The sequence below is a fragment of the Hibiscus syriacus genome, unplaced genomic scaffold (genome assembly GCF_006381635.1).
Source record: "Hibiscus syriacus cultivar Baekdansim isolate YM2019G1 unplaced genomic scaffold, ASM638163v2 tig00111027_pilon, whole genome shotgun sequence".
Lineage (NCBI taxonomy): Eukaryota > Viridiplantae > Streptophyta > Magnoliopsida > Malvales > Malvaceae > Hibiscus > Hibiscus syriacus.
This window is the reverse complement of record NW_024062960.1, coordinates 2,612,000-2,684,088: the sequence shown is the minus strand read 5'-3', so window position 1 is coordinate 2,684,088 and position 72,089 is coordinate 2,612,000. Positions and strand designations below refer to the sequence as shown.

Below are 72,089 nucleotides of genomic sequence, written 5' to 3'. Positions count from 1 at the left end.
TACCAGTATGGGTAATGGGAACTGTTTTACCAGTAGGCAAATGGACAGAACTAGGCTTACACGAATTAAGAGACTGTAAACAATGGATATCAGACACCATATGGTCAGTAGCCCCTGTATCAAGGATCCAACAAAGGGAATTATCAGAAGCAGGTAAGCATTTAGAAGTGATACCTGCGAGATTGACAACAGCATCAACAGATGGAGGTTTATTTAAGAGCTCAAGTATTTGGTGATACTGGGCTGTTGTGAAGACTGGATCAGACTGAACTGTACTGAAACCACCAGATTGTGAATCATGATCAGATTCAGGTAACGAGAGATTGGTAGCAAGAGCTGCCTGAGGATTCTTCTTTTTTGTGAACTTGAAATCAGGAGGAAACCCAATTAAGCGATAGTAGTTGTCACGTTTGTGGCCTTTGACTTTGCAGAAGTCACAAACACCAGTGAAACGCCTTCGATCAGAATTAGCATGCGTATTGGAGTACATAGCCGTGACTCCCGAAACAAGAGACAACTGAGCTCGTTGTGCCTCTTCTTGCACAATCATAGAGTATGCTTGATTCACGCTTGGCAGAGGCTGCATAATGAGGACTTGACTGCGAATAGCAGAGTAGGTATCATTGAGACCCATAAGGAATTGCAACAGCTTTTGCTGTGCAATATGCTTGGAATTTTGTTGAGAAACTTCACAATTACAGGCCGAAAGAGGGACTAGGGCATGATATTCATCCCACAAAAGTTTTAATCGTGTAAAATAAGCTGAAACAGTAGAATCACCTTGGCTTAGAGTGGCAATTTCACGATGCAAGAAGAAAATTCTGGATCCATCTACCTTGTCAAAACGTTCTTTCAAATCTGTCCAGACATGAGCAGCGCTTGAAGGAAACACGATTCCAGCCGAGAGATCACTGCTGACCGTGTTGAGAATCCAGGAAAGGACGAACGCATTACAGCGTTCCCACTGAGAGTGCAAGAACTCATCGTAGTCCTCTTTTCAGCAGGTGCCATCAACAAAACCTAATTTGTTTTTCGCCAGCAACGCAATCCTCATAGAGCGGCTCCATAAGTTGTAATTGTCAATGCCAACCAGGCGATGAGAAACGAGAACGCCTCCAGGTGTATAAGACGGGTGTAGAAACAAGGGATGGCTGAAATCAAGAACGGCGGTGGTGTCATGGGTATTCATCTCGTCAAGAGAAATCACAGAGAGCAAAACCTAATCAAGAGGAGAGGATTGTGGGTGGAAGGAAAAAACACGGGAAGAGTGAGGACGACCCAAGAATAACCTGGGCTAAACTGATACCATGTTAAAATGAAGTCTGGGCAGAATTATATTTTATTCCTCATACTTTCAAATACAACAAATAGGTCCTTTATATAAACAAATTCCTGTAACTAACTCAATAACTAACATCTAACAAACTAACAGAATGTGTAACAATATTTAAAAACAGTTAACACTTTTCTACAATCGTAAGCCTCGTGTTACTTCACTGCACATGTTAAAGCTACTTTTGTTTCTTGTTGGTGTAGGGGGACAGTGCCAAAACAGGAAAAGTTACATCTGCTGGAATGTATTTTCTTGGCTTCCCTGTCTATTGCTTGGATCAAACAGTAAACTCGGTGAGTTATCATTAACGGATATCTCATGGTTGTGCTTCTCAATGAAACTGAAGTCTGATTTTGTCGTTTTTCTTCTGGTTTTGGAAATGCTTCGCTGTAGGTATCTGCTGCAAAGGATCCGAATGCAGCTTTCTTCAAAAAGCTGGATGGATTTCAACCATGTGAAATAACTGAATTAAAACCAGGCACACATGTATTTGCTGTTTATGGTTAGCTCTTTAATTTATACGCGTCGTGGAGGTCTCGTGCCTGTTGATTTATATGCATCGATGAAGCTCACTACCATTTTAATAATTCTGGCACGTAACTTAAAGGTGACAACTTTTTCAAAAGTGTAAGTTACACAATAGAAGCCATTTGTGCTGCCCCTTTCATAGAGGAAAAGGAGAATCTTAGAGCAGTGGAAGCAGAGATTCTGTCCAAACGAGCGGAGCTGTCGAAGTTTGAAACCGAATACAGAGAAGTATTTACTTTCGCACATACAATGTTCATGCCTGTATTAAACCGTTTCTTTATCGTTGATATTCATGTAAGGTGCTGGCAGGTCCTGGCACAGTTTACTGAGATGACAAGCAGATACACAAAGGAAATGCAAGAGGTGAGATTAATACGTGGGGATTATGTGCCTAAGCTCCTCGAAAAATGAATTTACGACTAAATGGATAAATTTATGGAAAAACATCCTACATGACGGTTTTGCAGATCAACGAGCTTCTCAAACAAAGGAATGAGATTCATGCCTCGTACACAACTATTCCGTTAATTAAGCGAAGTTCAAGTAGGAACAAGAGTAAGGCTGCCTCCAAAGAGGCCAAAGAAGATGGTGAAGCAAGAGACAGGAAACATTCGACGAGGGATAGAACTAAGAAGAAGAAATGGTATAATATAAACTTAAAAGTAGACAAGAGAAAGCCATGCTGAACAGGTAAAGTATGGTATTTTGTTTTCTAGGAAGAATCCCTCCAATTCGAATGATCAATCAACGATTAACGATTGCTTAAATCCCATCCTGTCGATCGTCTTATCAGGTTACAAAGAAGTCGGGAACTTCTGGGGTCTAAAAACTCTCTAAAATTTTGGTGTGGTTCAACATACATGCAGCCAAGTAAGAGAGTGCACCATAATATTTTGATGATGAAGTGAAGATGGTTTAACCATTTCAACAGCATATCGAAGATGACAACAGCCCATTGTTATTGTATGATTCTGTCTTCTTTTTTCCGACTAGAATACTACTTGTATATTGGCATAAAATAATTTATGTACTCGTATGATGTGTTTAATTAAAATTTTATCATTTCTTTCCTTCCCAATACCATCCATATGATTTTCATTGGTAACAGGGGAGACAAAGGGAATCTAATACTAATCGAGGAATTTGTGGAAATAGAAAACGTGGAACATGAGATATATAATTTATATTGATCAATGAGTGATATTTGCCCACTGCATCAAGCAAATAAGGTTAAAATATACTCCATATCAATGTACTCTTTCTTGGTATAGATTTTAGTCCTCATACTTTTATTTTTAAAAATATAATTCTCTATTTTTAAAATTTTAAAATTCATATTCAATCAAAAACATCAGTGACATTCTTTTATTAAATCTGAAAAGCACACAGACTACTAGTTGATTTAGAATTTTTTTTTAGAATGAATATACATATATTAACAATACAAAATGTATGATGAACACAATTAGTTTAGTGCCTATCCTAAACATAAAGTCGATCTGCCATTGACATTGACTAAATTTTTGGAAATAAAAGTAGAGGGACTAAGTTTTAAATATATGAAGAGTACAAGTATTTGGAACATATTTTAACCAATAAATAATAAATTGAATTTTTAAAAAATAAAATCTAATGAATTATTACTGTTCTGATTGGCCTGACAAAAGTTTACTACTAGTGTTAACCACCCACCCAGTTTTATATCCTACTGGCTGAATCAAATCCAAGCAAATTTAGACTCGGCCATGGCCATGAAGGCCTTGCGGGACACTCTTCAACAGTTCTTCTTAATCTTCGTAACCCTATCTTCCCTCTGCTTCTCTAGCAACGAAGATGATTGTTGTTTCCGTTCAACAACAACACCAGCTCGTCCGGACGAATCCATCAAAGACCGGATACTTAGCCTCGCAAATGATCGAGAAACAGTGGATTGGATGAAGCGAATAAGGAGGAGAATACACGAGTACCCTGAACTTGCTTATGAAGAAGTTGAGACCAGTAAGCTCATTAGGCACGAACTTGATCTACTCGGCGTTTCTTATCGCTGGCCAGTGGCTATAACCGGTGTCGTCGCTGAAATTGGTTCCGGTTCTCCACCCTTCGCTGCTCTCAGAGCCGATATGGATGCTTTACCTATTCGGGTCTGCTTTTTTTTCCTTTAAGATTCAGTTTGCCATATATCGAAAAAAGAAGAAACAGAAACAAATTTGTAGCTTGTGGTTTTCTGCTTTTATAGATCAAATCAAATAGAAAATTAAAGAAATGAAAGAAGGAACTAATCTAGTTTAAGGAATTAATTCGAGTGACATGCAGGAATTGGTGGAATGGGAGCATAAAAGCAAAGTAGATGGCAAAATGCATGCTTGTGCACACGATGCCCATGTTGCCATGCTGCTTGGAGCAGCCAAGATACTGCAGAAACTTCGATGCCAGTTGCAGGTCAAGCATGTATAAATTATGCCCCAACTCCAATATGAACTAAAATTTAATTTTTTTTTATATAGGGAACTGTAGTTCTAATATTTCAACCAGCTGAGGAACGAGGTGCAGGAGCCAAAGACATGATAAAAGAGGTTGTTCTTGAGAACGTGGAAGCCATTTTCGGGTTACATTTGGTGCATGCATATCCTTCTGGTGTGGTCGCCACAAGAGCCAAAGAATTCCTAGCAGGTTGTGGGAGCTTTAAAGCCACGATTACAGGTAAAGGAGGTCATGCTGCGATTCCCCAACACGCCATTGATCCGATTTTGGCAGCTTCGACGGCGATAATAAGTTTACAAAACATAGTTTCGAGGGAAACTGATCCTTTAGATTCTCAGGTTTACTTATTTCTACGTATTTTCAGACAATGGATTTTATATGTAATAGTGCATCAGTTATCAAGAGTATTGCATGCTGCAGGTAGTCTCAGTATCCATGATTCATGGTGGAACTGCAGTCAATGTAATCCCAGACTCAACAACAATAGCAGGAACCTTCCGAGCTTTCAGTACGAAGAGATTCAACGCACTTAGGGACAGAATAGAAGAGGTGATCACAAACTACATTAATCACAAATGGAATTTGAATTATCAATTTGCTTCCAATCTTTAATTAGGGAAACAGCACGAGAAAACATAAATGTTGAGGAACAAATTTGGCTCGTTGTAGTTGAAGGATCAACCCTCTAATTTGGATAAAGAACCGCAGTCGGTTAGAGAATAGTCATGAACTGGTGTTTCAGTATTGGAGAGAAGGACGTTGAGAGGAAAGAAGATATGAGGAAAAGATAAACTCTCATAATTGAGGGAAATTAATAGTGGTAGATACTATATATATATATATATATATATATATATGGTGAGAGTAATTATGACTTTTCGTAAACTCACGAGCTAAATAGATCTAGTGGTCAGATCTTTGAATTTCACACCTGAAGATTATTCAGGTTTGTCAGTAATTTTATTTTTAGTCTTATTTGCACGCTGTATTTGATTTGAGAGATTGTTAGTGACTCATGATTGAAGGAGATATATGATCTCTAGAGAAGTCTCCAAATATATAGCAATAACATAATCTTGATTATTCGTAGACAGACAAACTATTACAGATCTGATGATTAGATCTTTAAATTTTGTATCGACGGGTTATTCAGACTTATCAAAAGTTTTATCTAAGAATTTTGTTGACATATTGTAGTTGATTTGAGAAGTAGTTAGTGGCTTTTAACAAAATAAAATATCTAATTTTCGGAGGAGGGGTCGAAAGTATAATAATAGCATAATGATGTATTATGATTTTTCATGTACATATTCATGGAAGTATATGTATCCCACTTCTTGTCACCAGGTAATCAAAGCTCAGGCAGCCGTACATAGGTGCTCCACTGTTATCGATTTCTCAGGAAAGGATAACCCAACGGTTCCTCCGACCGTCAACGATGAAAACGTATACGAACACGTAATGCGAGTGTCGAGGGAGATTGTAGGAGAAGAAAACACAAAGCTAGCTCCTACTTTTATGGGGAGCGAAGACTTCGCTTTCTACCTAAACAAGGTCCCAGGATCATTCCTCTTCCTAGGCATCCACAATGAGAAAGTCGGGGCCGTACATCCTCTACACAGTCCTTATTTCACCATCGATGAGGATGTGTTTCCGATTGGGGCAGCAGTTCATGCTGCATTTGCACTTTCATTTCTCTCAAACTATAGTATGTACGTATAGGACGTAAACAGCGAGCTACAGTATAAATGTATAATGATAACTTTCTTTGTACCAAGTATGTACGTATTTTTATTGAACTGAATAGTGGTATATCGTCGTTTATTTGTTTAGAGAGTGATGTTTGAGGGCATAAAGGGTTTCTGAAATGTGGGCAGAAGGTATCGTTCCATATTCATTGGATACAAATTTGTACGTAGAAAGTACTGATAACTAGCAGACAAGGTATTTGTAGTCACGTTGGTACCTGACGGCAAGGGCTATTACGAAGTTGAAGGGTAAGTATCCTCAAAATTGCTTAAAAGGCCAGCCTGCCTACCTCATCATTTGGTGTGAAAGAAATACAAGACCGTTTGGTACGCCTCATGAATCAATGATTATCAAGCGACTCGATCACGAGTTAAGCATTGATTGATTCGATTTAAAAATTATTTGACTCGTGTTCGACTCAATTTATTACTCAGAAAGTTTGATAAAATTTTATTCGACTCATGCTTATTAAAAAAATTGTTGTTCGACTCGTTGCTCGTTAAACTCACTAGATTTTTATCTTATTTTTTAGGCAAAATTTTTGGAATAATGTGTTGAAAAATATTTGCTCAGATGATGCAGTCGAAGGATTATTTGCCCATCTGGGGCGAATGCTACAGTTTTTCATAGGTCGTCATGTCTTCCAAATGACCTATGTTGGTCGTCATGTGCTCCGAACAACGATTACCTAAATTTTTCTAAGTAACAAATATTACCTACATCGGTAATTAGGCTTTCACTAAATTTCCCTAAGTAACAACGATTATCTACATCGGTAATTAGGCTTTTTAACTACGTTGAAATGGAGGTCGCCATGTATGCCGACCTTATAGGTCGCCATGTGATCCCGACGACCAAACTGGCGAGATGCCTAATTACCGATATAGGTAATGAAGCAGCTCACCACAGCTCGCAGGGACGGCATTACGACATATGTTCGAACTGTAGATTTTACCCTATCTCAGCAAATAATTTCAGTTAGACCTTATTTCAATAAATAATTTTTTTCAAAATTCTACAACAGCAAATCAGCCTATTTTTTTTAAAAAAATATTTGTAAAATCTAATAATACTAGATAAAGCTTTATATAAACATAAATTAATAAATTTAACAAAAATGATTAAAATAATATGTGAAACAATTTGAAAATTTTAAACTCTAAAATAATAATCCACAAATATGCCATACTAAATGTCTAACATGTTTCAACTAAAATAACAATTTAACGTATTACAACAATTATTTAAAAAGTTAAAAAATATATAATCAATCCTAAAAGTAAGACAATTACCGTGATGAAATATTATAAGAAATTAATGAGTTGCTCGTAAACGTATCGATTCGAATTGAATCTTACTCGTCTTGATTTGTTCAAATTTTAAGCCAAACTCAAATTTGAATCAAGATAATTTAAATCAAAATTTAAATATGACTTAATCTGTTCACAAATTGTTTTTTTTAAAGGGGCACTTTGTATTAACCGAAAATTACAAAGTACACTATCCCAAGAACCTCATTAAAAAACCTCCCTATACCCATTTGAAGGAAAAAGAGTGAACCTTGAGGTAGAACAAACGATACAAACTCGATCAACCAATACACCATATACAAACACAAAAACCACGGACACCTAAATGTACACCTCAAGCCGCAAAACCCCTACCCCTGCCCATACACTCTTCTCAGACCTGCATACAAAGATAGTAACAAGACAACCCATAGCAATACCAATACACCTAACAGACCATAATTCAATTCTGCAAATGCCAAACTTTACATATGACAATCAGGAAATTCAGACCACACAACTACATAAACATCAAATACTAACAAAAGATTCCGGGCTCCGAACAAAGTCTTGCACATAGGGAATTAACGACGGCCAAAGGAAGCTCGCCCATACCCCCACCTGAATTAAAACTTTAGTAAAAATTTGCTCCATTGAGAACATAGTTCCATGGAGTCTGGATCTATTTCTGCATCGCCAAATGACCCAAATCAGTCCAAAGAAACCAAATTGCCACAGAAACCAAAGTTTTTTCCTGACTCTTTGAGTGAACCAAACTTCTAATAGTTGTTTTACATTAATGGGGATCACTAAATTCACTTTACACACTCTACACCATCGTTGCCATACTTTCCAAACAACCCCACATATACATAAAACATGATTTATCGATTCCAATTCTTGATTACAGAAAAAACATCTCAGCTGATCGAGATTCTTAACACCTCTTTTTTTCCAGTTCTACAATGACTGAAATTCTTTGATGCACAACTCTCCACACAAATGTTGCTACTTTAGGAGGAGCCCATTTGAACCATACCAATTTCCAAATATGGTCTTTCATCATTCTACCGCATGCCAACTTTAAGCAATACGCTTTGGGAGTATACTTCCCATCGTCCGCACCCAACCATTTCAATTTTTCAACTCCTTGACTATCACTCACAGCTTTGTTCATTACTTGGATGAAATTCGACTACATTGATTTTTCCCATTCGAACAGGGGTCTTCTCAGCTCAATCCTTTTCCTATCTTCCAAACTCACTTATCTTACCGAGCTTTCTTACCGTGATCGCATAAATTCTCGGGAAAGCATCTTGAAGCGAAACCTGATCAGTCCAATAATCAGTCTAAAATTCAATTTTATTTCCAGATCCACCTCAAGAGAACTACCCGGGTTAACAATGCTTCGCCAAATCCAATAGGAATTTCTGTGATTGACTGCCCTCAGAATAATGGAATAAAAATCATATTTATACTTAGCAATAATAATTTTCCTCTATAAGCTATCAACTTAAACACCAAATCTCCAAATCCACTTATTTAGCAAGGCACGATTCCTTATTTTAACATAAAAAACCCAATCCACCATGTGATTTTAGACTACAAATGTTATTCCATTTAACCCAGTGAATGCTCCTATCCGATTGAGACTTCCACAGAAAATTAGCCATACACTTATTAATCTGCTCGACAATTGATACAAGGATAGGAAATATTGACATGTAATACACAGGGAGATTAACCAAAATTGATTTTTATCAAAGTTACTCTACCAGCAAAAGATAAAAATTTACCTTACAAGCTTTGCAATCGATTCATGATTTTATCCAATACTGGTTGCCAAAGATTCTTCGAATTTTTCTTCTGACCAAGTGGCATACCCAAATACTTTGAAAGAAGGTCTGCCACACCACAATAAATCGAATCAGCCCATCTCTTCATAATACTCTTCTCCACATTAATCCCATACATCTTTGTCTTTTTCATGTTTAATTTCAAACTAGCCGTAACTTCAAAGATTTTGAGAACACGATTAAAGTTTAAAATTGACGACTCTTTAGCTTCAATAAAAATGAGAAGGTCATCCGCGAATTGAATATGAGATAAAACATAACCACCATCCCCCATTTTAACTCCTCCACAAAGACCAATATCAATATACCTCTTAAACATAGCACTAAGATCCTCCCCTACGATATTAAATAGGAAAGGCGATAACGGACAACCTTGCCTAAGCCCCTTCATGATTGAGAAATAATTTGACGGGCACCCATTTACTAACACTGAAATCAAATGAGTCGAAATACATATTTTTACCCAGCTCCTCCATCTCCTACCAAAACCCATTTTCTTAAGGATCAAATCCAAAAAACCCCAATCAACACTATCATACGCTTTACTAAAATCTGCCTTAATCAAAGCTGCTCCTTTCTTACTCTTTAACAGCCCATCAATCACCTCATTTGATATTAAAATACAGTATGATATTTGTTTACAGGCCATAAAAGCGAATTGATTCTCATCGATCACCTCAGAGGCGCAAGAACTCAACCTATTGGCTAAAACTCTAGATACTATCTTATACAAACTTCCCACCAATGAAATCGGTCTGAAATCCTTCGGATACATAGCCTCTACCTTCTTCAGAATGAGATGAATAAAAGACTTATTAAAAGATAAGTCTTGAACTCTGCCCCAATAAAAATTATGCATAAATGCCATGACTTCCCCTTTTATAAACCCCCAAAACCTCTTAAAAAAATCCATATTGAACCCATCCGGCCCCGGGGCTCTCGACCCATCAACCCCTTAATAGATAACCAAACCTCTTCCTCCGAAAATGGTCGCTCAATAAAACGCCTAGAGGCAGATTTCAACCTCTTCAGAGGTATTCCGAATCTTTTAAGAGGGACAGTAGACACTTCAATATATCCGGAACGAAATTACTTAACAAAAGCATTCTGCATTCCAACCTGACTTTTGACCACCAAATTCGAGATCTTAATTTTAGATATCATATTAATTCTACCTCGAGCAATAGTCGATAGGTGGAAAATCTCATATTTTTGTCACATTCTTTAAACCATTTCAATTTAGATTTTTGCAGCCACTCACGTTCTTTTTTCCTCACCACAGCCCACAACCTTGCCTTCAAAGAATATAACTCATTATGAATTACAATGTTATTACCCTCAACAATAACTCTGTTCTCTAAAATATCGATCTACCTATCAATTTCTCCCACCGAATGAGGAAACTTCTGATTGGCTACTCTTTCTTGAACCTTGGTCGCCTCCTTTACCAATTCTAGAATCTGATTCAGTCTCTTTCCTTTATTCCCTTCACATAATTCCTTAATTTTTCCAACAAGCTCCGAATCATCTGCCCAATGATTAAACCACTTAAACATTCGATTAAACTTTTTAGCCTTATTTTCTTTTAAAATAATAGGCCTATGATCGGATAAGCTTCTAGGTAAAGTGGTTTGTGTAAGAAGGAGGAACAAACTTATTATTTCTGTAGAGAGAAAGAACATGTCAAACCTACTCACCGCCACATTCATACCACCCCTGAACCAAGTAAAATGACTTCCGACATTTGGAACTTCAACAAGATCCCAAGTAGAGATAAATTCCTCAAACATATTCATGACTACCTGTTGATCACAAACCCCTACTCTTTCATATTCTGCTCTAACAATATTAAAATCACCACCCACTATAACCGGGGAATTCAAGTCGGTGATCACCGCATTCAAATTCTCAAACAAATCTTTCCTTTCACCTTGCACGTTCGGACCATAGACATTAACAAAACCTATATCCTTATTAAACTTAACTAATCTACCCTTTATAGCTAAAATTCTCCTCAACACAATTTGATCTCTCATATCAAACATATTCGAATCCTACAACGAAATGAGACCACCAGAAGCTCCTTCAGCAGGCGAACACAATATATTCTTAGAATTCTTTCCTTTTAATTTTCTTTCTAAGAAAGCACTAACCACATAACTATTTTATTCTTGCAACATGACCACATCAACCTTATTCGACTCAATAACACGAGATACCTCTCGTATTTTTTCTATTTTCCCCAACCCTCTCACATTCCAGGATAGAACTGACATAGGCTCTTCTATATATATAAAAAACACATATCAAACAAGAAACACCAGTTAAAAAAAACGGATTCAAGACTTACCCCTCCTCTCGATTGCTTCCAGCCTATCAATCATAACTTCTCTCAGACTAAAGAATTCCACTCCCAGAGCCTCACTTACTACAACGCCATCTCCGCTTCCTTTCCTGTGCACCGATTCTCTCCCCGAATGACCCTACCCTTATCACCCTTAATTTTCTCCGCTCTTCTTGCATTTTTTTTATAATTTCTTCCTCCTGGCAGTAGTTAATCTCAAGGAAACACCTTTCTTCACTCGATTTGAACCCTTCAACTTTGGAATTCGAGTAATTTCCGGTGAGCTATTACCCACCGCTTGGTTCTGAAATTATGGAAGCCCCTTCATACCCACTTGGGAAATGGCCAGCCGAGCTTCATCCACTATTTTGATAGACGAAACTTCCTTGATTAACACGTCCTGAAGCCTAGAACCATGTGATATGGACTGGTTCTCCCAACTCTGTGATTGATCTCTATTAATTTCCAAAAGCCTAAAGCTCTCGTCTACAGGCTGAAAAGCATGCCCAATACTGGCCATGATAGGAATATCATGCAATCTCTCTTCTGAATCCTCAAAGTTAACAGCTAAATCCACAAGGTTGACCTCTACAGCCCCCACTTGGCTCATTTCTAATACCAACACACCTTCATCCTTTTTAAATCTCCGACTTACAAACTCAACTTGTTCCCTCACCTGCCAACTTTTCACAAACTTAGCCTCTGCAACATTGTCATCTTCGAAAGCCTGATCTGCTGCCTCATCTTCCATCCCTGGAAACCACTCTGATCCCCTCGCCATTGACCCATCTATAAAAGTATGAATGTCCTCATGTGGCTCTTTACGAATGCTGATTTTGAAAATCTTTCCATTTAATATGATGGAGATTTTATCTAGAATATATGACTCGGATTGAACTTCCAGCAGAAGCTTTGCAACATCGAATCTCTCCCTGTTTCTGGTTTCATCATCTACCTTTAGAATTTCCCCCATGAACTACCTAAATCATTGAAGAACTTCACACTCCAAATCGAAACAGGCACATCCTTTAATAAAACCCATACTTTAACCTTGACTTTATTCTCGAACCCTTCCAACAATTCTAGATCATCAAACCAATGACATATCCAGTCTTCTCTACACGACCAACACGACTGACGTTCTCTTCCACTTTTGAATTGAATGATAACCAATAAGTCATGCCATGGACTTACTTTCACCTCAAACCCTTCAGCTCTAAACATTGTTTGAACAATATCAACATTATAACTATTCTTAATTTTCCCAACCATACATTAACCAACCCACGATAAATCTTGTTTAGGAATGATACTATTTGCACTATCTTCAACGACCTTAGAATAAGAATTCAACATTTTTCCATTTGCTACACTAACATGAATCACCCCCTCAGAAGAACCTTCTTTCACAGACTATTTAAACACTTTTGTTCCATAGCTTTCTCTATCAGGCATCTTCATCCCTCCCAACACTTCCTTGAATGATTTGGCATCTCTAATGGTTAGTTTCCAAACTTTCTTGACATTGTTAACTGGATCCCCTCTATGATAATAACTATCAACCACTTTGTCGTGAAAAACCCTAATCTTAAAGCCATCCAATATCCTACCATCAGCTTTAAGCACCACATTGTTTGCTTCCGATTTCTTACTGTATCTAACGAACGCAAAAGTGGAACTCACATCTAATATTTTTCTACTTTTATAAGCAATGAAAACATCTTGGACATCACCATAAACCTAAAACGCATCCTTAAGAGTTGGAACATGAACCCTTTTACTAACATTGCTAACAAAGATAGAAAAGAGATTTGGCTCCCTTCTACTCTTCCAAACACTTATCATCTGGCTTCCTTAGAGAACACCAAGGAACCCTGAAATTCACAAATTGTTTAACTAAATTAGAGATGTTTAACCCAAGGACGTGACTATAAAATAAACAAATAAAAATAAGAGAATATAGGTAAAAGTGAAGTTAATTATTTTAATATTTTTTAATAGTATGAGTGATTATAAAATACTATATGTTTATAATCATTTTAATTAATAATAATGTACATATATTTTGTAAATATAATTTTTTGAATTCAAAATTTTAAAAATAATAATATTACTTTAATATTACTCATTTTAATATTCTAATGAAGAAATTTAATAAATACTAAATTTAAATAAAGAAAATGACAATAAAAAAATATTGTTAAGATAGAACATCATCGGTAGTAGATTTGACCGATACACCGACAATAATAATTTCCATACCTTAATGTCAAATTTTCTTTTGAAAAGCAATTAAATTAAATTTCATATTTTTAAATACGAGTGCAAAAAGATAATAAAAATAATATATTTTGAAGTGTAATTAAATTTGTTCATTATTCTCTCATGACTATAAATATACAACATCGCAATTAAATAATAATTACAACGGAAGCTTTCAATTAACAAAAATTTTAGATAATCAAACTCATTCAAGAATGATTACTACTCGTTAACTTACCAAATAAATAAACACCATGTCTAAATAACTAACAACTAAGAATACCAAGCTATAACAAATTATGAATGAGAATTGAGACCGTCGAATTATTAACTAATTAAACTATAGTAAGCAATTACTACTTCACCTTGCTATAGTTGTGGTCAAGATCACCTTCATTTAATGAGATTCAACCATATAAGATGTTCCATAAAAAAAACAATATAAGGTGTACCTAATCTCAGTATAATAACTAGAATCTTGTTTCAGGTTGTTTCTCATATTAACATCTTTTTTGTCACGTACATTAAAGGTGTTTTACGTGAAAAAACGTTTTTAAAATAAAATTTGTAGGAAGCACCTTCTGCTTATGTGATAGAAATCAGCCAGAACTTTAAAGGTTGGACTAAAATAAAAGAAAAGAGAAAAACAGGGGGCCAAAAATAATGAAAAACTATACGTATTTTTTTCCAAAAAGAATAAATGTGCACGGTGAGTGTCGAAGACATATTTGTGCGTGAATACGAGAATGACCGTGATAAATTGCATTTTTGTGCCAAAAGTATGAAAATTAATTATAACTTTTTAAACATGTATTTATTGAGGATCAAAGATGAGGTTAATGCACGCGTTGTCGTCCTTGTCAATACCAATCCAATCGTCCTCTTATAACTCATGTTCAACTTTAAAATTTATATCTTACTCGTTTGGTATTTTAAAAACTTCCTCAAAATTCTGAACAGTATCTAACATTAAGTAGAAGAACTTTACTTAGTAAAAAAATTAAGACACAACATACTTTTATTATTTATTTTTTGTATCTCAACACACTCCAATAGATATAATGATCCAAAATTTCAGATTCGTAGCAAGCGACTTGAGTTTTAGTTTATCCAAACTCCATAAACTATTGTCTTGTTGGACTAAGACATAGACTTTTATCTAGTTGGGCTTTAATCCCATTTGGATTGAATGAGATATTTTTATATATATAAAAAACTTATGGGACTTAACTCATGATTAAACCATTGTGATCTCCTTTTGTTTTTATGCGCGGTTTTGAGGGAAAGAGCTGATCACTCTTAATTCTCATATAACCCTCTTTTCTTCTTGACTCATTTCCCTCCTTACTCTTTTATCTATTTTCGAACAAAGTTCCATGCATGATAATTTAACTGAATTAATTTGATTCAATCGGTTAATTCTTTTTTAATCGAACAATGAACATCCTTAGAGAAGAGGAGCCACTATTGTAGATAAAATTTATACCTACTCATGGTTGAGTGACCAAAATATAATCAAAAAGTTAATGTTTATTTCATACTTAACAATAAAGTGATACAATTATTACAATCGATAAATATAATAACTTGTTTATAACTTTTAGAAATTTGATGATCAGTTATAAACTTACTCATAATACAATGAGTTGTGATTCGTTTTACCCAAAATTATTTCCTTCAAAGTTTTATTAAGATTGAAACTTGGACCAGAGGCTCTGCTATTACAGTAGTCCAACCATCTATATATTAAGATAAACTATACATTTAGTCAACCATCTATTCTCGCAGTTTCATTTTGGTCACGTGTCATTTAAAAATTAACGGTAATGATGAATTGTTGATGTGTCACCATAAGTTATTGTCACATCATCATTAAAAAGTTATAAAAAATGTCAACTTAGTACTTTTGCTTGTTTTTTTTAATGAGTGGTCAAAATGAAACCAAAACACAACGTTTAGGTAAGATTTTAAAAACTATAATTGAATGATTAAAACGAAACTAAAAGAATATATAAATGACTAAATACGTAGTTTACGCGAAAAATTATGTGGTGGAGCTCGAGTTAGAAAATTATGTGGGGGATGAGTCAACAAGCAAAAGATCAAATCTCGTCCATGCTTTCTTGGATCATAACATGGAGGTTTGATGGGAAGAAACAAATAGTGATGCAAAGATTCATTTCCTCCCCCACCACTTCCTAAGAATCAAATCAACCCAAACTTTACCTCAATATGTATGCTGATTACAACTACATATATATAATAAAGATTGAATTATTATTTTATATATTGGCAGTAAAAGACATTAAAAATATATAATAAAATTATAATTTGTTTGTCAAAAATTTTATTTTGCTACTAGTGTATAGAATAATCATCCACAAAGAATAAACAATGAACATTAAATACTAAAAACTATGAAGAATTCCACCGCCCATGTGGGGTTTACTTTATAGAAAATATCAAAGTAATTATTTTATGTGCAATCCAAAGGAATCTTTGATTGATATCAATAATCTTTCAATATTATTATATCATATCCTTAAATTGATTTAGGTGCTAGTGTTTGAAAGGGTGGGAAAGATGTGTTGATTAGTTTGGTAAAAGAGAAGAAAAGATCCTCTCACCCCTTAATGAAAAAGAAAATACCCCAAATCACACACAATTTTGGAAAAGAAGATGCCAAATCTTCAAAGAACAAGGGAACCTCAATCCATTCATATTGTTATTCATTTTATATATTTTACGATTTATATTTATGATTGTTTTTTTCAATAAAATTAATTTTAAAATTTAAACGTAGTTTTTTTTTCTTTAAAATTTTATTGTAATTTTTCATTACACTCGTTATTTATAGGTGTTGATAATAAGTGAGAGAGATCCTTCTTCATCGAATTTGTCTGATGAGTTTTTATATTGGTCCTTTGAAGATTAGTGTCATACCTAGAATCATCATGTTTATTAATAGATTGACATATTATAAATATATAATTATCATCGCCCGATTTGATTATGTCAAAAATCACGTCAAATATTCTGTAAAACGACTTCGACGGAAGAATGTTCTAAAAGTAATATGATATCTACGAGAAACTTCTTGAGATCTTATTTACAAAGATTTAATAATTTTCATAAAATGTTTTTCAAAGATATAACACTGGATAATCAGTAGTCCATCCTATTTCTATATTACATTAAAGTCTATGTTGTTTCTATAGCCCTTCACATATTGAAACAAGATCGAATCCACTTTGTTTAGCAAAGTTCATTTGGTCGGCCATGACCTAACATCGCCAATCTCTCATGTATGTGCCTATGACATATGTGATCGCTTTATCAAACTCCCAAAAGAGGAAAGCATAATAGGTGTTTCTTCTTAACACTAGATACAAAAATGTTTATGATACTTTATTGTTTTATTTCATTTGGAATATGATATTATCATTTTTACCCTTGTACTAGGGAATATAAATTTGTAGGACCTGAATATGGCCCAGTTTTAGATTCAGTTTGACTAAAACGCATTAACCGTAATTAATTAGATTTCCTCGAAATTTATGTTGAACAGATATCTTTCGGTTATGTGATTAAACAAAGACTGATTGACTATTTAGAAAGTTATTAGAGGGTAAGATTTTAGATTTATGAACTCATTAAATGTTCTAAGTGATAAAAGTAAGTATTATTCTCACTAGAGGTCTTGAATTCGAACAGTTGCGTCTGCAAGATGTATATAAGTTGTCAATTGATTAAGAAAATTCTAAATAGATGCTACTATCTTATAATCACCTCAAATTATTAAAAAAATAAATTTTAGATTGATTTGTACACGACGTTCATATCAAACGATAAGCATTGTTTGGTGTAATATATGAAAATATTTTTTTACTAGTTTTTATAGTACAAATAAAATTAATTTTAATTTAAATAAGACAAAGTATTGTACAAAATAAAATAGTTAAACATAGATCACACTATGAAAGATAATGAGAGTTATTATTATTTTTTAATACTCTGAAATGATAATAAGATAATATCTATTTAAATTTTTTTTAATTATTAACAATGTATATATCTTGCAAACACAACTTTTTGAACTTAAAATCTTAAAAAAACTAGTATTTTCTTTAACCATAAATAAATGGATTTATACATTGAATTATTGAATGAGATATCTAAAGGAATTTTCTCATAATGATTTGGTAGGCACTAAGGTGGTGTTTGTTTTTGCAGAGATAAAATGTATGCAGTCTGCGGATCACATCTGCAAGCATCTGCAGCAGAAGAGGTGGACCAAAAGTCTGCAGTCTGCAAAAAGAAGACTGTTTGTTTTTTAACGTCTGCAGACTGTTAAAATAAACTGAAAATATAAATAAACTGATTTTTTAAACTATACTCAAATAACCATTTTTGCTATTTTTAAAATTATAAAATGTCATTAAATTTAATGAATTATTACAAAATAGTCACTATAATGTTGTAATAAATTATAAAAGTTCGAGTGGTACAATCCGATTCTAGTAACATCAAAAAATATATATAATATATACTCCATATAATATACATCAATTAGTATTTTTCTATTTAGAAAAAATATATTATTTGTTTTTTATTTATTTATTCTGTATAAAGGGACTTTCGTACTTTACCAGAATTAAATGATAAGAATCAGATTTTTCAATAGTGTGAATATTCTTTTATTAAAACATTTATTTTGTCTTTTAATGCTAATAATTGTATGTCCCCGTGATTTTCTAAGTTTTTATATATAAAAAAAGTTTACTAAGTTTAATTGTATAATATTTTTTACTAAGTTTAATATATTTTTTCAAATAAAGTATATTATATATCGTTGAATTATATACAAATGATCATTTTCGTCAATAAAGTTTAAAAATTATAAAATACTTATTAAATTTATTAAAAGATTATAAAATTATTAATAAATTTATCCAAATACTATAAAATAATTATTATATTATCAAACTTTTATAATTTATTACAACATTATAGTGATTATTTTGTAATAATTCATTAAATTTAATGACATTTTATAATTTTTAAAAAATTAATAGAAAAAATTGTTCTTTGAAGAGGTTAGAAGAGCTTTGAAGACATAAGTCCACGTCTGCGCCAAGAAGAGGACGCACACACGTTAGAAGAGTTTATATCTTCTAAAAAACAAACGGTCTGCGAAGCCCAATGTCTGCGCGTGGTCTACGCGGCGCAGACATAAGAGCTTTGAAGACCTTAAACAGTGAAAACAAACACCACCTAAGATGTGCCATTTGTCCTTTCAGTGAAAGGAGGAGGTTCATTTTCTCACGATGAATATTTAAGAGTTAAGTACAATTTTTAAATTGGTTAAATTGATGAATTTTATTATCATTTAACTTTTATTTAAAAATTTTAATTAAATTAAATTAGATTTATTTATTTTGTTGCCAATATAAAAAAATTTCAAGTCAACTTATACATATTAGCGAATATGTATATAAAAAATGATTTAAAGAAAAAATCAAATATGTAATATTATAAACTAGATTTAATTATTTTACTTGTTTAATGATTCAACCTAACAAAACTTGAGATAACTTAAAAATTAATTATTATACAAGATGATGTTGTCACGCTCGACGAACACAGATGAATATCGTTAATGATGAGCACTATTAAATTAATTTATAAAACGTTAAATTATAAAGTACTAAATGTGTTACTATAAATTAGTTAAAAATCTAAATGTAATTTAATTAAAATACAATTTTTATAAAACATTAGTTTTTAGGTAAACTATACCATTGACCACATAACTATTTACTCATTTTACTTTAACTACTGATTTTTTCAATTTTGTCAATAGGGTCACCTAACTATTTAAATCTTGTCAATCAAGTCATTTGCCGTTAAATATTAACGGAGGAGATGATGTGGTAGTTAATAAAATTTGTATAATTATACATTTAGTCCTCATTACTTACACATTCTATTAATTTGGTCCTAACTTTTATTTAATTCAATAAATTTAATCCTCAATCTGATGGTGATATGTGTCACTGTGTGATTGAATTTTTTTAATATTTTTATTTAATAAAATTTACATCCAATCAAATGGTGCCACGTGTTAGCAATTGAATGTATGGAAAATAAATTAAATCAATAATCACTACTGGTGGGGTTTGAACATGGGACGCAAGCCAAAAAATTAAATGTCTTAACCACTAGACTGAACCACTAAATTTGTTTAGTATACAAAACATAATCTATATAATTCATAATATAGTTAATGATAATAAATGACCTTATAAGGAATTAAACACGAAATAATTGAATAGTGTGAAAATATAAAAAATATATAAACAAATATTATAATTGATTAATAAATGAATTTATTTATATTTTAAATCACATTTAATGCAAAAATTAAAATAAAAGTGTATTTAATATGTTATAATTGAAATGTATCATTTTACATATTTTAAATTAATAAATTGTCTTCATTATTCTAATTTTATTGAACTAAAATGTATCATATATTCTATTTTAAAATATTATAATGTCGATCGAATTCTAATATTATTTAACAACTCTATATTAAAATAGACTAATTCAATAAAATCAAGTTTCCCCTAAAATTTTCTTCAAATATACAATGAATAAATAATAAAATATAACATTCTTACTCTAACTAGGATATAAACAAGTCAATGCATAAGTTAAAATGCTTACTACGATAAGCCCTCAACTATCAGGAAAATTCTAAGTCAACGAAGCTCTTCGTTATATTTCAATTATAATATATTAAAATTACTTTTTATTTTTTTATTAAAATGATTTAAAATATAAATAAAATACATTCACATATTAATCAGTTATAATATTTGTGTGTGTGTGTATATATATATATATATCATATTATCGTATTATTCAATTATTCCATGTTAGAGTTCTTATTAGGTCATTATCATTTTTTATTGCCATTAACTATATATATTATGTCGTGATAGGTTAGTCATTTGAATGGTGCAACGTAGTGGTTGGGGCTCCTCACATCTTGGGTTCAAACCCCACCAGTTGTAGTTATTAATTCAATTTATTTTCTATCCATTCAATTGGTGACACGTGACATCATTTGATTGGATGGAAAATTTATTAAATTAAATAAAAATATTAAGAAAAAACCTATATATAGTGACACATCTCACCATCTGAATGAGGATTAAATTTATTGAATTAATTATAAGTTAGGACCAAATTAATAAAATGTGCAAGTAATGAGGACTAAATGTATAATTATACAAATTTTATTAACTATCACGTCATCTCCTCCGTTAATATTTAATGGCAGGTGGCTTGATTGACAATATTTAAATAGTTAAGTGACTCGATTAACAAAATTAAAAAATCGTTGGTTAAAGTAAAAGGGGTAAATAGTTAAGTGTCAATGATATAATTTACCCTAAAAACTAATGTTTTATAAAAATTATATTTTAATTAAATTACATTTAGATTTTTAACTAATTTATAATTATACATTTAATACTTTATAATTTAAAGTTTTATAAATTAATTTAATAGCATTCATCATTAACGGTGTTCATCCATGCCCGACAAGTGTGGTAGAATTTTTCTTATTATATAATTTTTTTTTTGGTGAACGAAGAGAATTCTACTAATACTAGACTATGTTCCCAATTCATCCTCATGCAGCAGTTTTGCTATGTCAGGAAGAAATGTGGAGATCCAGGACTGTTGGGGTCGAGAGTTTGGCCAAATTGTCTGCTGCCTGGTTACCTGTACGCGGGATGTATTGAAATCTTACAATCCATTGGTCTTTTTTCAGTTCGCGAATATGAATCACGATTGAAGGCGCCCCTTGTCAGTCGGAGTTAATTTCCGGTAGGCGGACTGCTTTCAAGCTGTCTGTTCCTACTTCCAGTTGGGTGATCCCAAATTCCCAACCTTTTAGCATTCCGATATAAACTCCCCATAATTCAGCTTCCAATACCGAGCAGACACCGATGAACTTGTAGAATCCTAATATCCATTTAAATAGTGTTTTAGAATTTTTAAATAATTTAATGAGAATTATATTTTTATATCTTTATATAAATTTATGGATTTTTTATTTTTTTTAAATTAAAGATTATTTTAAACATTTTAGTGGATCAATTAATTAAAACACTTTTTAAAATATTATAATTTAATTTGACTCAAATTTGAAAAATAAAAAATCATTTAAATTAATTAAAAACTAAGTATTTTAAATAATCTAATTTGATTAATTCAAAATTTATTATTTAATTTAATTTTGTTAACAACAATTTAGTGAGTTAATTGCATCATATGTCCTCAAACTGTGAATTTTATTTTAAATTGATCATTTAACTTTTTAATAATCTAATTTTATCCCCAAACTATGACTCATTATAAATTAGTTCAACTGAAATGTTTAAAAGTTTAAGGATTAATTTAGAATGACAGTCATAGTTTAAGGATGAAATTAGAATTTTTGAAAATTTAGAGACTAATTCAGAATAAAATTTATAATTTGAGGACATATGAGGCAATTAATTCTTATTTTATATACAGTTTAGACCAGTCGTGGGTCCTCCACAATGAGGCTTTCTCGCGTGGGCTTGTGGGTCCTCGATATTAATTTAAAATTTCAACATTTATTTATATTTCAACATTTATTTTAAATGATGTAAAATATTTATTTATATTTTGACATTTATTTTAAATAATGTAAAATATTTATATATCTTCGGAAAGAAGAAAAAAAGTCGTTGGCTTCATTTCTTCACGTCACGTCAACTGCTGTACATGTTGGCTTCATGTTTTCTTTTGTTTTTATATTTGAGATTTTTTTTTAAAAAAATCTCAAATTAACTTAAAATTGAAGAAAAATATTTATTAGACTGTTTGTGGTTTAAAAATAAAATAAAATAAAAATAAATTCAAGTAAATATTAGTTTAATTTTTATCAACAAATAATAATTATATTGGATGACCTAATTAATTAGAAAGGAATAAAAAGGTAGATAGAAGGTTGGTAGCATGTAGTCGACACTAATGGAATATGGTTGAGCTTTTGGTACAGGATAGATGAATGAATTAATGATTAAACTAAACAACAATATTTTAATTTCACCACTTTGTCATGTAAATATAATTCACTTCTGTTAATTCAATATTATACTTACGTCCCCTTTAATAAATTATTTTATTTAAATCATTTCTAAAATATTTTTTAACTTTAATTCCTTCAAAAAGTTATAATTTAATTTCATCTCTTTACTCAAAAGTTTATGTATTATTTATGTTCATAAATATGCATGGCATAACGATAAAACCATATGATGTTTGTACAAATAATCACTTTGTCTTTTATTCTTTTCTTTTGAAATATTTTATCTCGACGTTTCAATTTTTAGTTAAAACTAACCATTTTGAATGGGAACCCGTTAGTTGATTAACAATGAACTTATGTTGTTGACGTGCTCTTTTTACACGTGTTAAACTGATGATGTAATATATATCATGTCACTCAAAGTGATGACATGACATGTACCACATAACTAAAGTGATGATATATTATGTACCACATAACCCGTTAGTTCTGCTACCTTATTCCAGACTAAAAAAATAGAAAAGATTGTACTGTATTTTTTCTCCAATTTGAAAATCAAAGGAACAGAAGAGTTCACTTGTTTCAACGAATCAAAGCAATACAAAGAAACATTCAATTCATACAAGGTTTTTCTTTCATTATTGTTTACATTAGTGTTTTTCTTTATTTGTTTTGATAACTTTCAAACTAAATGCAAATCCTAAAACATAAAAACAGAAGTAGGTACCTTCGGGTATAGGTTGCTCATTGAAGTAAATGGGTCGTAGACAATCAATCTACTGTGAGTGGTTTAAGTCCTCGCATGTCTTCTTTTTTGATTTGGGTTATCATATATTGGGGTTTTAAGATGAAAAATAGAAATAAATGAGGTTTAAGCTTACTTTGATGTCTCGAACACCATACTGTCATTGAAGAGTTGAGCGTGGCATCGTGTGGGTTTTGTTGGTCTTTGGGGTCGGTGTCATGTGTTGGAAGAAGGAGAGGAGTGGCCGAGCGATTGACGGTTTCGGTGAGGCCTTTGAAATCTGTTTTGGGTGTTTTAGACATTGAATTAGAGAGGTTAGAAGAGTGAGATTAAAGTTGCAGACTGTTAAGTGGTCGGTTTAAGCTACTGGGTCGTTGGGTGTGGTGGCCGCCGCGCTCAGTCTTTCGTTGAGTACCGCTGTGCGTGGCCGAGAGAGAGATGAAGAGTGGAGAGAATGGAGAAGTGAGCTTGAGTGGCAGAATGCTTTCCTGCGCACAATTCACTTAGGCAAATTTAGTTTAGGTTATATATTGAAGTTTATGGGTAAATTAATTTTTGGCCACCAAATTTTCTTAGTAAAATCATGTTTCCATACCCCAAATTTTAAGCTTGTTTTACGCTTTAGTCACCTTTAGGACTGTTTTTGAATTTAATATTTTGTGTTCATCCTGATTTAGCTATTTTCTCATTTTTAATTTTAGTTGTAATTTTATTGGGTTATTTAGGTGTAGATCCCTTGTTATTTATGTTTGTTTTTCTTTAAGTCTCTGTTTTAATTTTAAATTTGTATGTTTAATTTTACATAAAATTTACAGTTTAGCATGTCATGTTTTTATTTTTATATTTGGGTTACATTTGTACATTATATGTTAATATGCGTGGTTTATAGTTTTTAATTTTAAATGCATGTATGCAATTTTCTATATGTCACGTTGTATATATTTTCAATTTTGTTTAATTAATTTTGGCATGACATTTTTTTTGCACAATTTGTATGATATGATATCCTCATGTGCATAACTCGACATATTACATAATTGGATTAAGGGTAATACACTTTTAATTTAAAATTGTCTTGAGTGACTTGTCTTAACTGATTAGAGGGATGTTTTGACGATTTTAAATTAAAACTGTATCCCGAAAGTGAAACAAAAAAATTGATTCGTCACCTAAAATTTGGGAATGAAAGAAAAGAAAATGTTCGTTTATTTAAATTTATCGAGAAAAGGTTATTATAGCTTTTAAGATCTGATCTCGATATTTGTAAATAATCGAACATTCTTTATCTTTCTAAAACAACTTGGTAATTTTAATTTAATTTATTTGAGTGCTTTTGAATGTTTTTTTTTTAAATTTACATCTTTGTTTTATGGGATCAAAAGCCAAATTAAGTTCGAATTTATAAAGTTCATTGCAAAGACCTTAATTAATTGACTAGGTACCAATTTAGGGCATTGTGGGGGTGCTAATCCTTCCCCATACATAACCGACTCCCGAACTCATTTTTTTTGTAACGCAAACCTCAATTTGTTATTTTTATTAAAATTAATTTTTATTTAAAATGACAAAGCGTTTTTGGGTGCCCAATCACACCCTAATCAAAGATTGGTGGCGACTCTTCGAACAATATTTTTTTCGATCGTAAAAGAAATCCAAAATTTTTCGAAACAAGAGGTCTTTTAAATCGTATTTATTTTTAAATTAAAAAGAGGATAATTAAGAATTAACATGGTTTTCAAAATCTCACTATTAAAGAAAAAATCATTTCGACATAACCCTTGACAATTCATGAACTGAAGCGGCTGGTGGAGTCAAACGTTCCTGATATTATCTTTTTAAGTGAAACAAGAATATGGTAAAAATAAAACGGATGCGATCCGAAGGAAGAGGAATATGGAGGGTAACATTATTGTTGAATGGGGTGACAATTGCTTTAGTCTTGTGCTCTTGTGGAATGCTGAGGTTACCGTTGTTCTTGTTGAGTTATCTAAAAGACACATAGATGTGGTAGTGGAAAAGTAGGGGGAGAAGTTTAGATTTACGGGTTTTTATGGGGGCTCTTCTTGATCGCATCAAAAATCAAAATCTCGGCTTCCTTGGCTTGTTGGAGGTGATTTCAACGAGATTCTCACCCATAGTGAAAAGGTTGGTGGTAGAAAACGTGCTGAAAATGATTTGCCTCAATTCTGGGATGCTCTTAGCTGCTGTGGCTTACATTATATCCGGCCGAATCAAGGTTGGTTCACTTGGTTCTTTGGAAACCATGCTCACAATCACCTAAGGGAGCGACTTGATAAATTTGTTGCATCTAGGAACTGGATTATGAACTCGCCCCAAATGTTTGTTTCGACTGTGTTGACTTATAAGTCTGACCACACTGGCATTCTTATTAACAACAACAACAACAACAAAACCCAATTCCCATATGCAATGGGGTAAGGGGGAGGTAGGGTAGTAGGCTGCCCCCAACGCCAGGTTGAGAGTAGCTTCCGTGGAAGATCTCCGGCAGTCAGAAAATTAAAAATATAGATAAAATGCAAAGCATGTATAAATAAATACATAAATACATAGTTGAACATTATTCATATGAAGTCATAAATATCATTAATATTATATGTGCGTTTGAAATGGAAAGTAATCCCTGCAAATAAAACCCTGCGAAAAAATCTCTGCATATAGACAGAAACGTAAGACCCGACTAAATTTAAAAGTGAAGAGAATATTACACAGAAGTCCACGATAGCAAGCCTAGTTCTAAGCCTTCATAAATACCAATAACAGAAACGTATAAAAAGTAGAATTCATGGAAATTACTACAAAGGCATTAAAAGAAGACAGAGATGATACACCCTAGAGATGTGACCCACACTACTCGACTACCCTAGTCTTTAGTCTCCATACTTTCCTATCAGAGGTCATGTCCTCGGTAAGGGCTAAATCCATCAAATCAGATCTCAAGCAGTCTTCCCACTTCCGCCTTAGTCGTCCTCTCCTTCTGGCACCGTCGACTGTAATCGACTCTACCCTCCTGACCGTATCCGACGGTAGTCGCCTAAGGACATGCCCAAACCACCGTAGTTCCCTCCTCAATTTTCAGAAACAGGCACCACCCCCAAGGACATCCTAATAGTAGAGTTTGTTGTCATATCCCACAGCGTCCTACCGCATGTCCATCGAAGCATTCTCATTTCTGCAGCCTCTATCCTCCTTACATGATCCTTCTTGGTTGCCCAACATTCTGATCCATACAACAACGCTGATCTTATTGCCATTCTATAAAATTTTCCCTTAAGTTTTAGAGGCACCTTCTTGTCACACAAAACTCCAGTAGCAGCCTCCACTTTAGCCATCCCGCCTTTATACGGTGTGTTACATCATCATCTACAGCCCGCCTTTATCAAAACCCCAAGGACATGGGGTTGTACCAACCGTTTCACTTCGATTATTGTTGGGCTAGTGAAGCTGATTGCATTAATCTTGTGGACACCACGTTGAATCTTGAGAAGGGATCCAACCTCGAGAAGCTTGCCCGTCTTGGATGCAAGCTCAATCATTGGAAAAAAAATAGGAGACAAGAGGCAAACAAACAGAAAAAGCAGTTGCAAGACTTTATTTATACTCTGCTTGCTGACTCGATCAGTGATGAGAATATGGCTCTCTTAAATTCTTCTAGACGCGAGCTCAAAGATATTCTTAATAAAGTATAAGTTCTGTGGTTCCAAAAGTCGAGAGTGGCTTAGCTGAAAAATGGTGATACGAACACCAAGTTCTTCCACACTCGTGCCAATAGTTGTAGGAAAAAGAATTGGATCTGAGGCATTAGGAATGCTTAAGGTGAATGGAAAGAAGACTTAGAGACATATTTGTGATTGCCATTGATTTCTTTACCGGGCTCTTCACCTCATCAAGAAGCGAAAATTCGAACCAGATTCTGGAAGCCATCGACAAGTGCATTACCTCGGAGGCAAACTCAATTTTATGTAGAGAATTCACAGTCGATGAGGTCTGTAGTACTTTCCAACAAATCAACCCACAAAAAACCCCTGGTATTGATGGTTTTCCCGATATTTTTTTTCATTTTTTCTGGCATCTTTTGTGTGATGATGTTGTTTCCTTATGTCTTAGCTTGTTAAATGGATCGACTAGTTTGGAGGAGGTCAATAGAACCATCATTGTACTTATCCCCAAAGTTGATTATCCTATCTTAATAAAAAATTTCAGACTGAGCAGTTTATGTACGGTTATCTACAAGATTGTGTCAAAAACTATTGTTAATCGCCTTAAGACTTTGATGTCGCTTTGTATCTTTGATAACCAATGTGCCTTTGTTCTGTGGACACTTATCTCTGATAATTTTGTTGTTACTCACGAACTTTTCCACTATTTGAAAGGTTCCAAAAGCGATCCAAACAAAGGAGCGACAATCAAACTGGACATGGGAAAAGCTTATGACAGGGTGGAATAGAGCTTTCTCTATGATGTTATGTGCAGACTTGGCTTTGATTTACGTTTTGATAATCTCATTATGAAATGCATCTCTATTTTTTCATATTGCTTACGTATCATAAGTGAATCTAACGAGGGCCTAGTGGTCGTAGATCTTTGGTTAAATGATGTGAAGATTATGTTAGACAATTTTCATTGCACTGATGCAAAGAAAGTAGATGGAGTTGTATCTCTACTTCGGTGTCAGACTCGTATATGGTGGATGAATGCTACGATGCATGTTCTTCCTGAACAAGTGACACGACAATTCTTTCAGGAAAAATTTAAGAACAAGTACATTAGAAATCAATTTAATTCGAGAGATGAAGCATCAATTCCTTAATCTGAAGCAAGAAAATCGGACTATTTATGAATATTAGTGCGAGTTCAACAAGTTGAGCCGATTTACAGCAGAGTTGATCCCTGATGAAAAGGCTCGGTGTGATTGGTATACTGAAGGTTTGCGACTAAGGACTAAGGAATTTATGTTGGCCCTAAATCTGCCTAACTTTAAAGTAGTTAATCAAGCTAAAACAATTGAACGAGTTCAGACTCATAAGATGGCTAAACAGAGAATTCAATCAACAAAGAGATCGGGAGCATCTTCATCTTCGTTTCAGTCAAAGTGAGGCAGAGGTATAAGTTCCAGATATCAGAATAGATCCGAGTCTACTGCCTCAAACTGTAAAGAAGTCAATATTAGAAAATCTAGACAATCCAAGACAGCTGCTGCTAGTACAGGAATACCATCTCAAGGTCAGTTATAACCTTGTGAGTTGTGTGGTAAAAGTCACCCTGGAATGTGTCGAGCTGTCATAGAGGCATGTTTTCGTTGTGGAAATACTGGACATTTTATACGAGATTATCCCATGATAACTAGAGAACCACTTAAGACTTAGAGATCTATTGTTGCTTCTCAGAAAGGAAAATGAAAGACTACGACTAGGGGACCAACACAATCTGCTTCTCAGCCTGAGTTCTATACACCAGCTAAAGTATACAATATCATAACTGATGCAGACTGAGATGACCCGGAAATCATTGCATGTACATTTTATCATTTTGGCAAACTTGTATTTGTTTTAATTAATTCTGGTTTTACGTATTCATACATGAGCACTAAACTAGTTAAAGAAAGAGGAATTCAGTTAGAACCTATGTCTAGTGATATAATATTAATTGATCCTTTTTAGGCCAGAATGCTCAGGTAAATCGTATTTGTAAAGATTGCTCGTTAATAATTCAAGGAATTAAGTTTCCGGCAAATCTGATGAAATTACCTTTAGAGGAATTTGAGATAATTCTGGGCAGGGACTGGTTTTCCTCCTATCATGCCATTGTGGATTGTCGATTAAAGAGGTTAATTCTGAAAGACTCGGAGGGTTATGAGATTGTAGTGGTTGGTGAAAGAATAAATTCATTGTCAAATGTGATCTCAGTGATGTTTGTTAAGAAATTGCTATTTCAAGGTTGTGAGGCTTTCTTAGCCAATGTAGTAGATACCCGAGTTACAAAAAGTAAATTGGAAGATATGTTAAGGGCATGCATAATTGAATTTAAAGGATCATGGGAAAAATATATGCATTTAGCAGAGTTCACTTATAATTATAATTATCATTCTAGTATTAAGATGACTCTTTATGAAGCCTTATATGAGAGGAAATGGCGAACGCCCTTAAATTGGTATGAACTCAATGATCGAGATGTAATTGGCCCTAAACTAATTAAAGAAGTGGAAGATAAAGTGAAGATTATACAAGATACAAGATAATTGACCCCCGCGGTTTCAATGGAAAGTTCCAGTCTGGCAAAGTATGGCTGGAGACAGCTGCGATGATCCTTACTGGTGATAAGTTTTCAAAGCTTTTATTGTTGATTTGGAATTTTTGGAACAAAAGGAATAAATGGATTCACGAAAGAGTGCTCCAACCTTCTAGGAATGTAGTAGACTTCGCGTGGCTCATTGGAGATGATTTTATGAATGTTTCTCATTCCAACGATAGCCCTCCATTTTCCTGGTTTGCTGCTTCTCTCAAAAAATTATCGAAGCCCCCTCCGAACTCCATAAAAGTTAACGTTTTTGCTGCTGCTGTTGGATTTATTGCTAAAGATCACAATGGCATGGTGATTGGAGGACATGCGAGACGGTTGTCGAGCTTTTACAACGCTGAACTGGTTGAGGCAATGGTGCTAATCCCTGGAATCGAATTGGCTCATAAGAATGGTTGACATTCGGTCATTTTTGAAATTGATTCTTATGGGGTGGTTAACAAGATTCTTTCTCCCCAACTGGACTTGTCCTTACCAAGCTTTCTCCTACAACACGCTCAAAACGTTCTTACGGAGGAAGTAAATTTTAAGGTATGTTACAGCCCTAGGACAGCCAACCAAGTCGCCCATGAATTGGCTAAATGGGTTTTTCTCGTGTTTGGTTTGTGCATGACTTTCCTGAGTGTATTGCAAACACTGTTGTTTTCGATGCCATTGGCTTAGTTTAATTTAATGAAAATTCCATTTTCAAAATAAAAAAAGTTATTACGTTACCAAAGTGATTATGTGACATATGTAATATTAGTCATATAAGTTAACCTTTAATTAATTAAAGATTTCTATCTAATAAGTTCCGTTTTAACAAAAAAAAATTAAAATATTAAAAGACAAAATAAAATATAAAATAACTATTTGTGCAAAAAGTTGGAGAATAGTTTTACCATAGTATCAATACGTATTCGTGAGATAAAATAATAGAGAGAAAAAAAAGATTGAATCAGATGAGATCATATGATGATTGATTTTCAGGCAAAGGGGAAGAGAAGATTTGTTGTTGGTCCCCGCATTCCTCCCAAGATTTGCTTTGGCACTCCTCCAGATCTCTCTTTGTCGTTTTGGCCACCTTTTCCTTTCCACCTTTTGCGTTTTATATCTTCCCTTTCATGTCCTTATCCCCTCCAAATATATATTTATTTTTGCTTTCCTTCTTTTATAAATAAAAAATAGTTTCATTTAAATAATATTATAGAAATAAAAAATTTAATAATTCATAAATTAATAAATGAAATAAAAATTTATATATATATATATATATATAATTTTATAAAATAAATTCATATACCATATTATACATTTAATAAAAAATTTATATTTTTTATATTCTCCTTTACAAATATATCAATAAGTTTATTATATGAAAGAAAAATTCATTAATATAACCGAATAAATTATATCAATACAATCAAAGTCATTTATTTGTGTTTATTTTTCTTTAAATTCCTTAAATCATCGATATCAGTTCGATCCCGTTAAAATCCAACACGTGTCAATGAATCAAGTAACGAAGCGTTAAAAATGGTTCAAAAATTAAATTTATTTATTTTTTAATTTTAATCAAAAATATTCTGATGAACACAAAAAGCCGATTAATTATTATTCTAAAAATTTATTGGATCTGTTCTAAGTTTTTTTAATAAAAAATTAGAAACTACTATACTTTTCCCAGAAATAGTAAAGATGCTGTTTGTCCAATTCAATCAATCTTTTCAAAGAACGGATTTTTAAGCTGTTTTTATTTTATGCCGCCGGTTTGAGAGCCGTGTCGGATTTGACGGCGCGTTCCCATATTGACCTCCGGTCACCTTCCCGGCTCATTCGAAACCGACGTTTTTCGAGATTTTAGATAACGAGAAAATGATTCCCTAGACGAGATAATCAATGAGGCACCGAAGTGGATTTTTGAATCCCAGCAACTATTGAGCCGTCCCTGCCTTTGTAATAAAAAATAAGATTTCCGGGATTTTTTAGACAGAGGAAGATTTGATTTGAGAGAGAAAACAAAAATTAAAATTTAAAAAAAAAGTCTAAGAAAATGAAACATTGCTGCATATAAAAAGCCAGGCATAGAGAGATGGGTAACCCTATTAATTAAAGTTGAAATCTTTCTCTTCTTCTTTTCAAGAGAATTTTCTGTTTGTGTTATCATTGGGATGGCGGTGAACGGCGCCGTTACTTGGCTGAGGAGGGCGGAGGAGATCGACGGATACGATCTTTCAGCTTCTGATTCTGAGGAAGTCCATGTCCTCGCCGTCGATGATAGCCTCGTTGATCGGAAAGTAATTGAAAGGTTGCTAAAAATTACTTCTTGTAGAGGTTGGTCATCGAGATTCCAAGTATTTTTTTCACTTTTTAATTAATCATTCTTTAAATTTGAATTGAATGGGATTCCGGATTGTTGCAGTGACGGCGGTGGATAGTGGCCGGAGAGCTTTACAGTTCCTGGGATTGGATGAGGAGAAAGAAGCTAATGGTTTTGATGTGAGTTCTGCTTTGAATTTGAATTTCATGGGCGCCGTTGGTGTTCTAAATCTATGATTTTTTCAGCATTTGTTCATGATTTCCAGGGTTTGAAGGTTGATCTGATCATCACAGATTACTGCATGCCAGGGATGACCGGCTACGAATTGTTGAAGAAGGTTAAGGTTAGAAAGAAAAATTCGGGGAATTCGTTTTCTTCCGAAGTTCTGCAATGTTCATCTGAATGAATGTTGGTTTAATATGAACAGGAATCCTCTGCTTTTAGAGAAATCCCGGTGGTGATCATGTCATCGGAGAACGTCGTAGCTCGAATCGACAGATGTTTAGAGGAAGGGGCTGAGGATTTCATAGTGAAACCGGTGAAATTATCAGATGTGAAACGCATAATAGATTACATGACAACAGATTTCAGGGAGGGAGAAGAAAGAAGAGGAGGAATCAACAAGAGAAAGATAAGAGACGACGGCGATGACCGATCTTCTTCATCACCGCCGTCCACTTCGCCATCGTCGTCGTCATCGCCATCAACACCATGTTCTCCATCGGCACTGGATTCTCCGACCAGACGTCTCAAAATGACGAGTTTTGAAGAACATATTTTTACTAATAAAAATTGAAACTTCTCGGAAGAGACCAAATTCCTCCCTTTTGTGCTTCTTTATTCTGTTAATTTATAAACTAATTAATGTAACAAAATCCTGTTTCAGATGCTAACTCAGATTAAACTATTTCCTTTTTTTATCAAATTATTTTTCTTTATTACTGTCCATTTTTATAAATTTCATAAATAATATCTAGAAGTAATTTAAACCCACTATTTATAAGCAATTTGAGACAATATATTAAACAATTACTATCTAATTGTCTTTCCTAATTTAAATGAATATTATCTAATTATACATCATTTTTTCTTTGTAATTTAAACTAAAATTGTTTTCATTCTAAATATATATTTTTACATGGATTCACAGATAAATTATTATAGTTTTCAATAAATAATTTGTTTAAGAACATATAAGTTGTTTAATTCTAAAAATTCATATTTTTATTATAGTTTTCAATACGTATTTCTTACAAAAATATGTTGGATTTATTGAATTAATTGTACTTAAGGTAATAAATTCATAGTCAATTACTTAAATTTTCACATTCACGAATATATAATTATATATAGTAAATTGTATTTAAAAGGTCAATTTTGTTTTTTAATATTAAATATTTTTATGATGTTATATAAATTAGAATATTAGAATTAATACTTTTTAAAACAATCTTATAATTATATAATTATATTAGTGGTTTATATGTTTAAGATTTATTTGTAATAATGTTATCATTTAGTAAGATATGTCACTTAAAACGCTAGAAAAATTATGATTTTAATATGCTTAAATACGTGCTCTTAATTTAGGAGGTTTGAGGCTTTACTTGATTGAATTTATCGTTACTTTAATATTTTTAAAGTTCATGGGTTCGATTTGTTAAAATTATTGTTGATATTCAGGTTGATATTATTTTGGTGAAATTTTGAAGATTGTAGGTTTATAATTGAATAGGATATACCAAGTTTTAATAAATGATTTACATAATGATAAAAATATCCTAAACATTTATATAAATGTTAACTTTATCTTTTTTTTAGTATTTTACTTTCGACGTTTTAATTTTTAATCAAAATAATTTATGTTAGATGTAAATCGTTAGTTGACTAATGATTAATCCTTATTGTTGATATAATTTTTTTACATGCATTCATTTAATGATGTAATATATATTATGTAACACAAAATGAATTATATGACATATGTCTTATCATAAAAAATAATAACATAACACGTGTTAGATTATTAAATGATGACATAATGTATGTGATGTTAATAATTAAACACGTAAAAACGTATAGTTTTATATGTCCGTGCACCCTACCTCTAACTCTGTTATGTTGTGCTGTATTGTTCCCTGAAGAGGGGACTAGGTGGGAACTGCCTCTATGGCTACTGTCTCATGTAATTTCACATATAGTTTTATATGTCTTTGCACCCTACCTCTAATTCTGTTAGCCTGTTGGGCACAACTGCTGATACTCTGGATAGATCTTTGGATCCTACACTTGGCTGTCAGTTTTTGGTTCTTCATTCTCCTGCAACCAACTTTACCATCACACATATACACTGTCCAGCAATTTTCTTTTTAATTATCAATATGATCTATTAATAAATTAAATAAAATATTATAAATATATATTTATAGAAGCGATCATTACAGTCTATTTTATTCCATTTACGATGTCAAACGAATATGCGTATGCCAATGCCAGGATCCGAATGTTCATATTACAGACCCCCATAGGGCCCAAAACAAGACAACTGCTCCACCTTGCCAGCTAGCCAGCCCGCCGGCATTGCACTTACCTTGTCTTCTTTCATTTTAGTTGTTAGCTGGCTCAAACTGTCTAGTTCTATTCCTTGCCCTTTCTGTTGTAACCGGTTTTCGTCCGGGCACGAAATATTTATTTGGTGGGAAAATTGATATGAATAAATGGTTTTTGAAAATAATTTGGGAGTCGCCATCGGCCTTTTGGGTCAGGTAGGTCGAATACCTAAAAATTATTATTTTATTTTTTTAAAAGAGTTTTAAGAAAACATCAATTAAAAAAAATAAACTGATCTGCGTTTATAACCAAAAATTCGTTCTTTTTAATAATAAAAAGGGATTCGTGGTCGGTTACATTTAGGGAAGGATTAGCACCCCTACAACGCCCAAAATTGGTACTTTTTAATTATAAATTGTCTCTATTATTAAAATTTAAAATATATTTAATTTATAATCTTATTATTTCAAAATTATATAAAAAATATTTAAAAATATCGGAAAAGGACTTCTAGGTGTCTTAAGACAGCTCTTTTCTTTGATATTAATAAATATTAATTTGAATAAAATTAAATAATAATTTTTTATAATATTTAATTTTAAAATACCAGAATAGGACATCCAGTTGTATTAAGACTGCCCTTTTCTTCGATATTGAAAAATAAATGTTAAAAATAATTTATTTAAAAAATAAATATTTATTTATTATATATATATTTATGACTACATAATAATAATAAAAATATTTAGACAGGTAAAATTAAAATAATAAATACAATTAGAACTATGTATTTAAAAGCAATAAAAGAAATAAAAAAACATTTAAAATAAGTGACTAAATTATAGTAAAATTAAAATTAAAAACCTAATTCATAATTAATCAAAATTATAGGGATTAAACATGCTATTTTTTTATTTTATTAATTTAGTGACTGAAATAAAACTATATAAAATTCGGATATTAGATTAAAATAAATTAAAAATATAAACTCGGGATTAAAATATTAATTATTAAAATTATAGGACTAAATCTGTTATTTATCCTATATATATTATTTTAATATAAAGGACTAAAACAAATAAAAATGAAATTAAAGAACCGAATTAAAAAGATTATAAACTTGATTTAGTGACTAAAATGTAAAAATTACAAGTTGGAATGGCTTCGGACGGGGTTTACCCTTTATGAAATTACAGAAATACCCTCCCCAAAACGACGTCGTTTGGGAGAGGGTATTAATACCCGAAACTGGCTGGCCCTACGGGCCAGCTTCTCATTTCTTCATTTCTGTTCTCTCTATAACAGAGAGAGAACAAATTTCTCTCTGGCTTCTCTCTAGCTTCCCTCATCGGAGGGAAGCCGGTCACCGGACGGCAACCGTCTGCCGCCGTGACCCTCACCGCCGGCCACCGCATCCGGTGGCCGGAAAATTTTATTTTTACACTATTAGATATCGGACGTCCTAAGGACGGTTCCGGTGTTCCTTTCTCCTAAATAGCTTCTGATCGAAGCGAATCTAAAGAAGTACCTTCGGTTTCCGAAGGTTTTGGTGACGTTTGAAGGGGTCCGGTGGCTTCCTCGGTAAGCTCCTTTCTTTTCTTTTCCTTTCTGTTTTGGTTTTTGCTGGTTTAGGGACGTTTGCTCTCTGCTTTCTGTCTCTCTCTGTCTCTGTGTGTTCTCTCCTTTGCAGGTTGGGTGATGGCTTTATAGCCATCACCGGAACTCGTCTCAGACCGGTCCGAAGAGCGGATTTCGGTGAGTAACCGAACTATGTGGTGACTCACTGCTAGAGTAGCAACGTGGGTGACCATCTGGGTCTTCTGGAGGCTTCGATGGAGGCGTGGCACTGGCAGCAGAGGCGGCTGGAAGCTGGACCGTTGGCTGAGGCGGCTGCGGCGCTTGGGTTAGAAACCCTAGCTGAAACCCTAAATGTTTAGGGTTTCAGTTTGGTTTGGGCCGGAAAATTGGGCTTGTATTTTATTTTATTATTTTATTTTATTATTATTTATATATATATTTAATATATTTAATAATAATAATAATAATATTTATAATAATTATAATAATAATAATAATTATTATAATAATAATAATAATAATAAATAAATCAATATGGGTAAAAAATTAGTATCTTCAGCTGCCCCTCTTTGCTCATTCTTGTGTTAACAGGAATAGGGCAAAGATGAAAAGATAATAAATTTTTTTATCCATTTGGCTTCACTTGATTATGATGGAGATGTTGAATAAATTCTTCTCTTTCTTCAGATGAGTTCTTCTTATTATGAACTTTCCACTGGGGATGATGTTGACCTTTTTCCTTCTGTGATAGAGTCATCCAAAAGGTTGAATAAGCTATTCTTATTATGAACTTTCTTTTCTTCAAATGAGTTCTTCTCATTATGAACTTTCTTTTCTTCAGATGAGTTCTTCTCATTACGAACTCTCTTTGGCGATGCTGATCCATCAAATGATGAATTCAAGCAAAGGGTTAAACAAGTTCTTCTCATTATGAACTTTCTTTTCTTCAGATGAGTTCTTCTCATTATGAACTCGAACTGGAAAAGTTGATCCATCAAGTGATGGATTTGATCAAAAGGTTGAACAAATTCTTCTCATTATGAACTTCTTCTTCCTTCTTCAGATGAGTTCTTCTCATTATGAACTCGAACTGGAAAAGTTGATCCATCAAGTGATGGGTTTGAGCAAAAGGTTGAACAAATTCTTCTCATTATGAACTTCTTCCTTCTTCAGATGAGTTCTTCTCATTATGAACTCGAACTGGAAAAGCTGATCCATCAAGTGATGGATTTGAGCAAAAGTTTGAACAAATTCTTCTCATTATGAACTTCTTCTTCCTTCTTCAGATGAGTTCTTCTCATTATGAACTCGAACTGACACTGTTTATCCATTGAATAATGGATTTAAATCTTTGCTAAAATCTTTGAAATTCCTGTCAGAATTCAACATGGATGAGAATGAATGAAAATGCACCTATTTTTGCAAATGCCTAAATATGATGCATGATTGTTAAGTTATTTGATTTCAGATTGGTGAACTGAAGATTTCTTCAGTTGTAGAAACCCAATAAATCTTTCTTCTTCATATCAGAGAATCTATCATCTTTGACAAATGTAGATATAATGTCACAAAATCTCTTGAGAATAAAACTCAATAGTATAGGCTCCTGAAAAGCTTGCATGCATGTGACATGTTGATTCTGATAACAACTCATCTGATTATGAAATGACCTTTCAAGATGATTTCACAAATATCGATAGTTCTTTTAATACCGTGAAATCTTGAATTCTGATTCTGATGAGGAGAATAAACTGTTATACTTGACAAAAATGGGATTCTCAGAGGCTAAAGCTTCAATAGCCATGGAGAGATGTGGTTCAGATTCATCAATTGCAGACTTGACAAATTTTATATGTACTGCTCAAATGGCTAAGGCTGCTGACACATTTCTTCCGGTAAAAGATGGGAAGCCATTATGCAATGATCCCAATTACAAGCAAAGACGAAACTTGGGCTATGATTTGTGGAAAAGGAAGAAGCAGAGGAAGCTTAAAAAGAAGCTTCTTAATGAAGATGATCATGCAGTTCATCTTTCAATTCCAATGATCGGTTCTGGGGTTCCTACCGAATCAGATCAGATAACTCAAAGAACACTTTCAGAAGATGCTATTGAGTCTATTTATCTTTCAAATTCAATGATTGGTTTTACCAAACCAGATCAGATAACTCAAAGAACACTTCCATAAGATGCTATTGAGTCTCCTTATTTCTACTATGAGCAAATTTATCTTTCAAATCCAATGATTGGTTCTGTGGTTTCATACCAAACCAGATCAGATAACTCAAAGAACACTTCCAGAAGATGCTATTAAGTCTATTTATCTTTCAAATTCAATGATTGGTTTTACCAAACCAGATCAGATAACTCAAAGAACACTTCCAGAAGATGCTATGAGCACATTCCTCTTCCAAATTCAATGATTGATTTTATCAAACCAGATCAGATAACTCAAAGAACACTTCCAGAAGATGCTATGAGCACATTATTCTTCCAAATTCAATGATTGATTTTACCAAACCAGATCAGATAACTCAAATAACACTTCTAGAAGATGCTATGAGCACATGGCATTTGTTCCAGTTAATGTTTGGACTGGGATATCACAGTACTTATTCGATGTAAAGCCAGAATTTGTAGATTCGAAGCATTTTCATGCTACTACACTGAAAAGGGCTATATTCATAATTCTACCAATTAAGAAAAGATTTTCTCTTATTCTGCTTCCTCCATGTGTTGATGCTTTTCCATTGACAAAGAAATGATGGCCTTCTTGGAATCCAAGAACAAAGTTGAACTGTTTATAAACATGTACAGGAAGTGCCAAATTGACAGAAAGGATTTGTATGGCTCTTGAAGCTTATGACAAAGAGCCATTTTCGAATGTCCAGAAGTATGTTCTTGATGAGTGCTGAAAATGGAATCTAGTATGGGTTGGAAGGAATAAAGTTGCTCCACTTGAACCTGATGAGGTGGAAATGCTTCTAGGTTTCCTTAAAAACCATACACAAGGATCTGTATAGAGACATGTTTCCCAGTGATATCAATGTCTTGTTTCTTTTTGCTGGAATCAATGCTGAAGAGGTCGCCTTCTACTGTCTTAGTATATCTTTGAAAACAGATGTGCAAGAACTGAATGATGATCGGTTGGAGCAATTGATGAGTAGATTTGGCGGATTCGACCTTGTTGTCGGTAGAATCCCGTGTAACAATCTTGATGGAAGCAATAAACATCATCATGATGAACTAGAAGATTTTTATTGGTGCATTTTCTTGCAATGACTGCTACGACAGCTGTCTCTTCTGCTGTTCCAATATATCCCATTCTTTTCAAACCATGGAACGATTTAGTTAACAGTAAAACTGGTCATCCTCAACTTTTAGAATACTGTAACAAATGTTACTCTATATATCCAGAGTGCAAATAATGACTTGTTCATGGATTTATGATGATGATGATTGGTTTACTTTGTATTCCATGCATTTAAAAGTATTAACATAAAGTGATATTCAGAAATCTTTAACTTATTTCAAAATTATGTTAATTCATAGAAGAATAAATTGAATTTTAGAAAATAAATTGAATCTCAAATAAATTGAACTTGAAATAGATAGAATTGTATTCAAAGTTATGACAAGCATAAGATTGATAAAAATTCAAATGTCTCAACAAATTATTAGCATAAGTATTTCTAAATTAATCAAATTGACACAATTTAGAGTAATGATATAAGCTTTTGTCTGGAAGATCTCAAACGTTGTCAAAATGCTTGTAGATGTGAAGTTTCTCCCAAACTGTCAAAATCTTAAGAGGGTTCAATTACCGAATGCCTAATATCAACATGCATTTGAGCTGCCCTTTCAGGTTTTCAACTCAAATCCTTCCTTTGGTTACAAGATGCCCTTTGTGGGTTTTCACCTTGACCCCCTTTTTTCCTTTTTCTTTCTTTTTCTCTTTTTTTTTCTTTTTTTTTTCTATTTCTTTCTTTCTTTTTCTCTTCAAGCATAATATTTCTTGACAGAATCCGAGTTTATTGGATTTCTCAGAATTTTTCCATCCATTTCTGTCAAGATCAACGCTCCTCCGGAAAAAAGCCTTTTTTACAACGTATGGCCCTTCCCAATTAGGCATCCATTTCCCACGGAAATCTTTATGTATAGGCAAGATCTTTTTTAGTACTAGATCACCCTCTTGGAATTCTCTTGGATGTACTTTTTTTTCATGAGACTTCATCATCCGTTTCTGATACATCTGTCCATGGCAAATAGATTTCAATCTTTTCTCCTCAATAAGGTTCAATTGATCAAATCTAGCTTGGATCCATTCAGATTCATCCAATTTTATTTCTCTCAATATTCGAAGTGATGGAATCTCAACTTCAATTGGTAAGACTGCTTCCATCCCATAGACTAAAGAAAAAGGCGTTGCCCCAGTAGAAGTTCGAACAGTAGTTCGGTATGCGTATAGAGCAAAAGGTAACTTCTCGTGCCAATCTTTGTAAGTTTCAGTGGTCTTTGTAATGATTCTTTTGATGTTCTTGTTTGCTGCTTCAACTGCCCTATTCATCTTTGGACGATATGCCACTGAGTTTGCATGTTTGATCTTAAACTGTACACAAAGTTCAGTCATCATTTTGTTGTTCAGGTTCAGAGCATTATCTGTAATGATCCTTTCTGGTAGGCCATACCGGCAAACTATCTCTTTCTTTATGAATTTGCAGACTGTGGACCTCTTAATATTGGCATATGAAGCAGCTTCAACCCATTTGGTAAAATAATCAATTGCCACAAGGATGAAGCAATGTCCATTCGATGCTTTTGGTGTGATTGCACCAATGACATCTATTCCCCACATAGAAAATGGCCAGGGTGCTGTCATTACATGTAAAGGAGATGGGGGTACATGAATCTTGTCTGCATATATCTGGCATTTATGACATTTCCTTGCATAATTAATACAATCTGTGTGCATGGTAGCCCAATAATATTCATATCTCATTATTTTTCTGGCCATGGAAAGACCATTTGCATGTGTTCCACATATTCCACTGTGTACCTCTTCAATGATGCTTTTAGCTTCGCTGATATTTAAACATCTCAATAGCATTTGATCATTGCTTCTTCTATACATAATCTCTCCATCAAGAAAATATCCAACAGCCATTCTTCTCAAGGTTCTTTTATCAATTTCTGATGCATTTGGTGGATAACTTTGATTTTTGATATATTGCAGAATATCATGATACCATGGTTTACCATCTACTTCTTCTTCCACACTATAACAATGTGCAGGAATTTCATATACTTGCATTTTGATTGGCATCATATCAACTTTTTTAGTTGCTTGAAACATAGCAGCTAATGTAGCCAAAGCATCTGCCATTTGATTTTCTTCTCGAGGGAGATAATTGAAGGTAACTCTCTCAAATTCTTTCACTAATTCGAGGGTAAAATTTCGATATTCCAACAATTTGGGATCTTTTGTTTCCCATTCTCCTCGCAATTGATACACCACTAACGATGAATCTCCATATATTTTGAGACATTTGATTTTTCTTTCTATAGCTGCTTTTAATCCCATGACACAAGCTTCATATTCTGCCATGTTATTGGTGCAAAAGAACTCCAGTCTACTTGTAAAGGGATAATAAACATTTTCTGGAGAAATTAACACTGCCCCGATTCCTCGTCCCAAAGCATTGGATGCTCCGTCAAAGTAAAGCTTCCAAGATGCAGATGTGTCATTTGTTCTGACTTCTTCATTCATGGATATACATAACAAATCTTCATCAGGAAAATTGAAACTCAAAGGCTGATAATCATTTGATACACGACTGGCCAGAAAATCAGCTATTACACTTCTTTTTATTGCTTTTTGGTTGACATATACAATATCAAACTCAGATAATAACATTTGCCATCTAGCCATTCTGCCTGTCAAAGCTGGTGATTCCATTAAGAATTTCAATGGATCAAGTTTGGATATCAACCAAGTAGTATGGTATAACATATATTGTCTGAGTCTTCGAGTAGTTCACACCAAAGCACAACATAATTTTTGTATTGGTGGATATCGAATTTCACAATCGGTAAATTTCTTGCTCAGATAATAAATAGCTTTTTCTTTTCTTCCAGATTCATCATGCTGTCCTAGTACACATCCCATCGAATTTTCGAAGACCGTCAAGTAAAGAATTAATGGTCTATCAGGTATTGGTGATACTAAAATTGGGGCATTGGATAAATATTTCTTAATAATATCCAAAGTTTCTTGACATTCTTCATTCCAGACTTCAGGATTGTTCTTTCGAAGTAATTTGAACACTGGATCACATTTGTCAGTTAATTGAGAAATGAACCGAGATATATAATTTAATCTTCCCAAAAAGCCTCGAACTTCTTTTATTGTATTGGGTGGTGGAAGATCTTGAATTGCTTTTACTTTATCTGGATCAATCTCGATTCCTTTTTTGCTTACCACAAATCCCAAAAGTTTTCCAGAAGTTACCCCGAAAGTGCATTTTGCGGGGTTGAGCTTTAATTGATATTTCCTCAATCTCTGGAAAAGCTTTCTCAGATTTTGAACATGTTCTTCTTCAGTTCGGGATTTGGCAATCATGTCATCTACATATACTTCAATCTCTTTGTGCATCATGTCATGAAACAAAGTTACTATGGCTCTTTGATATGTTGCCCCTGCATTTTTCAATCCAAATGGCATCACTTTATAACAGAATGTGCCCCACATGGTTACAAATGTTGTTTTTTCCATGTCTTTAGGATTCATTTTTATCTGATTATATCCTTAAAAACCATCCATAAATGAAAACCATGCGTGCCCTGCAGTATTGTCCACCAATGTGTCTATGTGGGGTAATGGAAAGCTATCTTTCGGACTAGCTTTGTTGAGATCTCTGTAATCCACACACATTCGAACTTTCCCATTTTTCTTTGGTACGGGAACAATGTTGGCTACCCATTCTGGGTATTTAGATGCCTGTAGGAAACCTGCATTGATCTGTTTCATCACTTCCTCTTTGATCTGCAACAACATTTCTGGCCTCATTCGTCTGAGCTTTTTTTGGACCGGTTTATATTCTGGATTGATTGGAAGCTTGTGTATCACTATATCTGTACTTAAAACAGGCATATCTTGATAAGACCAGGCAAAGATATCTTTGAACTCTTGAAGGAGATTTATCAATTCTTGTTTTATCTGGATTGTCAGAGTATTACCAATTTTCACCTCTTTCATTTCTTCATATGTTCCCAAATTCACAGTCTCAATCTCTTCTTTGTGGGGTAGAATTTGTTTGTCTTCTTTTTCTACCAATCTTAATAGTTCAGTAGGAACATCACATTCCAGTTCATCCTCACACCCATTGATTTCTTCCAAACATATAGGCTACTCTAAATTTATCACTTGATTAAATTTAGGAATAAACATGCTATTAACATGGTGACACCTGCAAATTTAAGTCGGACATATTTCCGAAAGAATATAGTAAATTTATGAAATAAATAAATGTATAAATGTAAGAAAATGTAAAGAATGATTGCCATCTGAAAATTTTAAAGAAAATTTCTTATATTTAACATAATTTCTTTTACAAGATAACAAAAAAGTTTTCATACTTTTGAGCTAAACATAAAGATTAGTTCTGAATATTACTCTGCGTTAATATTAAAAACTATAGGAAGATCTTCAGTGGTCCAATCGTTGAGTGTTTCTCCAGGAAAACATGGGCGAATCCTATCCAAGTATTTGCCAGTCTTGTTGTCATTCATGATCATGTTGATAAATAATCCATTCATAGCTTCTTCAACTATGCTTTGATCTTTCGTCAACTTTTCTTCTTTAAAGGCTTCAACAAGCTGCTGTTCTACATTAATTGTTCCCCCTGATCTGAATGTGGTCTTCAATTGTGGGAAAGACATGTGTTTCCAAAGGATTTCTCCCCCTTTCAATTTTGTCTTTCTGTCTTCACATCTTCTTTTCATCTCTTTGTTCCTTTGCTGAAAATTGGGCTTAAATCCAAGCCCAAAACGATCTTTCTTCATCTGTATATTTACAGGAACCGAAATCCCTTGAAGATTCTTTCCTAAACCTTTCCCAGCTTTAGCTCCGATGCCTAAAGTTTGTCGTACCGTCATCTTGGTGCAATCAGATAATCTGGGATATGGAATTTTGCTTCCTTCTGCAATAAAGATTGCATTGACAAATTCAAGAGCTCGGAAAGAGCATTCAAGAGCATCATCATTGGTTTCGATATATGGAACATCACTTGTTATAGACGCAATGATTTCTTCTTCAGCTCCTACGCATATTAGTTGTCCATCAACAACAAATTTCAATTTCTGATGTAATGAAGAAGGAACAGCTCCTGCTGAATGAATCCATGGCCTCCCTAATAAACAATTATATGTAGGGTGGATGTCCATCACCACAAAGTCAATATTGTACATGACTGGTCCAATTAACAATGGTATTTCCATTTTCCCAAGAACCTCTTTTTGAGTACCATCAAAGGCTCGTACCACATTCTGATAACTCTTCATGTGTGATTTATCCACAGGCATTCTTTGAAGTGTGACTAGAGGCATCAGGTTGAGAGCGGATCCATTGTCAATCAATACTCCTGGCAACACATGACCATGACAATGTGTCGTGATATTCAAAGCTTTTACTGACCCCATTCCGCCTTCCGGTATTTCATCATCCGTGAATGTTATGTAATTGTCAGCGGCTATATGTCCCATAATTCTGTCAAGTTTATTGAGGGATATATCTTCAGGGATAAATGTTTGATTGAGAATTTTCATCAAAGCATTTCTATGTGCTTCTGAATTCATCAATAGATCAAGAATATAAATTCTCGCTTGTTGTTTGTGTAGTTGTTCAACCACACTATACTCACTATGTTTCAGGAATTTCAAAAATTCTTGAGCTTGTTTTTCTGTCACAGGCTCATTGAATGCTGGAGGGGATTCATCATCAAATACCTTCTGAGGTATTGCCATGGCTTTTCCTTTTGCTTTCACTTGTTCTGAAGCATTGGATGTTTCGGGATAGTAACATCTCCCACTTCTTGTAAAGAAACCGACTTCGCTCACTGCTTCAGACGTCGATGTTGTATCCAAACTCTGTATTTTCTCTTCTGTTTTTTCTAGAGAAACAGATCCTTCTACCATTGAAACATTGGTAGTATAATTCCAAGGTACCCTGCGGGTATCTTTGTATGGAAATGGTAGAGGAGTGGTGATAACTACTTTCGGCTTTATTAGTGCAGGAATCGCCGTAGATGATTTCACATTAATGATCACAGGATCATTTATTCTTTGATTAGGTTTAGAATCCTCTGATGAGCAAACATCATCTTCTTTTTTCCCTGGTTCTTCTTCAAAGAATTCTATTTCTCTGTTGTTCATCAATTTTTGCACCAAATCCCTAAACTCAGGACATAGTTGAATTTTATGCCCATTCTCTTGATGATATTCACAATAATTCTTGTCTTCATTCTGCTTTGGCCTAAATTGTTGTGGAATTATACCGGCTAAAGAGAGTTGTTGGAATACCCAAACAAAAGGAGATTTAATTTCAGAAATGTCAGTTTTTGCTTTCTTTCTGTTCTCTTCCTGAATTGTATTCACGTTTTTATCTCCATGATTTGGCAATGGATGATTTGATGCAGATGGTGTATTGAATTCCAACTTTCCAGTGTTGATCAAATTTTGAACCACCCTTTTGAATGCCAAACAGTTTTCAATAGAATGACCCGTAATTCCTTCATGGTAAACACAGTGTGCCTTTGTATCATACCAATGAGGGAATGGTGGTTGCATGGGAACCAAAGGATAGGGCCGTATGACATCTGCTTTTAACAGCGAATCATAGATCTCAGCATATGGTACTGGTAAAGGTGTAAAAGACAACCTTTCATTTTCCTTTCGAGATCCTCTGGACTCTGCTCGATTAGTGTTTGTTTCCTCTTTCTTAACCCTTGGTTGGGTTATTGTAACATTTTTCGATGAATCCTTGTTGTAAGAATTTGCATTATTGACTTCGTTCTCTTTTTTCCGGTACATAGGTTTTTTGGAACTAGACCCCTCATTTGATTCAATTTTGCCACTTTTCAAGACATTTTCAATGAGTTCTCCAGAAATGACCAAATCTGCAAAATTTCTGGTTGCATTCCCCATTAGATGATTTAAATAAGGAGCTTTCAATGTATGGACAAATATTACTGTGGCTTCTTTTTCTGACAAAGGTGGTTGAACTTGGGCTGCCGTGTCACGCCATCTCTGGGCATACTGTCTGAATGTTTCATTATTCTTTTTCTCCAAGTTTTGGAGAGTCCATCTATCAGGAACCATGTCTGTTATTTGGCGGTACTGCTCTAAGAATGCTTTAGCCAGATCTTTCCAAGATCTAATGTTGGCTTTGGTCAATTGAGTATACCATTTTAAAGCCGGTCCTGTCAAACTATCCTGAAAGCAGTAAATTAACAATTTCTCGTCCTTCACATATCATGCCATTCTTCGGCAAAACATAGTAATGTGGGATGAAGGGCATGTAGTACCGTCATATTTATCAAATGCAGGAGCTTTGAACTTGATGGGGAGGATTAAGTCTGGAACCAAACTCAACTCACTAGCGTCAAACCCATAGAATGATTCAGTTATTTCCACGGATTTCATTCGTTCTTCTAAGCTCTTGATCTGTCTGGTCAATTCTTCATTTACTTTTTCTTTCTCATTCAGCTCATTCAAATCTGGGATTAAATGCTCAGTATTAAGATCCCCTATTTTCATATCTGATATAAGCGGATTTTTGCTTGAAAATGCAGGATCCACTTGTTGATTTTCATGTGGTTTGGCTTCTTGAAATGCAGATGTACGAGCATTGATTTGTATAGGTGTAGTACCAGAATGATAAATTGGTTCTGGTGGAAAACCTAGAGGATACATAGGTTCTTGGTCGAAAGATACAGGATTTTCATGCATTTTTCCAATGATAGCCTGTCTTTTAAACATGTCCTCTATTTTCTGCATCATGTTGTCTTGTGAATTTGCAATATTGGCTTCAATTTTCTCCAGCTTCATTCTCATTTCTGCTTGTTCTTTATTATGTTGTTCCTCAATACATTGTATTTTATCCTCCATAATTCTCTTAGTAGCTTGTCTAGTACCGTAGTGATGTTGTATTTCTCTTTTGACCAGAATAACTGCGATTGAAAAATCTTTTGATATTATTTTTTTTCAAATTTTAACTCATAATTTTATCTTAATAAAAATATTCATAAAGAAAATCATGAAATGAATGATGAATGTATGCAAAATGTATGTATGCAAAAAGGTATTAATCCCAAAAAGTTAACTGTCATAGAACAACTTTCATCGGCATACAAAAGTTTCTTTATAATAGTTCATAACTACAGATAAGGCGTAGCTTTCCTATTAAGCTCTATAATTTCTTTCATTAACCATGACACCTTCTTTCCGATCTTAGAAACTGGATCAACGTGATGCTTAATTATTTTGGCTTCAACATCTAGTTCCCCAACATATCTAGCAACTTCGCTCATTTGTACCATGGCCTCGAACACCATATTACTTCTTTCTTCACTTCTTTCAACATAGAAATTAGTTGACTTTTGCCATTGTTCATTCGTTCCTTCAAGAGTTTGCTCTAACTCAGTGATTCTGACTTGACAATTGTGCAGAATTTTTTCAAGATCTCTAATGCGTCTTCGCAGTGAAGCACTTTCCTCATTACTTTCTTTGAGATCATTAGGTCCTAGACGAACCTTTTCTTGAAATAATGACTCTTCAAGTTGCAAAATGTAAGCGTTAAACTCTGAGTTTTTGTTTCTAGACTGATCCAGATCTTCTTCAAGTTTTGTTCGTGCTTCTTGCGTTCTTTGATTAAGCTTTTAGATTTGAACATTCTTGTTTCTGCATCTTTGCATCCAATTACTAGCCACTTCTTGCTCCACCTCAAGTTTGGTGTTGAAATTCTTTCTTTCCAGCTCCCATTTTTCTTTTTCAACATTGAATTCTTCAATCTTTTGGCCCCTGACTTCAAGTTCAACAATCAGCTGGTTCATTTCAGATTCAAATCCCTGGAACATGATATTTTTCTCACCTTCAAATTTATCAAAGATGTCATTCTTCATTTCTTCTAAATCTTTGGCTCGATCCCTTTCTCTTTGCATTTCATTCATGATCTCGCGATGTTCAGCCTTGTGTTTTATAATTCGCTCTCTTCTGTCGACCTCAAAATCTTCAATTTTTTGCTTTCCTTTCTCAAAGCTTTTGAGTAGACGGCTATTCTTTCCTTTCAGATCTTCAACTCGACTTTTTTCGATGTTCAATTCTCTGGTCATCTGTACCGTCGATTGGCTTGGTCCTGATGCTTTCCGGGATTTATATAACTCTTGGTAATTTTTCTTTAATACTCTAAATTCACCATCAACTTTTTCTTTGTTTTCTCTCAACATTGCACATTGTGATGAATGAAAGTCAATATCAACACCCAACATAGCTTTATCTCGTCTCATTTGCTCTAATTCTCTTGACCATCCTTCTTTTTCTGCTTCAAACTCAGCTCTCAGGATTTCAATCTCTGATGGAACCACCTTAATGCGATCTTCCATAGAGATATCCTCATTTTGATCTGGTAGAGGAATATTTTCATTTTTCCTGACATATCTCCATTCCTCATAATCAGGAGTTAGCATTTCTTTTGCTGCTTTAGCTCGGATACAAAAAGTTGTTTTCCAAGCTGTAACAGCTTCCATGATATTTCTTTTATAATTTTTTCTGTGGAATGCGAACTCAGATGAATGTAATCCAGCGGTGACAGGTACAAATTGACGACCTTCATACTGTCTTATGACCAGAAGTGGTGCATACCCAATTCCTCCCCATAATCCGAGCAGCATTATCCAATTGTAATCTCCACATTTGTAAAAGAATTCCCTTTGGATTTGCCACGGGGCTCGCCAAACAATGTCATTGCTTTGCAGATTTCGAAAGGCATTAATCCACATATCTTTCTTAATTTCTTTCGGCCATTCATGCTCCAGAAATTCTTTTAATGGTGAGTAATCCGTATTAAAGCGTCGGTATGAAACCTTTTCTGTCCTCCAGAAATGACTACGGATCCAAACATATAACAATTGGGTACACCCTGAGAATCGTCCACCTCCTAGCTTTCTACAAGCATTTAACGATCTGAAGGTCTCTGCTAGGATTGCAGAAGCAGGATTAATCTTTTTCGGTAGCTGTTCAAACAAATCTACCACTGCAGCTTCAACATATCCCAATACTTTTGGGAAGATGACCATACCATACATACCCAGAGCAAATAAATCGAATCGTACTTTAATATCTGGATGGCTCTGAATAAGTTCTTTAATGTTGGTCCAAGCAATGCCTTCGCTTTCGCCTTTTTGTTTTGTACGGGATGCCACCCATTCTTCTCGTACCCCGGCAATCTTTGCTAATTTAACTCGAAAGGGTTGAGTTTTAATTGACTTTGAATAGATTCGATTCTCCAAAGCCCCTTCGATATGTAACAAAGTTGTGTACTCTTCAATAGTAGGGACCAAGTCCTCTTTATTGAGAGTGAAGCAATTGTACCCTGGATTCCAGAATTGAATTAGGGCTCTGAGTAATTCATCATCAACTTCAACATAGAGCAAATATGGGATGTCTCCGTAAGTCTGATAAAACTGCAATTTTTTATTTGAATCCCAACTTTCCCAAATACTTCGCAAATCTTGCATATTATTTCTTTTTAGTGAAACTGGAGCATAACTGGCCAAGTCAGATACATAATCATCCTGCAGACTGTCTCCTTCTTGTCTTTGTAAGTCCTCAGCCCACTGTCTTACTTCTGAGTTTAGAATTACTTGATTTGAACACTTTTTATCCATGGATGAAGGCTTTCCAATGAGACAATTAACACAAGGATCAATGCCTTTTATCCTGTATGATGCTATGCAAACAGAAAAAATAAAGAACACACAAAAAGAAATGAATTAGTTTACATAATAAAGAAATTTAATAATAACATTTACCTAAATATTTTTATTTAAACATGCTTTTTCTAAATTTAAATAATTCAAATATACATGTAATTTAATCAGTAAAGAAAATAAATAAATTAACAGGAAAGTTAGAATTCATTTCTCCTGTGTGTACACCTATTTTGGACAAAATTTTGGCATGACTTCAGATCGGAAGAGTTTCTAGGGTTTTTTATATGCAGGGTTTCAGATCTAAGAATAAAGGTACCCGAATTGTCCTTGTTATTGCCCCTTGGGTTGATAACCCTCAACCCTAGTCCATTACAGACTAAAGTGGATCGAGTTCAATTCGAGGGGATACATTTCTCTATGCCTGACACGGAGAATAAATTCTCACGAAGACATAGAGCATATGAACCCCAAAAGTTACTTGCTAGGTCTGACACGGAGAATAAATTCTCACGAAGACGTCGCTTTCACTCCCACTTAAAAGGGACAAACTCAATTATAGAGCTTTATGTTATGCAATGCAAGTGTTGTGTGTGAGGAGAAATGTTCAAACCTTTGACAGAAAAATAAATAATGAAATAAAATACTTGTAAATAAAATGAAATATTAATAATATATATAAATACTATAAAAATAATATGTATATATATATATATAAAATTATAAATTAAATATATGAAATTTTAATTTATAATTAATAGAGACAATTTATAATTGATTTTTAAAAGTTTGACCAGGTCCCCAGCGGAGTCGCCAAGCTGTCGTAACCGGTTTTCGTCCGGGCACGAAATATTTATTTGGCGGGAAAATTGATGTGAATAAATGGTTTTTGAAAATAATTTGGGAGTCGCCATCGGCCTTTTGGGTCAGGTAGGTCGAATACCTAAAAATTATTATTTTATTTTTTTAAAAGAGTTTTAAGAAAACATCAATTAAAAAAAATGAACTGATCTACGTTTATAACCAAAAATTCGTTCTTTTTAATAATAAAAAGGGATTCGTGGTCGGTTACGTTTAGGGAAGGATTAGCACCCCTACAACGCCCAAAATTGGTACTTTTTAATTATAAATTGTCTCTATTATTAAAATTTAAAATATATTTAATTTATAATCTTATTATTTCAAAATTATATAAAAAATATTTTAAAATATCGGAAAAGGACTTCTAGGTGTCTTAAGACAGCTCTTTTCTTTGATATTAATAAATATTAATTTGAATAAAATTAAATAATAATTTTTTATAATATTTAATTTTAAAATATCAGAATAGGACATCCAGTTGTATTAAGACTGCCCTTTTCTTCGATATTGAAAAATAAATGTTAAAAATAATTTATTTAAAAAATAAATATTTATTTATTATATATATATTTATGACTACATAATAATAATAAAAATATTTAGACATGTAAAATTAAAATAATAAATACAATTAGAACTATGTATTTAAAAGCAATAAAAGAAATAAAAAAACATTTAAAATAAGTGACTAAATTATAGTAAAATTAAAATTAAAAACCTAATTCATAATTAATCAAAATTATAGGGATTAAACATGCTATTTTTTTATTTTATTAATTTAGTGACTGAAATAAAACTATATAAAATTCGGATATTATATTAAAATAAATAAAAAATATAAACTCGGGATTAAAATATTAATTATTAAAATTATAGGACTAAATCTGTTATTTATCCTATATATATTATTTTAATATAAAGGACTAAAACAAATAAAAATGAAATTAAAGAACCGAATTAAAAAGATTATAAACTTGATTTAGTGACTAAAATGTAAAAATTACAAGTTGGAATGGCTTCGGACGGGGTTTACCCTTTATGAAATTACAGAAATACCCTCCCCAAAACGACGTCGTTTGGGAGAGGGTATTAATACCCAAAACTGGCTGGCCCTACGGGCCAGCTTCTCATTTCTTCATTTCTGTTCTCTCTCTAACAGAGAGAGAACAAATTTCTCTCTGGCTTCTCTCTAGCTTCCCTCATCGGAGGGAAGCCGGTCACCGGACGGCAACCGTCTGCCGCCGTGACCCTCACCGCTGGCCACCGCATCCGGTGGCCGGAAAATTTTATTTTTACACTATTAGATAGATCGGACCGTCCTAAGGACGGTTCCGGTGTTCCTTTCTCCTAAATAGCTTCTGATCGAAGCGAATCTAAAGAAGTACCTTCGGTTTCCAAAGGTTTTGGTGACGTTTGAAGGGGTCCGGTGGCTTCCTCGGTAAGCTCCTTTCTTTTCTTTTCCTTTCTGTTTTGGTTTTTGCTGGTTGTGGGACGTTTGCTCTCTATTTTCTGTCTCTCTCTGTCTCTGTGTGTTCTCTCCTTTGCAGGTTGGGTGATGGCTTTATAGCCATCACCGGCACTCGTCTCAGACCGGTCCGAAGAGCGGATTTCGGTGAGTCACCGAACTATGTGGTGACTCACTGCTAGAGTAGCAACGTGGGTGACCATCTGGGTCTTCTGGAGGCTTCGATGGAGGCGTGGCACTGGCAGCAGAGGCGGCTGGAAGCTGGACCGTTGGCTGAGGCGGCTGCGGCGCTAGGGTTAGAAACCCTAGCTGAAACCCTAAATGTTTAGGGTTTCAGTTTGGTTTGGGCCGGAAATTTTTTTTTATTTATATATATATTTAATATATTTAATAATAATAATAATAATAATAATAATATTTATAATAATAATAATAATAATTATAATAATAATAATAATAAATAAATCAATATGGGTAAAAAAATTAGTATCTTCACTTTCCATTTCTCTTTCTGTTTTGTTTTGTTTTGTTCTTTCCCCAGTTTATATCTTCAACTATCAATTAAGAATGTGAAACTTGACAATCATTTTGCATTATAAATTGACAACAAATCATTCCCTTTGTTTATGATCGAACTCCTCAACACAGCATTCATGGTTTATGATGAGCATAAATGGAAGTGTGAATGGCCTGATGAGAGGGAACAGCTTTGCCATTCACAAGCACTTGCTCCAAGAAATCGACTAAAACACATTTTGTTGATGAGCCAATGACTAAAACACAGTAGAAGGATCAGGTCGCTTAAAATTATCAGCACCAATTGTTGATGAAGCAAGTCTTTTTGCCTAGCATGTCCCTGTATGCACACATTTTGCAGGCTGAGGAAAGTGAAACATGCTCATGATCAAGCCAGAAACAATTCCCAAATAAGAGCAACCACAGTGCTTGACAGATGATAATATAGTTCTCCATTTTAACACTATTCATTTTCTTCGTCTTGATATCCTCCCCCATTTCTTCAATTTTCATCAATACTGTTTATCTTTTGCATCACTCAATAATGTTCATATCAATGAAGACATTACCGTTAGATATTTTTCTAATTATTATTGCCATTAAATACTTCAATTGTATTTACAATAGGTGAAAATGGTTTTTTGTTCTCTACAGTAGATCCTCTTAAAACATTTGATGAGAAATCAGCATTACAAAATCTGTGTTTAGCATTTAAATGAATAATTTTGGATATGCAGCGAGTCGTGTCATAATCGGAAGAAATTATTTTATGAACCATTTCCACCACATCAATCTTTTTTCCCACATCATTTGTATACAAAAGTTTTATTTTTCAAATCAGATTCATCATTAATGAATATCAAAATTAAATCTAAATTTAAAGATTATTTTTAGTATCTTTATTTATATATTTTCTTATCCACCAACACATCAAAGCACTAGATACCGGACCAAGAAAAATGCGGCACGATGTTACGAAAAATATGTATCCGGATTGGCTCGAAATCTGCATTTTGAGTCCATTAGCTTTACCTTTTGACGAGTATGTATAAATTATTTGCTCAATGTTAAATATAGTGTCGAGCACAATCCAGAAAGTACTGCTTGTACTGTTCTTGCTACCAAAAGCTGCTTTGTTCCATAGATGTTATTAGAATATCTCTGACCCAATATATGAATTTCCTTGAATCGAGGGTTGGCATAACAAGCATTGTTTTCCTCTTCAACATTTATGAGCTGAAGATCTTTTTTAGTATCGTCTCTGTCACTCTCTCCGGTGTATACGACCAAGGCTTCTGTCACATCGATGGCAAACTCCAGGACATTAACATGACAAGGAATGGAATGACCTGTAAATCAGAGACGTTGCTCGAGGAGATATAGGGGTCGGTGATAAACAGTTTCATTTGATAACAGCAAAGTTCGATCGAACAGCTCAAGAATTGGAACTCAAGTTTATGGACGGTTAAAACAATTGTCTTGCCTTGTTTTCTTAGCCATAGATTTTGACAACGGTGCTACATGAAGGGCAGATGTCGACTCTAATCCGGATGTCGGTTCATCAAGTAAAAGAACAATCGGGTCATGAACTAGATCGACCCCGATCGATACTCTGTAACTCTTCTCCCCACCGGAAATCCCACGATTTGATTCATCTCCAATTCGAACATTGGCAACATGCTGTAATCCAAGCTCTTGGAGTAACTCTTTTATTCTGATTGCGGCCTAGCCGTGGCCATTGTGCAACCTGAGACGAGTGACGTTGTTCATGAGAGTTTCTTGGACGATTAGAAGAGGGAAAAGAAACTCATCGTGTAACATAACCTGATACCCATCGAAAGTGGCCATGATCTAGTGCTTTGTTATTTATAAGAACATGCTTTAATCCAGGATCATTCCATCTAGAACTTTCAACAATGTTGTCTTGACAGCCCCACTGCGACCAACAATTACCAGGATTATCCAGGTCTAGCTTCACAGTTCACGTTTTCCAGGATCTAGTGCTTTGATGTGTTGGTGGAGAAGAAATAATATTAATAAATACCCTAAAAATAATCCTTAAATTTAGATTTAATTTTGATATGTATTAATGAAGAATCTGATTTGGAAAATAAAATCTTTGTATACAAATGATGTGGAAAAAAATTGTCATGGATTTTTTTAATTAGTTGAGACCATTAATAACGTGGTGGAAAGGATTTATGAAATAATTTCTCTATTATCGGTATGATTGATCCACATGTATAGAAGTATTTTTATTTGGGATGTTTGATTTTCTTATTTACTTGATAAGCGTAGGGATGTATATTTCACCCAAATTTGATGGATTTTGACTCAATTAAATTTAAGTTAATTAGTTTTTAAAAATAAAAGAAACAATGTTTTCGAGTATTTTTTAAGGGACTTGCATGAAAAAACGCAATTTCAACTTAACCATAACAAAGTACTGATTAAAAGGTGACAGATCAGATTAAACAAGACCAAACTTGAAGCAGGATAAAGCAAAAAAAAAAAAAAAAAAAAACTTTGTTAATGCACAACCGTTTTGATTTGGTATAAGACAGTCCTTCTCTTATGTTATGGGTATGCATGTGCGTGCTAATAATGATGTGGTACGAGATTTAAATTTTACTAAATACATATTTATAAATGAATAATGATCCATTCATACTTTTATTTCTTAAAGTATTTATGATATTTAATTTAATATTATTTTATTAAAATATCAAGTACATGCAATTAGTTATATTGTTTATTATTTATGTTATAATATTATTTATTATTATAAATTAAATTTATACGTCGATTAAAAAATATATGATATATATGAATTTTTATATATTAAAAACTAAAAAAATAAATCGAATCGAATTGGGTAACCGAGATTGAACAAAAACTTAAGTTTAGTGATGATTTTGAGAAGAAAAATTTTGGGGGACCAAACCAAAACCACATCAATAGTTCAGTGACTAAAAATGTAATTTAACATTGTGTTTTTTAACAGAGTTAAAAGTTTAGGGCAAATGATGTAACGATTTAAACTTCATGGGGGCAAAACTTCCCGAAAAATACGTTAAAGGGCAACTCGGAACAAATGGCCTATTTTAGGGGGCAATGATACATTATAACCTTTATTTTAATATTTTTAAGGTAAAAAGGTCATCTTTACCCCTGTAATAGACCCAAATTATCATTTTCGCATAAATTTAGCCTCCAAAGTTGTATAATTACATCATTCTATACTTACCCCTAACTTAAAACCCTAAATTGATAACCCTAAACCCTACACCATTACCCTATAACTTTTAATCTTAAACCTTAAACCTTAATCTCTAACTTAAAACCCTTAATTAGGGTTTTAAGTATTAAGGGTTTTAAGTGAGGGGTATTTTTAAATTAGATCCTTATTCTATATAATAAAAATGAATTATATATATATATGTCACGTTAGATGAAACTCTCTTAAACTCAAGTCTAATAGAATATAATGAAAGAACTTAATTTTTAAATTAAATTTGAGTGAGTAAATTTTGATTTCACTCATGATCATCTCTAAATATTTTGCCACTTATAATTCTGACCGTTGAGTTTCATAGGGAAAAATAAGTAAAGAGAAGAAAAAGAAGAAAGAGGAAACTGTTTAAAAAAAGTAATAAATAATAAAAATAAGGAAGGAAATAAATAAATTATTGGAAGAATTTTTTTTAATAGTATAGAGTGATTATAAAATAACGGGGGTGTTTGGTAAACAATTTTTTGAAGAATTTTTAACTTATTTGAGCATAAATAGTTGATTAGTAGTCAAACCCTTTATTTTTAGTGTTTGATAAACACATTTTTAAAAAAGTTGATTGTACAAAATAAGTTGAAAACGAATATGCTATAAAATCCAGCGATTTGAGAGAATTAATTGTAAAATAAGAGCATAAATAGTTGATTAGTAGTCAAACCCTTTATTTTTAGTGTTTGATAAACACATTTTTAAAAGAGTTGATTGTACAAAATAAGTTGAAAACGAATATGCTATAAAATCCAGCGATTTGAGAGAATTAATTGTAAAATAAGATGTTAAATAACATATTTGACCTTATTATTTTTATAATTACATCCTTGCCACAAATCCTCATTATTTTCATCCTAATCCACTTGATTCTCTCATCAGAGTCTTACTTATCGTCAAATTACAAACATCAAACAACCAAACCATGGAGATTCTTTTGCAAGATAATTTCACCCATTAAGGTTAGTTCTTTTCTTCTATGCTTTTAATGAGTTTTGCTTGTTCTTCCTTGTATATTTTTACCCAAAAATTCAATTAACTGAAGTGGTTTACACAAAAAAAAAATCTATTTCTGAAAACAAATGTGAATTGTTTCTTTTTTCGTCATTTCTTTGTGGGTATTTCATCAATTCCATATATTTGAACTTTTGGTCTTTATAAATATAACTTCTTTTCTTTGTAGTTGATTTTTTCCTCCAGTTAAATAATTTCCTCCATTTATTTAACTTTGTTTTGTTAAATTCAACACTTGGTTATTTCCTCTGTAAATGATCTTGTTATTTATAATTATTTGACACCCATATATGCCTCCTATTATTTATCAATTTTTTATTTGATGATGTGATTTTGTATATGAAATATTTGCATAACAACATAATAGAATTACTCCTAGTTGAGATTACAAATTAAGATTTAAGTTTAATTTTCAATCTCTATTACTTGTTCAAATGCTTGTTTTGATGCTATGTGTATCACATCATTGTATTGTCATTGTCTCTAACATGTACACCAAATTTTATTTTCTTGTCTCATGTAGAACTAATGACATTACGTTATGTGTTGTTTGATATGCATTATTATAAGTAATAATGGATTGAAATATTATCCGAGCATAATGATTATTAGAAATGTTAGTGTTTTTGTTTCAAATTTTGTGATTTGTGTATTCAATATGCTTAAAGAAGCAAGGGAAAAAGTGGTGTTACGATCTCACAAAGAGTGCCATGGAAGATGACAGAATTGCAATTTCAGAAAAGGACGGACTTAGCATATGAGAAGACCAAGCTTAAAAACAAGTGGGATTGGATAAAGAATAGATGGAGTCTTTAGAAAGCCTTGAAAGGAAAGGAAATGGGATTAGGTTGGGATCAAGAAAATGGAACAATAAGTGCTAGTGAGGAGTGGTGGACGAAGAAAATTGAGGTTAGCATATTTATCTACATTTGCTTAAATTCTTAGAATTGATTTTATTTATTTTTCTTTATAGGAAAATACACATTTCAAAGCATTTCAAGATGAGGGGATTGAACCCGAACTGAAATATAAGATGGAACAAATGTTGGGGTTTCAGTTGCACAAGGGGTTCTTAAGTTTATTCTTGTTGAGCATGAAAAGGAAATAATATAGAGAAAATAACCTCAGTGACCAAAAATGCCTTATAATATACGATTTTAACCAACTTTTTTTAGATTTGCCAAAATGACCAACTAAATCGCAATGCGATCGATAATTCGCAACGCGATCTCCGGTATCGCAAATCAGTTTCCAGATTCGCAACGCGATTCTGACTATCGCATTGCGATTTCCCAAATTCGCGTTGTGATTTTCCTAAATCGCAACGCTATTACGTAAATAGCAACGAGATACTGACTATCGCAATACTGAATTTCAAATTCGCAACTCGATTTCTGAATTCGCAACAGGTTTTAATTTCGCAACACAAATGTTTTGGGTATATAACTACGCATCAGTAACAACTCATAACCTAAATCCCTAAATCGCAACTCATTCCATCTCCATCTATCACTCTCTCCGGCGACATCCGTTCCTATATCCAACGACATCCTTCCCCATCCGGCAACAAGTTTTAGTTTCGCAGCTCGTTTGTTTAGTAAATTAATTTACAATAATGAAATCATCTAATGTTGATCATGTTTGGATAGATTTGTGTTTTGGAGGGTCATGGGAGAATGTTCAAGGTGTTTTACAATATATGCCTTTACCCATGAATCTTCAACTAAAACTTTCATTAAAAAAGTTAACTTATGAAACTCTAATGTTACGTGTTGCAAATAAATTGAATTTAGAGCCCCTAACTGGATTTAGGCTATCTTATCAGAGAAATGGTAAAGTTTATTTGTTAACCGACAATGAAGATGTTGAACGATTCATTGCTTACATTAGTGTTTCAAGTGATGATGTTACATTGTATGTTGTTGAACCTAGAAGTAGTGAAGTTGGGTCAGTAGCGGGTAGTAATCAACTAAGTTTTTCAACCCCAGTTTATGGTGCTCAAAATTTAATGGTTCCACCACAATTTCATCACCAAGAAAATATTGTTTCACCACATTTCCAATACCAAACACAATCTCAAAACCCACAACCTTTCCCTAATCCAAATCCCAATCAACTTTCAGCACCAAATTCCGGTTTTCGTATTGACCAGTTAGACGATGATGAGCCAACAGAAAAAATTGTGAGTACTAATAAGTATTCGAAATTTGATCTTGGTCAATACCCGGACTTTGATCTTGGTCAATACTCGGATTTTGATGATTTTTCAGAAGAAGAAACAGACCCTGCGTGTAATGATTTTGATATTGGTCAATACCCGAATTTTGATGATGAAACAGCCGTTGTCGAGGAAGATGTTGTTGATGATAATGAAGAGGAAGTTACGACTGTAAATGAACATGTTGAACATCCATTCTGTAATTCATATAACACTGAAGAAGAAAAAGAAGAAGAAGAAATCCCAAAGAAAATGCCACGTGAGTATAACTGGAATATGCCAGAATTACTTCAGATACCGGAAGAAGAGTTGGTAAAGATAGCAGTTGATTGTTACACAAAAATTATTCGTATCAAGAAAGATGATTGTTTTGATACAAAGGAAGACTTGAAGATAGCTTTGTATACGAAATGTGTGGAAGATGGCTATCAACTAAAAGTTAACAAATCAAGCAAAGATCGTTTCGAAACAAGGTGTATGATTGACAAAAACTGTATGTGGCGTATGATTGCAAAGAGGATAAAAGATTGCGAAATGTTTCAAGTTAGGACTTTTATTGATAAACATACATGTTCAAGAACCCAAGTTTTTCCTCACCATAGACAGGCAAACAAAAAGGTGTTGGGTGGTTTTCTGGCTGAGTTAATGTTTTTGAATGGTAGGGTATATCGGGGACATGAAATTATGGCTGACATGAATGCTCAGTTCAAGATTAGTATCTCATATTCTCAAGCTTGGAGAGACAAATGTTATGCCTTGGAATTTTTGAGGGGGTCGCCAGAAGCATCGTTTGCCCAACTGCCGGCTTATTGTCACAATTTAAAGCTGAAAAATCCTGGGTCGGTAACTCATATCAAAACAGATAGAGATGGACGCTTTGAGTTGTTGTTTATCGCCATTGGTGCTGCGGTTAGTAAATCAATATAATTTTGTTGACTCGTTTTTGTTAGTTACATGCATTTCACATTTAAATGATTATATTTCTTGTGTATATGATTTTGTAGATTCGTTCGTTTATTAATTGCATGTGCCCAGTTATTATAGTTGACGGAGCACATTTAAAAGGTCGATACCTTGGAGTAAACTTATTAGCAGTAGCTATGGATGCTAACAATGGGATACTGCCAATAGCTTACGGGGTTGGCAAATCTGAAACCTCTGATTCATGGACATGGTTTATGGGGCATCTTAGGGATTGCATAGGTCCTATTAGCAATCTGACAATCATATCCGATAGGGCAAACTCAATTGACAACGCTGTTAGAAGGTGTTTCCCAGATGCTTTTCATGGACTTTGTAGTGTTCATTTGTATAGAAATCTAAAATCAAGGTCTGCTGGTATAAAAAATACAAATGGACATACTGGAAGGCTGTAAAAGCTTATCGGGAAGTGGATTTCAATAAGCATATAAACTGTTTAAGACGTGTTTTGCCTCAGTGTGCTCAAACACTAGAAGATGTCGGGTTTGAAAGATGGTCAAGAGTACATCAACTTGGAGCAAGATATGGTTTCATGACGTCTAATAGTGCAGAATCAATCAACGCTCTAAGTCGTCATTCCCGGAAATTACCCATTACTATGTTAATGGAGTTTTTTCGAGCCTCTATTCAACAGTGGTACTACAAGAAAAGAAACCATGCAGGTATTATTTCTTTAAATTCGTAACTTATCATATATTTTACTAAGTATTATTTATTTAAATTTACAGGAACATTGGAACATCGTGTTACACCATGGACAGAAAAAAAGATAACGAAACGTGTTGTGAAGTCAACGTCATGGAGAGTTGAACCATGTTCAAACACTTTGTTTGAAGTACTGGATAATAACTTAAATGGGCTTGTCGATCTAAATGCAAGGACGTGTAGTTGTATGAAATGGCAAACATCTGGTTATCCGTGTGGCCATGTTATAAAAGTTGCTCTTCATCTAAACCAAGATGATTCAAGCGCATACGCTATGGATTGCTACACTACAGAAGTATATCGACAGACTTATGCCGAGATTGTATACCTTATTCCACATCCTTCTGAGTGGGACATACTAGATGACTTACAAACAGTTTTGCCACCAGCCATGGACAGAAGGCTACCTGGCCGACCAAAAAGTCATGATCGTATATCGTCTAAGGGTGAAGAGAAGAAGAGATCGACATGTAGTCGGTGCAAGGAAAGTGGTCATACAAGGTTGACATGTGGATCATCAGTGCCATCACAATCATCTTTTCCTCTACCAAAATATGGATCATCATCAAAATCCAAAGCTCATATGGTGTCAAGAAAAAGGCAATCAAAAAGGCAATCATCTTTAAAATCCCAATCACAACCGGCTTCACCTTTTGGGACTGTTAACTTAGGTGATTTTTAAATGCAAATGTTGTATTATATGGATTTTATGTGTGAACTTTTAACATTTTCAGTTAGGCATGTATTAGTAACTTGAGTTTGAAAATTGCTATGATCTGTTCAGTTGTTATCACTTAATAGGCAATCATCTTAATGTCTATCGCAACGCGGAAATTACTATCGCAATGCGAAATGAAAATCGCAACGAGAGAATCGCAATGCGAAATGAAAATCGCAACGCGGATTTCGCAATGCAAAATGAAAATCGCAACGAGGGAATCGCAATGCGAAATGAAAATCGCAACGCGAATTTAATTTCGCGTTGCGATTATCTCGTTGCGATTTTCATTTCGCGTTGCGATTTTCATTTCGCATTGCGATAGTACTTTTTGCTTTCAACATAATGCAAATTGAAATCAACAAAATCAACCATTACATTTCAATCAATTAAACAAGCACAAATAAGAATTATGTTAACATTAATTAAACAAATCAACTTTTACAAATCACCTTTTACAAATCAATTAAACAATCAAAAAATAAGCAATAATTCTTAGAGAAAATAACACTTCTACTATTGAATCAACTTTTGCAACCATACATCATTTTCACGCAGCTCACTTCTGAGATTAACCTGCATAAACCAAACATTTGCTCAAACAACACTTTCTACACATCTAAAACCTACAAGCAGCAAATTATTGAATTCTAGGTACTTAACCAAACATTTTCAAACCACAAGCCTATAAACATACCAATTGTTTATGGATATTTTTATAACGCGGATGCAGGTAGGCAGCGTCTCGTATATATCGATCTAGCATATAATGTCGAAACCACAAGCCTACTGCAGCTCTATCTATATTGGTGGGAGGTAGATACTTTATACTTCCTGTGATCAAACGGTCCAACGCCAAGCATACGAGAGGACCACAATCCCCTCTGGGTCCATTCGTTTGTTGTGGTGCGGTCTCGTCTCTGCTAACTGTAATATTGAGCTTCTTTGGCTTCTTGTTTCCAGAACGAGTCCAATAATTTATCGCATCCAAGAATTTAGCCAAATAAGAGCTCCATCCCTTAATAATATCTCTTAAATCAGCCAATGATATGTAATTTATCATGCTGTCATATACTATTGCCTTAAGGGATGGGATCTGAAGCTCGACGAGAAGCCAATGGTAACGTTCCAAAACAGGGATAAACACCTGCAATCATAAGTAATAATTCATTCATTTGCGCACTTATTTATGAATACCTTTAAACTCAATCTAAAATAAACACTAACCTTATCGACCTCCCACCATGCAGGATAAAGTTTAGCTTGCCCATTGCCCAACGCAAATGATTCATCTCGTTGATTCTTCAAGTGAACGGCGTTAAAAGACGTCGGCATAATTGTATATCGTGTATTTCTTTTATTTTCCTTAAGTTTCCTAATTATTAGAAGACGTGACACCCACGCATCGATATGCTGTTTTACAAAAAAAGACATATATTAGTAACTTACATAAATTTAAAAAAAATAATCAAATTAAAATATAAGAAAAATATAAGACTTACCCCTCCATCGAAATAGCCATTGTCTTCGACCCCTAATAATACGCCCCACCAAGACCTATCAAGCAACAAATAGATATCATCGTTGAGCTTGCATATGTCAGTGAAACACCCCTGGCTTCGCTCATGTAGATAAAAATCAACTGTGGTCTTAGCCCAAAGGGTGTTATCCAGAATTGTGTCCGGTAGTTGTTTCCTCTCCACTTCAGATACCGGTATGGTACTGGCCGGTAACTCATACGAGAGCCAACTTGAATCCATCATGTCCAGCACGTCAGAGGGTTTCTCAAGAATCCTACATATGACGCCATGTGAATCGGGCTCTTGAATGGTGGGAGGGACCTTTTCAACGATGACAGTGGCCTCTTGAACGGTGGGAGGGGACTCTCGAGGAATGATAGGGGCCTATTCAACGATAGGAGTGGACTCTTGAGGGATGACAGGCGAGTCGGGCTTCTTCTTGCGGTGTCTTCGCACTATTGGGGTATACGGAGACTTAATAGCACATGCACGCCGTCTGATGCGTGAACTCTGTCGTGCAAGAAAAACCCGACATAAAGCATCCACCTTATCGGTCCGCTAAATAATTAAATAAAAATATCAGTAAATAAACAGACATGATATTTAAATAGTGAAAACAAAGACAAATATATTTCAAACTTTCAACCAAAAGACAAAACAAAGACAAATACTAACTTCACAATGTTAAAGAATACACAGTTTAGCAGAATTGGCAGCAACCGAATAAATTTACTTCAACCAAAAGACAAAACAAAAAGACAAATACTAACTTCACAGTGTTAATAAACAGTTTAGCAGTATTGACATCAACCAAATAAATTTACTAAGCAATCTAAGTGAAATGGTTAATTTAAGTGAAATTACGAGTAAATTTATCATCAAGTTAAATATGGAAAATCTTAAACTTACCTCGTTGTGTAGAGTATGAACCTCATTCTACAACGATACTACCATCTCACGTAGAGCGGCAACCTCACCACGTAAAGTAGACACCTCCACATGCCATGCACCATCGTTATCGCGTAGAGTACCGATCTCCTCACGCAAGGCATTGACCTCATCACGTAACTCCCTTGACTCATCCCGTGGAGGTGGAGAACAGGGAGATAGAAGTCGTGGCATCTTTGCCGGTCACCTATCATGAGGTGATGGTGGAGAAGAGGCTCGATGATGTGACGGGATAGGTGATGGCTCTCGTTGTAGAGGTGTATAGTCGGGTCGATCAGGTGATGGCTCTGGGTGAGGTGATGGCTCTCGAAGTGGAGGAAGTGGAGGCTGCTCATCATTCGTGCCATCAAGAAAACGCTGACTAGCTTGCCACCAATCAGTGGCAAGCTCAGCCTCTGTGGGTGTCAGTCTCATTAATGGAATGTTGGCCTCCTAAAAATATAAAAACTCAAACAAAGTTCAACGTCTACTATTAATAACTTGTTTATATATGATAGTATTTGTGTTAACTTACATTATTTATTGTCGCATATGGTATTAAGTCTTCCCAATCCAACAGACGTTTCCTCTTCCAGGAAATAGCCCTGGGAATATCATTTGAAGTTTTTATTGCATATGTCTTCATGGCGGAAAGGCCTCGAATATCCAAATATACAAACAATATAATAACAAACATTAGTAATTGTTAAATAATTAATTATAATTTTGAAAACATTATATAGAAATTCTTACCTTAAAGGCCCAAACAAAGCCTGACAAAGTGTATTTCGACCCATCGCCCCGCAAACTTTTGCGGTCATCAAACGCAGACGACAACTTAGTCCAGGTAGCTTTCCATATATACGAATCCACGGAAACAGATTCCATGCATTTAGGTCCTCTACCAATAATATTAGCTCCTGAGGAATAGGTTGTCTGGCCTCTCTGCCTAAAAAGCCGGCATACAAAAGTAGTAGAAGGCATACTCGGACAACATCGACGTCATTCATCCGAGTAAAATCATCTTTCTTATTAAACAATTTCTTCATGTCGTCGACATGTAAGTTCGGCTTCTCTATTGACTCATCAGGAAAAACCCTGGATAACCATGATGGGCGGGTGATATGATGAGTGTACCGGCCTACATCATCGTGTCCGAATCGTAGACCAGTGATTAAGCAGAACTCATTCCGCCCAAAACAAGTATACGCCGGTGGAAAATGAAACCATATCTCTTCCTCACCACGTTGTATACTGTCGGGTAGATCGCTAGTCATGGTCTGAAGTCACAAATGGGTCAAATTAGCATCTCCACCCGGATGTTGTACTCTCAGCCATGGCCCGAAGCAGGTTTCCTCAAACAATTTTCTTTGTGCAGGTGAAAGCTTCGAAGCAATTGTAGTGGCTAGGCTAACTTTATTCCTTAATGTCAATGAAGCCGAAAAAAATTTCTACAAAAACAATAAACATACCAAGTTAGATATACCAAAAACTACACTGTCAAGATATACCAAAAACAATAAACATAAATAGTAGTTTATTCTTGAAACTAAAATTTGCAACACTGTTTTGTCTTTTGGTTGAAATGAAAATCGCAACGAGATAATGATAATCGCAACGCGGAAATGACTATCGCAACGAGAGAATCGCAACGCGAAATGACTATCGCAATGCGATTTTGGTTTCGCGTTGCGATTTTTATTTCGCGTTGCGATAGTTATTTCCGCGTTGCGATTTTCATTCTCGAAACTATTCTTCTTCTGCATTACTTCAACCAAAAGACAAAACAAAGACAAATACTAACTTCACAGGCTAAACAGTTTAGCAGTATTGGCAGCAATCGAATGAATTTAATAAGAAATCTAAGTAAAATGGTTAATCTATTATTGAAATTACCAGTAAACTTATCATCAATCTCAATATGAAAAACCTAAAATAATGCAAAAATTTCAAAATAAAAATAAAACAAAACTAACCCTCGGAGGTTGATTTTCCATTTCTGAATAATTGTGAGGGATTTTTGACTGTGAATGGTTGTGAGGGATTTCGCCGGCGATGGGGACGGAAATCTTCGGAGATGGGGACGGATTTCGCCGTAGAGAGTGAGAGATGGAGATGGGACTGAGTGTTGTGATTTTAGGTTTGAGGTTATGAGTTGCGATTACTGTGGACGGTTCAGTTTCCGATTTATTAAGAAAAAATTCGTGTTTGGAATTTGAAAAAAAAATACGCATTAATACGAATGGCGCTATGTAAATCGCATTGCGATAGTAAGATTCGCATTGCGATTTACGTATTCGCGTTGCGATTTTCCTAATTCGCATTGCGAATTATGAAAATCGCAACGCGAATACGTAAATCGCAATGCGAATTAGGAAAATTGCATTGCGATAGTCAGTATCGCATTGCGATTTTTCAAATTCGCATTGCGATTTACTTATTCGCATTGCGAATTGGGAAAATCACAACGCGAAATTGGAAAATCGCATTGCGATAGTCATAATCGCGTTGTGAATTTGAAAACTGATTTGCGATAATGGAGATCGCGTTGCGAATTAGCGATCGCATTGCGATTTTATTGGTCATTTTGGCAAATCTGGAAAAAGTTGGTTAAAATCATATATTATATGAGATTTTTTGTCACTGGGGTTATTTTCTCAAAATATTATAGTTTAGGCACTTTTTGTATTAAATCTTAATAGTTTAATAGATTAAATGCGTTTTACGTTAATGAAGAAATTGACTTGTTTTTTTATATAAAGATTTTTATTTTAGAATATAATTTTTTTTAATAATTTTGTAAAAAAAAATAAATAGTTAAAAATATAATATAAACAATTCACTAAAATTTTATTGAAAAACAAATAAATTAAAATTTGGGTAAACTACATGTTTAATAATTAAATTGTTACTTTTGTTCCACTTTGGTATCCAAACTTTATTTTTTTTCAAAAACATACCTAATGTTTATTTATATTTTATTTTGGTACCCTCCGTTAAAAAATTAATGACAATGTTGATATGTCAACATAAGATAATACCACATCATCATTAAAAATAAAAAATACCACATCAATAGTTATGTTAATTTTTTAACTGTAGAGTACCCAAACTGAAACATAAATTAAATATTAAGTATGATTTAGAAAAAATAAAACTTATGTACCAAAACAGAATAAAAGTAATAGTTTTAGGTTCTAAAAGTATAGTTTATCCATAAAAGTTTGGAGTGAAAAGTAATTTAGAAGCAATATTTGAGATGCCAACTCATTTTAGCCACGTAACCCAACACGCTAAATGAGAAAAAAAAACCTACATGGCTTTCATCCAGCACTTTTTGGACTCTCTCTTTCTCTTCTCCTCCTTGTCGCAATACAAATGTTAACAGCATAAAACCCTCATCTCTTCCTCCTCGCACTACCTCTCATTTTTCTCAAATTTGCACACCAAATATTTCCACAAATTCAAACAAACGGATGGGATTACAGGGCCGGCTAAACGACGTCTCATCGAATTCAATCCCGCTTCTCATCCTTGCACTGATCGCCCACTGCTTCGCCTATCTCCGAAACCTCCTTTTCGATCGTTTCCGTTTCACCGACCGGACCGTTACTACTGAATTCCACGGGACGGAAGTCGTAGGCTGGGGCCTGGCCAGCCTCGTCGTATTGGCGGAGCAGCTCAACTTGAACAAGGTTTTGTCGTACAGATACGATTGCGGCGGAGGGGTTTGTGATTGTGTGGTGTGTTTGTGTAGGCTAAGAGATGGGGATCAGGTGAGGGAACTCGATTGTTGCCACGTGTTTCATAAGGAGTGCTTTGATGGTTGGCTTCATCATTTCTATTTTAACTGTCCGCTTTGTCGGTCTCCTCTCAAAATCGATCGGCGAGTTGAGTTCACGCGGAAGTGTGTCGGCGGTGAGTTGCTTGACTGGTTTTCTTTGCGCTGATTTGGATCGGTGAGGCCGCCGGTCATGATTTTGGTGATTTAAGAATTTTTAGAACTTTCCCCCAATTCAAACAAATTATATATTTGTTCCCTATTTCTTTAAAGCTCTGTGGCTTGATATTGGGTTTTCTTTTTCACTTGTAAAAGCTTATGCTTCTCATCTCTTCCAGTCTTTTATTTGTTTCATCTTCTAACAATACGTTTGGAGTATGAGATTATTTCTCAGTCGTATTATTTCTGAAGTTTATGGGTAAAAAAAATATGATAAATATTGTTTCCTTTTAATCATAATAAAAATATATTTTAAGTTTAGAGTAATTCAATTAATGTTTTCTTTTATATCTTATTTAAAGACGTCGTATATTAAACACACCGATGAATATTATTAATTAAATTGTCCTTATTACATAATTATAAAAAAAATTTAATGATCTATCCATAATTAATTCTTTATTATTATTCAGTTTAAATTTTAATATGAATATAATTAAATTATATCTTTTATTAAAAATTATAATTATTTTTTTAAAAAATTTTGTTTATAATTGGAACACTTAATTTATATAAATTTACATATTCATCCCAACAATAATTATCAGAATCAACTTTTGGTGGTCATATTCATCGCCGGAAGATCATGTTCTTCAACCCTAGCTTTAAATTCTCGTTTGCTGATTTTTAGTTGCTTTACAACCATCTCTCTTTCATCTTGTAAACAACCTTTATAAGCAACCCCAAATTCACCTTAACCCTATAACATCCCAAACTATGGGTTAGTGACTAAATTGTAAAATTTTAGAATTTAGTGATTAAAGTAGAATAATTGAATAGTTCAATGATTTATTTGGGAATATTTTCGGAAAATTATTAGTAATTATCAAATGAATTAAAGGGCAAAATGATTATTTGACAAGAAATGTATTTTCCCCTTTTATATGAAAGATTCACGTGGAGTGGGGGAAGTTATCTACAAACTCTTCTCCATTCTTCTTCCTTCTCCCGTGAAGTGAAGGCTCCAAGGTAAAGGTGAGTTTTCTGGTTAATCAATTATTTGTTGATTTTATGAGTTAGTTTTGATCATTAGATGATAACTAAGCTTAAGGAAAGCTTAAGTTATCTTAAAATCAAAAGATGAAGAAGTTATGAAAGATTAAAGAGAAGGAGTTTCTAAATGAATTTCCGGAAAAGAGACATAAGTTGAATTTGAAGTTAAATTTGACTTGTCATCAGTTTAATTAAGAGGTATGAAGTGATAGAATTGAAATTAGAACATATTGAAAATTTGGGTATGATTCTTGAAGTTAATAAAGATGAGAGGATTTTGAGGTTTAAGATGAGATAAATGAGTAGAAATTGGTTTAACTATGTATATTTGAGTTAAGAATATGAATGTGAATGAAACATGAAGAATTTAAGTTGATATAGTGAATTTTCGTAGTTGAACAGTGATTTTCTGGGATTGAACGAAAAATTACAGATTATGCAGGGGGTACAGATTCCCCCCTAGGGGGTATCGATTCCCCCTAATGGAAAAATTAGAATTTTGGTTCATTAAACTAGCTTAAGTTATTAACATCAAGTTTAAGGTTTAGGCTTCTGATAATTGTTTTGAAATGTTATATTTATGTAGATATTGAGCCTAAACAAGTACCGGAACAATCAAAGAATTAGGATTGAATCAAAGCAAGGCTAAGGTGAGTGCAATTTAATTTGTGCTTATGTTATAGAACGAACAGTGGCTCGCGATGAGCCAGTGATGAAGTTATCATGGTAAGAAGTAACTCTTAAAATGTTATGGTATGTGACATGATTATATATATGAACATAAGTAAACAAGACAGGGCATAAGTACTTAAATAAGAACATGAGAAATAAAATAAGCTGTGTGATAAGGATACAGAGAATGAAATGAATGACATGAAAGGTATGTATGTTTGATTATATGAGTGATATATGTGATGTATTGGAAATATATGAGAACAATAGATGACATGATTTGTATGATGTATGAATTCATGAGTAAAGGCATATGTGAATATAGTTTGTATGCATTATATATCATGTTAACATAAGAGGATAGAGCATGTTATATGATATAAGAATAATACATGTATCAAATGATATATATGTTTATGTGAATTCATGCAACGTGATACGAGCTATGTGACATATGAATATGAAATCATATGATAAGTGATATGAATTATATGAAAATAAACTACATGATGATATGCATATGTGATATGAGATATATGTTTACACATACATATGATATGTGACAGAAGAGAAAGAAATATGTGATCATATGAAATGTGATAAAGAGCTATGTGAAAGAACAAGTGATATGAAATGTATAAATGATAATGCCCATGTTATGTGATATGAGAGCTAGTGGTATAGTTGGCATACCAAGAGTCGAGGGTTACCTATGTTCTAAGGAACATATGGACAGTTTACCTAGGTTCTTCGGGACCTATGGACAGTTACCGAGGTTCTTTATGACCTCTGGATAGGTCATTCGGGACAAATTTCATATGCCACTTAGTGGGACTTATACGAGCTGTGGTGACAGCAATAGTACACAACCTCAATGTACTCGAATACCTTGAGTTCTCAATAATGTACATGGGCCTATAAAAGATATCAAAAGTATTTGCATTATTATATGATATCGTGCTATTATTGTTTACACTGAATTATTTGTGTACATGAGCTAACAAAGAGATAATGATCACTACAATATATGTTGTGTATATGCTTTTGGTGATATGAGATGTTTCACAAGAATTATATGATGTTATATGGTACACAGAAAAGATAAGTACAAGATCATGATAATGAGGTTGTTGTGGATAATGATGGTATATATGCATGTATGCATTTTGTTATATGAAATGTTTATAGTTTTATTATATGTTTTATATGTCTCACTAAGTCAACGACTTAGCGTGTGATTGTTTCACGCGTAGGTTCCGAGAAGAGAAAGAATGATAAAAGTTAAGCAAGACAGGTCAGTTTCTCCTTTCCAAAGATCAAATCAGAAAAGAAATATATAGTATGTATTTTGTAATAAGGATAGTGGTTGGAGTGTAAATAAAGGATTAAATCCGATATGTTCTAATTGGTTTTGAAAAGTCATACGATTGAGTTTTGTAAAGTTTTAAATGCGTATATGTAATTGATAAATTTTATATGGATGAAAGCTTAAGTTTTTATGAAGTTATACGTATTTTACTAAAGTATTGTAGCAGTACTATAGCAGGGTATCGGTTCCCTATAGCAGGGGAATCGGTTCCCCTCTGACATTTTGGAAAATTTTAACATTCATGTACTGTTTACGGTATTATTCATTACTGTTCATACCGTATTTTATTGTTCATAAAATGTATATTTTCTTAAATTGGTTATAACAAACATGATTCAACAATATATTATCTTATTTTCTTAAAAAGAGTTCAAATGTTTTGATATTTTGTAAGAATATCATTTTTAA

The 72,089-nt window shown here is 33.7% G+C and overlaps 4 protein-coding genes and 1 long non-coding RNA gene across 6 annotated transcripts in view; 4 read left to right on the top strand and 1 right to left on the bottom strand.

The window, feature by feature from the left end:
* The window catches only part of LOC120151113 (chaperone protein dnaJ 16-like), a 9,816-nt gene extending 7,131 nt beyond the window's left edge, over nt 1–2,685 (top strand). For both annotated transcript variants that reach the window (XM_039163657.1, XM_039163656.1), the window contains exons 7-12: nt 1,537–1,626; nt 1,727–1,835; nt 1,941–2,089; nt 2,171–2,224; nt 2,329–2,551; nt 2,655–2,685. In XM_039163657.1, the coding sequence (XP_039019588.1) occupies nt 1,537–1,626; nt 1,727–1,835; nt 1,941–2,089; nt 2,171–2,224; nt 2,329–2,547 (621 nt within the window). In that variant the 3' untranslated portion in view covers nt 2,548–2,551; nt 2,655–2,685. The remainder of the gene's footprint in view (nt 1–1,536; nt 1,627–1,726; nt 1,836–1,940; nt 2,090–2,170; nt 2,225–2,328; nt 2,552–2,654) is intronic.
* An 898-nt stretch (nt 2,686–3,583) lies between these two features.
* Nucleotides 3,584–6,146, top strand: LOC120151112 (IAA-amino acid hydrolase ILR1-like 1). Its single transcript, XM_039163655.1, has 5 exons — nt 3,584–4,002; nt 4,175–4,300; nt 4,366–4,680; nt 4,763–4,891; nt 5,690–6,146. Exons 1-5 carry the CDS (start codon nt 3,607–3,609, stop codon nt 6,062–6,064), a joined length of 1,341 nt encoding a protein of 446 aa, XP_039019586.1. The 5' UTR covers nt 3,584–3,606; the 3' UTR covers nt 6,065–6,146.
* A 25,941-nt stretch (nt 6,147–32,087) lies between these two features.
* Nucleotides 32,088–53,693, top strand: LOC120150974 (two-component response regulator ARR6-like). The gene is made up of 6 exons (XM_039163542.1): nt 32,088–32,348; nt 32,437–32,513; nt 32,600–32,677; nt 32,762–33,135; nt 44,225–44,231; nt 53,682–53,693. The coding sequence occupies exons 1-4, from the start codon at nt 32,186–32,188 to the stop codon at nt 33,128–33,130; spliced, it is 687 nt and encodes a 228-aa protein (XP_039019473.1). The 5' UTR covers nt 32,088–32,185; the 3' UTR covers nt 33,131–33,135; nt 44,225–44,231; nt 53,682–53,693.
* Nucleotides 53,694–54,389: 696 nt separating this feature from the next.
* Nucleotides 54,390–65,695, bottom strand: LOC120151068. The gene is made up of 3 exons (XR_005518589.1): nt 65,686–65,695; nt 57,733–57,739; nt 54,390–54,528 (listed from the first exon to the last, which is right to left on the bottom strand). It is a non-coding gene; the product is annotated as an uncharacterized LOC120151068 (long non-coding RNA).
* A 2,354-nt stretch (nt 65,696–68,049) lies between these two features.
* LOC120150850 (E3 ubiquitin-protein ligase RHA2A-like) lies at nt 68,050–68,645 on the top strand. Its single transcript, XM_039163465.1, has one exon. The coding sequence runs from the start codon at nt 68,124–68,126 to the stop codon at nt 68,595–68,597; it is 474 nt and encodes a 157-aa protein (XP_039019396.1). The 5' UTR covers nt 68,050–68,123; the 3' UTR covers nt 68,598–68,645.
* The last annotated feature ends 3,444 nt before the right edge of the window (nt 68,646–72,089 follow it).

Coding starts and splice junctions, on each gene's coding strand:
- LOC120150850 (XM_039163465.1), top strand. CDS start 68,124: ATGGGATTACAGGGCCGGCTAAACGACGTCTCATCGAATTCAATCCCG.
- LOC120150974 (XM_039163542.1), top strand. CDS start 32,186: ATGGCGGTGAACGGCGCCGTTACTTGGCTGAGGAGGGCGGAGGAGATC. Junction 32,514..32,599: donor AAGAAGCTAATGGTTTTGAT/GTGAGTTCTGCT, acceptor CATGATTTCCAG/GGTTTGAAGGTTGATCTGAT. Junction 32,678..32,761: donor AATTGTTGAAGAAGGTTAAG/GTTAGAAAGAAA, acceptor TAATATGAACAG/GAATCCTCTGCTTTTAGAGA.
- LOC120151112 (XM_039163655.1), top strand. CDS start 3,607: ATGGCCATGAAGGCCTTGCGGGACACTCTTCAACAGTTCTTCTTAATC. Junction 4,003..4,174: donor TGGATGCTTTACCTATTCGG/GTCTGCTTTTTT, acceptor AGTGACATGCAG/GAATTGGTGGAATGGGAGCA. Junction 4,892..5,689: donor TTAGGGACAGAATAGAAGAG/GTGATCACAAAC, acceptor TCTTGTCACCAG/GTAATCAAAGCTCAGGCAGC.